The sequence below is a fragment of the Ostrea edulis genome, chromosome 2, assembly GCF_947568905.1.
Source record: "Ostrea edulis chromosome 2, xbOstEdul1.1, whole genome shotgun sequence".
NCBI classification, from domain to species: Eukaryota; Metazoa; Mollusca; class Bivalvia; order Ostreida; family Ostreidae; genus Ostrea; species Ostrea edulis.
In genome coordinates this window covers 9,487,769-9,559,857 of record NC_079165.1, presented here as the reverse complement: position 1 = coordinate 9,559,857, position 72,089 = coordinate 9,487,769, and the positions used below count along the sequence as shown (strand labels likewise).

General features: G+C 38.6%; 1 protein-coding gene across 1 annotated transcript; it reads left to right on the top strand.

Annotated features, from left to right (window-relative positions):
* Positions 1-49,896: 49,896 nt before the first annotated feature.
* On the top strand, positions 49,897-59,695 carry LOC125678699 (cephalotocin receptor 1-like). Its single transcript, XM_048917344.1, has 2 exons — positions 49,897-50,863; positions 59,236-59,695. Exons 1-2 carry the CDS (start codon positions 49,897-49,899, stop codon positions 59,418-59,420), a joined length of 1,152 nt encoding a protein of 383 aa, XP_048773301.1. The 3' UTR covers positions 59,421-59,695.
* Positions 59,696-72,089: the final 12,394 nt, after the last annotated feature.

The window sequence follows — 72,089 nt, the reverse complement described above, 5'->3', positions numbered from 1 at the left end:
AATGCACATACTTGATTTAAAAATAGTAGATCTTAGGATTTAAAAAGATAATTATGGCTTATTCTAATGTTCTAAAAGTAGGTGAAAGGTCGGTGTAAAGGTCACCAGACTAAACATTTTGATTGATGCCAATGGAAAGTTCTTGCCACCAGAAATACACATATTAATTATGAAAGCTTTTACTCTTATGATGTAAAAGATAATTGTGACCAAGGTTAAAGTTTTAGGCCAGAAACAGACAGGCCAAAACCTATATGCCCGCAAATATTCGATTCGGGGGGGGGGGGGGGGGGGGGCATAAAAACCCCGTATCTCTACTTACCTGATCCATAAAACCCTCTAAAACTCCATGTTATTTTCAATTATTTTCCTAAAAAATACATGTATGGGGTACAGGTCTTCTACAGAGCCCTTTCCTCAAGAGAAATCTTTACTTATAAAAAGAAACACATTTGCAGAGAATCTTTCTAAAACATTAGGGGCATTTGTATAATTTCCAAAGAAAATACGATGACGACCTTTTAGGACATATGACTTAGTTGTTATCATAAAAATATGCTAGCTAGGTATGCTACATCTGTAATATAAGGCACTTTTTGTTATTTGGATAAAGCTGCTCATCAACATGAGCAATATCGTCAAAGCTTTATACCTTTTCTGTCAGTTTGAAACAACAACCGGGATTACTTGCCACAATATTCATCCACGACACACAAGATAACCGTCATTTTACGTTATATACAACTAAGTTTTCATTTTTTTAAATTTCAATACCCAAAACAAAATTCTCCCGTGGGGACCCGGGATAAGAATAGGCCCTCAGTACCCCTTGTTTGTCGTACGAGAAGAATACTTGCTTTCATGTTTGCTGTAATATTTGTATTTAGAATTGGTGGGGTGTGCCATCGTCGCTAGCCACGGTTACTGAGTCCGGTAGTACCTACCCTACATCAAACCGTGGCTGCATGACCAGCGAAACCCCCGATTTTCATGAATATTTATGAAATGACACAATAATATTTTGACCAATCACGGTCATCATAACAGGTTTCCGATATTTTAATGACTGCGCCCACAAATAAAGCGTGCGGTATTTATTTACAAGTAATAACGGATAAAAAGGCTACAGATCCCTGTTTACAGAAGCAAAAAAATATTATAAGCATTAGCAGCAGTTGTTACGTATGTAAAGTCTGTGTTAATAAACTTAATCGTACTCTCAAACTTGATGAGGAAATTCGGAGTAAAGTGGATTTGTTGAAATTCCATTATCACCTGCATATGGTGTTTATATATCTCAACTGATTCGATACGTAAGAGCTTTTTCTGCGTATTTTCAGTTTTTAAATCGAGACAAGCTACTAATGAACAAGTTGATGGCACAGGGGTTTCAACAGTCTCGATTGAAGTCAGCATTTCGCAAATTCTATGGTCGTCATAACGATCTAGTTCGTCAATACAACCTATCATTGGGTATTGAGGACCTGTTCTAATCCGGATCTCCACGGGATGAAAGGGAGTAAACAATATATATATAAATGGCTCAGTATGGGGCATAGATTTTGATATGCACTAAATGTGATTTGAAACAAAAAAGCAAAATATAATTGGAGCCCGGAAAGGATATTTGATAAACAATCATATTTCCGCTTATTGATTATTTATACGTACACATGCAAACACCCTACCAATTCTAAATACAAATATTACAGCAAACATAAAAGCAAGTTTTATTTTTAATATATTACGAGAAATTTAAACCGTAATGATAAGATCGTTTTTATGCCCCCGAGATCGAAAATCGGGGGGAGAACGGGGCATATTGTGTTTGTTCTGTCTGTCATTCTGTCTGAAACTTTAACCTTGCTAATAACTTTTGAACAATGAATGATAGATCTTTGATATTTCACATGAGTATTCCTTGTGACAAGACCTTTCCGTGGGTACCAACATTTTTTACCCTGTGACCGTGACCTTGGAGTTTGACCTACTTTTTGAAAACTTTAACCTTGCAAATAACTTTTGAACAGTAAGTGATAGAGCTTTGATATTTAACATGAGTATTCCTTGTGACAAGACCTTTCCGTGGGTACCAACATTTTTGACCCCGTGACCTTGACCTTGGAGTTTGACCTACTTTTTGAAAACTTTAACCTTGCTAATAACTTTTGAACAGTAAGAGATAGAGCTTGATATTTAACTTGAGTATTCCTTGTGACAAGACCTTTCCGTTGGTATTAAACCTTTTGACCTTGACATTTGACCTACTTTTAATTGTTTTACATTGGTCATAACTTCTAAATGGTAAATATTAGAGCTTTCATATTGTACATGGGCATTTCTTTTGACAAGATCTTTCTACTGGTACCAAGATATTTGCCCTTGTGATCTTGGCCATTTTCGGAATTGGCCATTATCGGGGGCATTTGTGTTTCACAAACACATCTTGTTTTTTTTAAATTTCGAGATATTTCCTCAAAATTCGAAATATTAACCAGTTCGTAATTTGGAGATGTTTTGATGTATTTTCGAGATAATTAATTCGATATTTCTTTTTTTTAAACTTGTAATAACGAGACAGAAGATTTTTTTCCCTTGATATTGATCGGCTTGCGTAAATGTCGACATAGAACTGAATTGATGGAAAATCAAACCATGTGAATTCCCCTTGTTACTTTCCTAATCTGTGAGTTGTGCCACGAATGAAAGTAAAAAAAAAAAAAAAATCCACGTGTCGAGAAAATGCAAAAGAACAGCAGGTGCCCCAGTCTTGTATTGTTATACGTGACGTCTCCTATCAATGTAACTCAGACAATCCAAACAAGCACATTAGCTGAACGTAAGTAGAAAGACATGACGAAGGTGTCAGATAGTTAAGACTTAATGTTTCTCACGTGGTAATGTTATCGGGATGAAATAAAACACATGTTCTTATGAGAAAAACCGTTTCTAACATTAATCTTTTCAAGAGACAGCTATATAACGACAGCAGACACGAACGTGGTTATGAAATGGGATAGAGACTGTAGAAGTAAAATAATAGCCGCTGCCAGCATTAGTCTTTAATGAGACAATGAATGCGGACAACAGGTAATGCAAGCGTTAGACCTTCATGTATACTTACCTGGTAGAGTGTCTGACAGAAAATCCGAGTTACATGAAATTGTTTCATTTATTTAACAATAATCATGTTCATTCATATGTCGATTCGATATCTCACAGTGCACTCGATATAAAACACACCACAGACTCTTCCACATCTGCTTCGTACTTGGATATTGTATTGAACATATATTTTAACGACAAACTAACAACTCAACTTTATGACAAACGGGATGAGTTCAGCTTCTCCATCATCAATTTGCTATATTTATGTAGCAATATTCCGTTATCGCATATGGTGTTTATGTCTCTCAACTCATTCGATGCGCAAGATGTTATTCTCCGTATGGTCAGTTTTTAAATCATGGCACACTACTGACAAACAAATTGATGTTACAGGGGTTTCAACAGTCTCGTTTAAAGCCAATCTTTGGCAAATTTTATGTTGTATGGTCGTTATAACGATTTAGTTAGCCAATACAAACTGTCGTTGGGTTAAATGCTGTCTGAAGTGTTTTAATCCAATTGTTAGGTCGTTCTTTACACAGATTTTGACTACGGATTACTCCGTATATCTGATCCAGATACATGTATAGTGTTCATGGCGGGTGTGACCGGTCAACAGGGGATGCCTACTCCGAAGATCTGCTCCCAACTCTGGTATCTCCCAGGGTCCTTATTTGCCCAACTCTTTGTATTTTAGGTAGCATGAAACACGTCAGACACAATTTGACCCAATGAGAGGCTGCGGGTCATATATTTCAATTTGCGTGAACTTTCATGCAATGTTTGTTGTGTTTTTCGTATATCATAATTAAATTTCAGAATGGAGTGTTGCTATAACGCGGAATGAAATTAAAGAGATTAAAACAGGTGCGGAGAAGGAGAGTGTGTGTACGTTTTTGTTTGTTTTGAACATATTTTATTGATGAAATCAAAAGGATTGGGAACAAGTTCTGACAACTTGCAAGTACCTCTCCTAAAATATTACAATATGTCATGCAAGGTAGTAATTAACAGGTAAAATGTACAACGAATCTACAAGTTTCTTCTATAAATTTATGAACAACTGAAAAAATAGTTATATTAGTTTGCAGAGGTAAACTGACATTACCGCATATTAACAATTTTGTATCAATATTAACCAAGTCAAGCATGAAAAGGCGATTAAAAGATTATTTCTAGCCATGGAGTAATTTTTTCAAGCAAAAAAGAGATGGTATACATCTTCATTAATATGTCCACATGTACAAAACGGAGAATTTGTAATATTTCATTTATAAAGATCATAATTAAGTATACAGTTGTATCTTAGCTTTGTATGAATAATGTTCATATATCGTTTTCCAAAAGAGTAATATGATGGTGGTCTTGTAATGTCTGTTATATTTTTGCGGAATGAATTAATTGAGATGGCTTCTCTGGCTTCTACATTTAATAAATTCCACTGTTTTACAGAGTCAGGTACAAATGATTTTTTGAATAACTCTAATCTGCATTTTGAAATGTAAAACTTATCATTGTTTCTAGTATTATAAAGGGGTGTATTTCTGCTTGAGACAACGATCACCGACATTAAAGAAAGAATAGAAAGACACGTTTATATCAACTACAGGGTTGTTGATGCAATCAAACACATGTTAATTTCATTAAAATGCTACGTAAGTGTAACATGATGAAAGCCGAGAATGATGTGTTCGAAAATCGCTACTGTAGAAAGATTTAAACAGTGTTTTATTATGTATAACATAATAGGATTAGTCAGCAGGTAGATTATATATCAACCTTCTCCTTAAAATCAAAGTACTTAAAGTACTCATGGGAGTTGAACATTGTGGAAATTCAGTTAGAAAAGATAGCACTGGAAGGGGAGGGGGATAAATGACTGAATATTATCATGATTTTAGATACAAATCAACTGTTGTTGTTTTTCAAAGCGTTACAACAGCAAACATGGATAATGGAAGGCCCATGGGCCACAACGCTCCTCGAGTAACTGAAGTCGTGTTGTTGTTTTCTAGAATTTCACCCCTTTATATTCTCATGAAAAATGTGACCACATATTATGGTCCAAACATTCAAATCAATATGGTTATCAATGCCTTGCAGTTATGAAGAAGTTTTCCCCCTGTATATATACATTCAAGTTTAATCCTAGTTATAGCTAATTCTAAGGATTCATTACTTGAAAAGGTAGTCCAATATGCTAAACTGTCACCTGAGTATACTACAGTCCTGTAGAGGATCAATGGAATGGTAAATAATTGTATAATAACTCAAAATAAATGAAATGCAAAAAAATTAAAAATTGTCGGGCATCGGAAATGCACAAGCCGAGTTGCGCAAGGAATGGGTATAGAGGGAACCGGCAGAAAAGTTTTCAAGAATTATCAAGCAGGGAGCAAAATTTTGCGTACATAAATTTCAGCCGACTTAAATCCTTTGTGACCTTGACCTATAACCCTTGACCAAAATCAATAGGCTTCTTTGTCTCATCAAGGGCGATAATCCATCTAAGTTTAATTGAGATCCTATAATTTGTTAAAAAATTATAATGCAGAAAACAAAATTTTCTCCAAATTTCAGTCTATTTATATTCACTGTGACTTTGACCTTGTGACCCCGGAATCGATAGGCTTCTTGTCTTACTTAATCGATCTAAGTTTGATTGAGATCCAAAAATTCGTTCAAGAGCTAGGGTGCGGAAAACAAAATTTTCTCCAAATTTCAGTCTATTTATAGCCCTTGACCTTTAACCTAGTGACCCCAGAATCGATAGGCTTCCTCATCTTACTGAGGGTGACAATCCATCTAAGTTTGAATGAGATCCTATAATTTGCTCAAGAGCTATGGTGCGGAAATGAAATGTTGATGCGTGCCCGCCCAAAGGCACTTCATCAGATCATAAGCCGAGTTCGACTTCATCGCAACTCCGCTAAAAATGAAACACTAGTCAAATAATGTTATTTATTGCCAAGGTATTTGGGATATTATACTGTGGCTCAAACAGGGGGTGAATGAACCTGACAGTATGGAAAGCATATAGTGGAATCAGACTTGTGATGCTGGAAATCTATAGTGATTAATAAACTATACATGTACAAGATCCATAACCATTTTTTTTTTCAGTTTGTGAGGGAGAATCCTCATGTCTCTTTCATTTGTAGACAAATAAACAATGTGTTTTGACCAGAGCAATTTCCAATCCTTTTTGCAGCATAAATTCAACATTGTGGCAACTGGGTTAAACTTTGATAGTGAAGTAATACATGGCAGCACCTTATCCCATGCTCTTAAAATTTCTGTTTGACACACACTCATGACATCCACTCAAACATTACAGAGTCAAGCAAAATCCCATTGTAATAGGGGATTCAAAATGGATAACTGGTACAAAATATGGTACATACTATTCAAAAAGGATAATGAATTTGACATATTGATGTCTTGGAAAAGGAAATTCTGACATCGGGGCTCTAAGCGTTTTCAAACATTGTCATTTGATAAAAGTGTTCTACATTTTTCAAAATAGAGATTAATATGTCTTTACATACATAGGTGAGAAAGTTTCCATTATTCCTAGCCGAGACATACCATGTATGCGCAAAAAATTCATAAACAAATATCACACTACTCACGTAGAAAATGTGGACCTTACCGTCATCAAGCGCAGCGAAACACGCCATTTCGAGATTATAGTCGACGAAAGCTCGGTAACAGTAATGAATAAGGTACACTCATTTTGTATCTATTTTGTGACTTTCTTTATTAAAAGGAACAGTTCTCTAATGTGTAACGTGCAATTACTACGTAATTCAATAACTTGAAGCATGAAGCAGTTTCACTTTGCCACCGGATATACGAAATTTTATTTCGTATTCCGATCCCAATCGAAAGTTGTTGACTGGGAATGACGTGTTTTAATTCAATCTACATGTAACATCAAGCATTTTTTTTATATCACATTTAAAAAAAACCCAAATATATACACATACACAATGTTGTAGAGTTATTTCTTGTAAATTTTCTGAGGTTTCGCACCATATTCGATATTTCGCGCCACGGTGTCAATAGGGCTTGTGTGCAGTTGTCGTTCGTTTCCCTATCAATGTTTATAGGTGACGCTGCGCTACAAACGACAATTTTCAACCTTATCTTTTATTTTTCTATGTCTATCAGTATCAATTGATCGAAATCTTGTATTCAAATTGATTTGAATACAATATCATTGCATTTATTTACATGTCAATTATCAAAATTAGATTAATTCAGAAAAGTTACATGGATTATTTAATGGCGGATGTTTATAAAAGTTTATGTTGATTTACCTAAGAGTAAATCAGCTGACACAGAACCCCCGCTGACGACCACTATACAAATCAATACAAATTACTGCGCAGAAAAGTGCGTGATGACCCAGGGAGATTGAACATAGTTCAACTCCCAATACAATCTTGATTGCTTTGTGTACCATTATTTTTTAGTTGTCTGAAACTTTATACGTATGTTGAACATTAACTGTACATGTTCATTAAAATTATGTTCTATTCGCTCATACTACATGTACATGGTTCATATAAATATCTATTGATATTTATTGAAATCATTGCAATTACGGTGATTTTGATTGGCTGAACTACTCGCTTGATTTCTGCATCAAAGGAAACGTTATTGTGACGTCACGTTGTATATTGATATTGATATGTCGTATGAACTTTGAAACAATCACGTTTGTTTAAAAAGTTTTTGATTAACATATCTTATTAAAATTACGAAAGAAAGTAAATGTTAGGAAAAGAATCGTATAATTTTTTATTTTTTTTGGTAGACAGAAGTATCAACCTAAAACTGAAGAAAAACATTTACAGCAATACGCTAACCACATTCATACAGTTTTTTCGTCCTTCTTTCTTCTGCTGTGTGTGTGTGGAAAATATAGTGAAGGAAAATATAGTTTATCGATGCTAAGAAATCTCAAAGCAAGGGAGATTCGAATGAAAGGTTACGCTTAAAACAAGTCGTGATTTTTTTTTCTTCCAATTACCGACATATTTCCAGCGGATGTTCGGATTATTTACTCTAAATACGTTGCTATTGATCTAAAAATTTGTATGGAGAGAGAGAGAGAGAGAGAGAGAGAGAGAGAGAGAGAGAGAGAGAGAGAGAGGTGTTATTTTAAAAGTAATTGATTATATAATTATTAGTCCCCCACCGACGAAGTTGACAAATAAGTTCTCCGCACTTTTTTTTCTGTTCTTGCAGATATTTATTTGATATTTGGTACACTGCTTTGCCATAACAAGTTACAGATCAAGTTCGACCGTTAATTTTTCACCAAGTTATGGTCCTTAGACTTGCATGAATTATCAGTTTTTCCAACTGTTTGTTGTGTTTGCAGATATTCATTTGATACATGTATTTCGTACATTGCTTTACCGTAACAAGTTACAGATCAAGTTCGCATTTGATCTCAGTCTGTTGATTTTTCACAGAGTTATGGCCCTTGGACTTTTGATAAATAGCATGAATTTTCAGTTTTCGGGACTATTTTTGTTTTGCTTGCAGATATTTATTTGAGATTTGGTACATTGCTCTGTCATAGCAAGTTACATATCAAGTTCGAATTTCGTCTCGGTCCGTTGATTTTTCACTAAGTTATCGCCCTTGGACTTAGAAAATTTCTTATTCAAAGCTGGGAAATCGGAGTGAATCTGTATTTTACGACATCATTGTGTCTGTTAAAAATTAATTTCACTATCCCAAACGTATATGAATCAGTGGGATAAGACATTTTTTTTAAAACGTGGATAAATTAGTGTTCTGTGTTAATGACACGTGTATTTAATAAACGCTTCCTGAAACATAAAAAAATGTAAAAAGAGACACTATAGATCGGCGAGAAATATTTATTAGAGGTTCGAATTTCCTCCATTGTTTACAAAATATATAGGTTATAGTTAATAGTGCAATATCCTTGACCCAGGCGCCTATGTAATGCACGTTGATTCTTTATCACTGATAATGGAAAGGTGTTTTACATCTGAAACTTTGAGAATGTCTAAAATGCATGGCTCATTTAAAGTTCATACATTCACGCTTAGTAGAGACTCCGAAGAAAAGAGTACACTTTTTCTCTAGAGATGATTAATATAATTGAATACCAGTTGTATGACCTTGCCCTCTGCTGTAAATATTGTTGATTGACCTTGATGTTGAATGGAGAAAATATCATGAATTTCTCCAGCAGCTTTTGAACCATCATATAATATATTATAAAAAATCAGTAGTACGACATTGTGATTGTTGAATTCGTGGAACTTTAATTAGGCCTTCTTTTTTTATTGAGTTGGTTTACGAATCCGCCGCACTGATTTTTTGGGATGTTTTTGTCACTCCTTTTTATATTTCCGACGCTGTATTTTTTTTTCCTTTTCACAAAAAAAAAAAAAAGAAAAAAAAAAAGAAAATAGATTCCGCTGGACTGGATATTTGGACAGACGCCTCCGTCGAAATCTCGGGACAGTCCATAATATTCATGTGTCAACTTCAGCCGGTGCTAACAATTATTCTGCACCTTAGTAACAATGCTTTTTGCTTCCAATAAGTTAGCTGTTTATGAAACTAACTTCTAATTAGCATTAGTTATGCATTGCATACCATTTAGATATGTAAATTCCAAAATAAAAACAAACACTTGTTTTCAGATGGCATCCATGACGTACGTTGGGTTGCACTAATCACTTAAACAAGTATAACCCTACCTAACCTTACCATGCTTACATTTTGCTGAGATACACTTTTAAATTCTTATCAATGAATTTTAAAGAAATATTCTTCATAATTAATATGTGTAATTCTTCATACATTGAAGGAGGTTGAAAACATATTTAACATTATTGAATTCATTCATTGTATAAAATTTGTTGACTACCAACAATAAATTGATCTGACCTATACAAAATTCAGAATTGTTAAATAAATGTTTATAGGGGTAATGAATCTTATTCATAACTTTACTTGACTTCATAAATAAGACTTTAAACCAATTTTTAACAAAAAATTGGCCTTATGATTGAATCTGTTTCCATCTCTTTTTGTTATGTTAGGGTTGTTTGCCTTTTCCGTTTGTACAATTGCTACGGTGGCATAACGGAACGCGAAAAGGGTTTAATGGAGTCAACAGGTAAATTCGAAAATGTTATGGTCATTATAATTTTGATCTTGATGTCTGATTTGTCTCATGCCATTTCTTTACACACTGATTTTGACTACGGATTACTCCCTTTACTGGTCAAGATACAGAGGTCTCTGCGGGTGCGACCGGTCAACAGGGGATGCCAACTCCTCCCAGGTGCCCGATTCCACTTCTAGTGTGTCCTGGAGTCCGGGTTTGTCCTGCTGATAATTTTGTATTATCTAAGATTTATGTTCGTTATCTTCGCTTTTTCATGTACAGTTTTTAAAACTCCTAATTTCTCTTCGATGAATTTCTAAGATGCATTTGATAATTTCCCCCTGATATCTATTTATACCCCCCCGCAAACGAAGTTTGGGGGGTATACTGGAATCACTTTGTCCGTCCGTCCGTCCGTTTGTCCGTAGACGCAATTTGTCCGAAGTTTATTTCTAATACCGCTGGACATATTTCATTCAAACTGTATGCATATCTTCTATATATTATGTAGTTGTGCATCTCCTATTTTCAGTGAAATATTTTAACAGTTATAGAAGTTACGCACATTTTCTTTTGATTTTGGGGGTTGCGCATTTTGTCCAGAGTTTAATTCTAATACCGTTGAACAGATTTGATTCAAACTTTATTCTCCCTGGCAATGGGATTTATAGTAAACTGCCTTTATTGCAGCTACTTAGAGTTGTTATACCGGTGGAAAAGATTACAATAATACCAATACTTGAGCTAATGTCATTTATTTACTGACAAAATCAATGACAAAGTAAAGTTGGCATAACATAATGATCTTTAACAAAGTGAATATAAACTAAAGACTAGAAGAGTTGACCAGGGATTTGCAATCATACAGCCTAAAATGTGCCAAATAGTATTCATTGTTTATATTAAGCATATTTTTAATATTTCATGTACTGCTGTACTGTAGAATATACACTTCTGCATTCACATTGATTGCCCTGTAGATAATGTGAAAATATCCAATGTGCTTGCATTAAATATTTCCCATCATCTTATATGCCCCGTGGGGGGTATTAGTCCCATTAGGACAGTTCTAGTTTGCATTGTTTATGGGAGTTATGAGATTGATCACTGTTCGTTATCTTCACCTTTCATACATATGTAGTTACATATTTTCAATCCACTTGTATTTAAATTCCTTTAATACTTAAAAAGTAAAATTCAACTTTGGAATACACAGGCTTTTAATTGTTACAGAGTTATGGGGTACGACAGACGGGTGTTCGCACAGAGGACGGAGAAAATGATTCCAAGCATTCGTAAGCGGCACTTATAAGGATCCAATGCAAGATGTAAAATATGAAATTGTACTGTGAGCGTTCCCAGTCCTTTTTATTCCCAATCTGTTTTCATTAATCTCTTGGATTTTCTTGAAATAATTCAAGTATTATACATATCCTCTCATTTTATAATCCAATATTGACTAATATTTGCCAAAATAGCAAGCAGCAAATGTTTTAGAAGCATACGTCCCCTTCCGTGTGACAATGTCAAAGAAGATTTAACTTAAAAATTTAGAATGTCGATATGATAGCAAAAAATTGGGAATATCAGTGTACCAAGTGTGATGATTGTCAAGTAAAGGATTCATTAAAATATTGAGAGGTTGATATTTTCTTATGTCTAGAGTAGTTTGACCTTTGACTTCAAAATCCATAGGGGTCATCTTCCTAGGATGTACAAAATTTGATGTCTGTCAAGCAAAGGGTTGAGTTTCAACTTGCTACCTCAAAATCAAGAGAGGTCATCTACTCCTTTGGTAAATTCAGTGTATCAAATGTGATGTCTGCCAACCAAAGGCTCTCACGATATTGAGCACACGATATCATATTATGTCCAGTTCTACCCCTGTGAACTTAAAATCAATAGGCAGCCGTATGCGCCTTAGGGAACACTGCATGACAAGGTTAGTGTTTGTCGAGCGAAGATATTGAACAAAGAACACTTGGCCTACCGACCAGTGCACACCAATATAATCACTTTTTAAGGAGGGGTGCATAAAAAAGGAGGAGAAATCTTTAATGTACATGAAGCACTAAATGTATATAAAGCACTAAATAATCACAACTAGGTACTGAAATTTTTCGCCCCAGCCCGGGGTCGAACCAGCGAGGTACGGCACCCACCGCCTAGCAAGATTGTCAAACTAGTGCGTAAGTCCACTCGGCCACAACGACTTCCCTAAAAAGGAAGTTTTGCTATGCTCCTAAAGCGCTACTTATACACACTGATGCAATCTCACACAGTCGCTGTGTCATTCAGTGTTTAAGATATTTTATATAAGGAGAGTGGATCTCTCGATGCAATTGTATAGAATATTTAATATAAAGCACAAACAAACAATTATAACACCCAACCTTACGTTTACCCCTAGGATCTAAACGATACATGTGATAATCAATTAATTAATATATAAAGCACTAAATAATCACAACTAGGTACTGAAAATTTTCGCCCCAGCCCGGGGTCGAACCAGGGTATATATATATGACTTCATCTTCAAAACATTGACTTTGTCTCTTTAGCCCGAAGCATCGGTGTCCACATAATCATATTTGGATATATTTAATGCAATGGAAGTAATTTAGTGCCCCACAAGTTTCTATATCATTTGGCACGCTTGAATTATGTCGTTAGGATACAAGCTTATTGAACTCTGTAATGAAAAGACGTGTTTTAATTTCGGTTTAATAAAACACAGCAAATGATCTACGCGGCCCCTAATACACCTCCAGGAGCAGTTTTACCATTTATATTGTGGGTTGTTGTCCTCCCTAAGATCTCCAAGTACGACGATGGCATGCTATTTGTTTGGATGCTGGACACGTGAAAAACGAGATCTCTTGATATAATGACATTGAGATGATAAACAATGGTTTGAATCTGATCGGTTCCATGGAAAAGATCCCCTTAGTTTGACTCCTCGTCTCATATGTGATAATCCACTTCAAATGTTTTATTTACACAAACGGACGAAGGGCGAGTGTCATTAGCTTTGCACGCTAAATCTAAATCTTAACTATAATACAATCAAAAGTCTGCGGAAACTTCATTATATATTCACATTACATCAATGTTTGCTTCAATTTCTAATCAAAACATGTTTATGCTCTCCAAAAAATTTCGGGGGACCATATTGTCGCTGTCGTGTCCGACTGTCTGAAATATCTCCTAAACTTTTTATCAGAAATTGATTTCATATGTTCCATGAGACAGGGGATTTTGGACTATGGTGACTCAAGGTAATTTTGGAAAGGTCAATTTCACTCAGAACATGTAGAAGGTTCCAATCTCCTACAAATTTTATCAGACATTGATCACAAATATTTCTTGGAACAGGGACTTTCGGATAAGGTCATTCTGAAAAGGTCAAGATCACCCAGAACAGATACAAATGTACCGCTGCATTCCAAATTGAGCTTTACGGAATCTCCTCAGGTTCTTTTCGCGCCTATCCTTTTAAATCACTCCCCAAAGACTGCACGTAACTCCCTGCAGAGTTCTGACAACCGACAGTGATCTGTGTACATGTATATAGCCTTTTATCTGACACCCATCTCTGTTTCAACGTAGTATTCCGTGCGTCGTCTGTGACTTTGTGTAACAATGTTTAAATTGAGCCTTATAACTTATTACTGTTGGGTCTTGCATATTTTCTTCAACGTGAAACCGTCCTTGGACAAATTATCATCAAATGATTTTCATAACACATACAGGTCTTCAAACACACTGTCTCATGTTTACAAAAACAATTGACGGGTACTTCTATTCTAATTGGAAACCATCCCTTGACACCTTCCACATTCTGATTACAGGTACTGATCCCAGCTCTGGTTTGTTCTTAGGTCAGTATTTTCCCTTCTCTTTTTTATTCTTTATAGGGTTTATGAGAGTGACCACTGTTCGTTACCTTCCTTCCTTTACAGGGTTTATGAGAGTGGCCACTGTTCGTTACCTTCCTTCCTTTACAGAGTTTATGAGAGTGACCACTGTTCGTTACCTTCCTTCCTTTACAGAGTTTATGAGAGTGACCACTGTTCGTTACTTTCCTTCCTTTACAGGGTTTATGAGAGTGACCACTGTTCGTTACCTTCCTTCCTTTACAGAGTTTATGAGAGTGACCGCTGTTCGTTACCTTCCTTCCTTTACAGGGTTTATGAGAGTGGCCACTGTTCGTTACCTTCCTTCCTTTACAGGGTTTATGAGAGTGGCCACTGTTCGTTACCTTCCTTCCTTTACAGGGTTTATGAGAGTGGCCACTGTTCGTTACCTTCCTTCCTTTACAGAGTTTATGAGAGTGGCCACTGTTCGTTACCTTCCTTCCTTTACAGAGTTTATGAGAGTGGCCACTGTTCGTTACCTTCCTTCCTTTACAGAGTTTATGAGAGTGACCACTGTTCGTTACCTTCCTTCCTTTACAGAGTTTATGAGAGTGGCCACTGTTCGTTACCTTCCTTCCTTTACAGAGTTTATGAGAGTGACCACTGTTCGTTACCTTCCTTCCTTTACAGGGTTTATGAGAGTGACCACTGTTCGTTACCTTCCTTCCTTTACAGGGTTTATGAGAGTGACCACTGTTCGTTACCTTCCTTCCTTTACAGAGTTTATGAGAGTGACCACTGTTCGTTACCTTCCTTCCTTTACAGGGTTTATGAGAGTGACCACTGTTCGTTACCTTCCTTCCTTTACAGAGTTTATGAGAGTGGCCACTGTTCGTTACCTTCCTTCCTTTACAGAGTTTATGAGAGTGGTCACTGTTCGTTACCTTCCTTCCTTTACAGAGTTTATGAGAGTGGCCACTGTTCGTTACCTTCCTTCCTTTACAGAGTTTATGAGAGTGGCCACTGTTCGTTACCTTCCTTCCTTTACAGAGTTTATGAGAGTGGCCACTGTTCGTTACCTTCCTTCCTTTACAGAGTTTATGAGAGTGGCCACTGTTCGTTACCTTCCTTCCTTTACAGAGTTTATGAGAGTGGCCACTGTTCGTTACCTTCCTTCCTTTACAGAGTTTATGAGAGTGGCCACTGTTCGTTACCTTCCTTCCTTTACAGAGTTTATGAGAGTGACCACTGTTCGTTACCTTCCTTCCTTTACAGAGTTTATGAGAGTGACCACTGTTCGTTACCTTCCTTCTTTTACAGGGTTTATGAGAGTGACCACTGTTCGTTACCTTCCTTCCTTTACAGGGTTTATGAGAGTGACCACTGTTCGTTACCTTCCTTCCTTTACAGAGTTTATGAGAGTGGTCACTGTTCGTTACCTTCCTTCCTTTACAGAGTTTATGAGAGTGGCCACTGTTCGTTACCTTCCTTCCTTTACAGAGTTTATGAGAGTGGCCACTGTTCGTTACCTTCCTTCCTTCACAGAGTTTATGAGAGTGACCACTGTTCGTTACCTTCCTTCCTTCACAGAGTTTATGAGAGTGACCACTGTTCGTTACCTTCCTTTCTTCACAGAGTTTATGAGAGTGGCCACTGTTCGTTACCTTCCTTCCTTTACAGAGTTTATGAGAGTGGCCACTGTTCGTTACCTTCCTTCCTTTACAGAGTTTATGAGAGTGGCCACTGTTCGTTACCTTCCTTCCTTTACAGAGTTTATGAGAGTGGCCACTGTTCGTTACTTTCCTTCATGGACCACACTGTCAGGAATGGATGCTTTTACAAAACTGGGCGTGAGTGAACAAACGAAACACTGGCGGAATTTAAGCAATACCGGAGTCCAATTATTTTTCTCATAATTTCATTAAAAACATTAGTTTCAGTTTCTTTATTTCCGTGAACCATATGGCCCATTGGATTCACACACACACACACACACACACACACACACACACCCATATATATATATATTATATATACATGTATGTGAAGTACCAGATTTAAATTTATGCCTGTCACTATAAGGGTCACACACACACACACACACACACACACACACACACACACACACACACACACACACATTATATATATGTGAAGTACCAGATTTAATTTTATGCCTGTCACTATAAGGATCGTAGCAGTGAGAGTTCTTTGTCGTATCAACACCTGTCGTGATATCGGTTAATAAGGTGTCTACTCGAGACTAACTTCATGTGCTGAAAGAAAAGCCGCATCCTATTTTTACAACTAAGGTTCAAGCGAAGTTCGAGCCCACGGCCTTCCGCTTACGAAGACGAACATCCACCAAGCGACTGGTCTTTAAATTTCTTATCCCTCTGCACTTTACTATGGAGACATCAGATTGTATGTCTTCTTATGATTGAAATCCTCTTTTAGGTAGAGAGTTCAGAGAGAAAGGTCTTCACCTTTTGAAGTCCTACTGCATGATACTGACCGTGCGAAATGTCGATACATGCTCTAAACCACAGCAGGTAATACCCGGAAAATCTTGTTAAGTAGCGCGGAGAGGAAATTCTTCAGCTGAAATGAATACAGAAGGCATTGGTCCGATGTTCTTAAGTTGCACTTGAAAATCTATACATTATGTATAATTAACCATAATAAAGGGTACATGTATATCGTACCGTTATCTGCAAGCTGCGTGTGCAAAATTAATATCCTAAAGTTCTTCGGTAGCAGGGGAGTTTCTCACTATAATCAACTTTCTTTTTAAAAACGGGGGAAATACCCCATATTTTAAGTGATATTGCATGTGTAGAAATGTATACAATAATGTTATGATACATGTGAAATGTAGCTGAGTTATTCACAGAAAAGTTGATATGCAACATGTAGATGTCACCATGAATCATAGCATATACATGGATGCAAATACGAAACTAAGACACGTGGTTAGTTGCTGAAGAAATTCAGGTGAGATGTCACCATGAATCATAGCATATAGATGGATGCAAATACGAAACTAAGACACGTGGTTAGTTGCTGAAGAAATTCAGGTGAAAACATACATGGTCCAGTAAAATGTCTGTCGCTGACAAAGAAAGGTGGATGGCCCCATATGAAAGGTCGATTTTTAAGACGTGCAGACAGGGTTCGTTATTGTGCAGTGTCTTAATCTCCTCGCTCAGTACTGTGATGGTGCGGATTAGCCCAAATGAGAGAAAATCAAAGCAAGGGCACCTCCTCAGAGCATGTTTTATGCACCAGCATGTACATCGTCTTTAGCCACGGCTACTGAGTCCGGTAGTAGGTACCCTACCTCAAACCGTGGCTGCATGATTAGCGAAATCCTCGATTTTCATGAATATTGATGAAATGACGCAATGTTGTTTTTTTGTTTTTTTTACAATCAGAGTTACAATAACAGATTTCCGATATTTTAATGGCTGTGCCCATAACTAAACCTATTTATCTTTATCGTAAAAACATCATTGCCTCTCCAAATTGTATATTTGGTCATACTGAAGATGCCCATCATTTCTTCTTTGCATGCGAAAGATACACTCAAGCAAGAAATTGTTTTTTCAATGAACTGCTTCAGCTAAATGATATTGCTATTGTCGATAACCACCTTTTATTATGGGGAAATGAATATTTTTCAAATGATATAATTTTTTATATTTTCAGAGCAGTTCAGAAGTTTAAGAACTCTAACAGATTTTAATCGGACCTATATATCATAATTTTAAAATATGTTTTGCATTTTATGCCTGATTATGTACTTACATGAACCTAAACATATATTGTATATTATCATAATTGTACATTAAAACTAATATTATATTTTCTGTGGTACGACAGTCTTTATTTGTACTTGTATAGCATAATATGTATTTGTATACGGGAGAGGTTGTCTAAATTGCTAGACCTTGTAACCAAGCCCTTTTTATATTTATACAATAAAATATGTTAAAATCGAACTAAACCGTGCAGTATTTGTTTACAGGTAATAAAGAACAAAGGGGCTACATATCCCTGTTTACAGAAGCAGGTAAAGTTTGCAAGTATTTATTAGGTGTATTGTAAAGAGTATTGTAAGACTCATTATTACAACTGTATTTTAAACGAACTTGGCATTAACTCAACTTCTGGTAATCGTACTTATACTCCAACTGCCCCTTTAAAAGATGAAATTCTTCAAAACCAGGCTTCAGTTTTAGACACATTTAATATCCCAGTCAATGAGTCGAATGAATATGAGTTACCGTACCTATACTGGATTCCTAAACTACATAAAAACCCTTACGAAGATACATTGCTGGATCCAGTAAGTGTTCTACCAAACCCCTGTCTTTGCTCCTCACGAAAATATTAACAGCTGTGAAGGAGAAACTTCAAATTTACTGTGCGACTACATATACCAGAAGTAGTGTCAATCAAATGTGGATTCTAAAAAATTCTAAAGAACTTTTAGTAAACTTGAAACCGCAAAACTTTTCTCAAATCAATAACATCAAAACCTAATTAGGGTACAGTATGTTCTCAAACGACAATCCTCGGTTTATTCTACTCCGAGCACGCAATGACCTCCGAATGATTTTCTTTCCATCACAAAATTATGGAAGCTCACCGTTTGGTTGATTAATTAACATAAATATTCATGAAGTCGAGAATTTACATCATACAGCCACGGCATTTGACGTAGTGTAAACGGTGACTACAGGCGTGGCTTGTGAAGATGCAGTATATATAGCTTACATGTAATTTAGGTTCATAATTTATCAACTACACCAATATCGAATACAATTATTGACATAAAAGTGAAATATGATTTTTCGTTAGTCTGTCATAATCTGACTTTGATGTATATCCCCTACCCACGTGTTTCGGAACTTAAAAAAACTGTCCCTTGCCACCTGTGTATGGTGAAATCAGGCCGTCCGCTATGCAATTCGATTTCATGGCGCTTTTAAGACGGTATGCCACGCCAGAGAAATTTGATATGGACGAAAAGTAGGGGATATTTACGATGATATTTTGAAAATTTTCAAATTTACTTTATTTAGTCAAAAAATGCAGTTTGAGTACAAACAAATTTGAAAAAAATAAAACCCCTGCTGGTTTCGAACCCGCGATCTACAGTTCCATTATCGACGTGCTAATCTACTGATTAAATTGAAGCGTTTTGAAGACAATAACTAATTGTTTACATATTCCTCCGTCTTGTACGTGTTCTGACGTCACACGTTCTCTGCAGAGAACCTGGCCTGCATCCAATCATATGCAGAAAACTGTTGTCACGAAAATCGTGTTAACCCATTCAAGGGTTGTAGAGAAGCGGAGCGGATCATGAACTCTTGGCTAGCGAAGATGCGATGTGTCTGGCTGTCTGTTACTTATATGTTGATTAAGAGACAACGAGATTACCCGTGGATTACTGACGATGGTGAGAAATGTAACAGCGATATGTACTCTAGTGAGAAACATGACAGCGATGTGTACTCTAGTACATGTCACAGTCATATGTACATGTACTCTTGTGAGAAATGTCAGTCATTCATACATTATCTACATTAATGTACCCTTGTGATGCCAATGTTTTTTAAAATATTTGTTTTCTGGGAGCGCCGCCCCCAAACGGCAATATTGAAATAAAAACAAAAGTACCCATTTGTTGTTGTTTTTCTTCCGCCGACCGTTCCTTGTTGCGTGAGAAAAAATAAAACACCCCAGTCTGGCTCTCGTCCCCACCACTCATTGATCACTTGTTTGGAGTGATCATTGAGTGGCGGAGACGGGAACAATACTATTAAGGGCGTTCATAAAAGGAGACATGCCATTGGCTGATTTCACGGGCATCATCCAATCAGAGACATTGAAACGTATGACGATATTTAGCAGATAATGAAACCGTCGTGCCAAGATGTCGGCCCCATGGCATGATCGTGATTCAAGACCGTTGCTGTTGACCATTATGGTAAAACTTTAAAGTTATGAATATAAAAACCGAATCTCGCTTTCTCTGTCATTAACGATATGGGCGATTCTTTGGTCGTTATGAAATGTTATGGTGAGGGTGACAAAGAAGTGGACAGCAGTGTTACACAATCTCGGCTGAGGATCGGCTCGCTTAGATATTTGGACTGACGGGCATTCAGTCGTGCCGAATCTCAACCGAAATTACACTGTTATGTTCCAGGTTTGCAAGACTTTGGGTACGCATTATCACTGAAATATTTCATTGACACAACTTGAAATGTCACTTTATAGATCTTTTAATGCTTGTTTGTTTATAAAAGTACACGTAAAAGATTTACCATTTAATCCGATTGCGTACAATTTCATCATTTGCATAAAGTGCATAACTTATATAGCTTGATACAAAATACATGCTTTTCCCCCTCATTGTTTAAGAATCATCTTAATATATACGTGCATGTAGATATTAAACATTCTTTGCAATTTTTTTTAGACTTTAATTTTTATACTCAGTATCAGTTGTGATCAATCAAACTTTATAAAATGAAACCATGCAAATAACCTGCATCCCTTTCCATATTTTTGAGACTTAAAAAAAATGTCACTAAATTTGCTGCACATTTTTTGTGTTCTATTTCACTGACATTTGCAAGAAATTTAAGTTCCATAAAAGTTTCAAGGTTAAATATCATATGAAAACTTTTAATTTCCATTTCATTTATACAGGGGATGCTTACTCCTCCTAGGCCCAACTTTCTATTTTGTATTGCTTATAGGAGTTATGAGATTGATCACTGTTCGTTATCTTCACCTTTCATAAACTTGCCGTCTCTGACAATACATGCCCCGCCATTAATCGTTGTCTCGTCGATCTGTTTGTATGAACTCATTCGTGACAAAATTACCATGCAGGAATAAAACGAAAGTGTTGCAATCAATGGCAGTACATTAGAGATAGGACTCCATACGTCACTGTCAAAGACACAGAAACACAGATACAAGGAACCATAGAATTACACAAAAATAACTGTAAATCAATGCCGCCTGCAATATTTACCACAGAAATCATTATCCGATATTTTATTCTTGGCGTCTCATTGTTTCATACCAATTTCTGCCCACGAGTATCGCCTGCAACTTAATAATGAGCTTCCATTTGAGGCAATGTATGTACTGCCTCATACCCTAGTGTGTACCCACATGGAAGCAGAAACAAACTCTTCCAAGATGCAAAAAATGATGAATGCTACTTCCGGCGATAAATATAAGATTTTTCAAATTGATGCATTGTTACGCAAGAATACATGTACAATACTATCAAACATAAAAGAAAAAACATAGCTGCGTTTTCTTTTAAAATACATTTTCCATACTTGATATGTACAACGTGATTCGATTTTAAAGAGGATGTCATTTATACATGTATGTTCAGAGGGCGACATCGTTGATTTGGGGGTTTTAATATTGTAGTCGACATATTTTCCAGTAATGATTAAAGACAACATTCTGTATCACATATGAGACGTCCCCATATGAGTGAAAAATTCTGGAGAGGGACGTTAAACAAGATACAATCAATCAAGCATATCCCCTAAGCAAACACGAACCCCTGAAACTACGGAAGGTACAATGTATCATGCAATGAAATCAACACATGCATGTCAACAAAATGACTGTGTATGATAATAAAAGCGTGTTAAATGTCTCCCATTCAGAATGTAAAATATTCTTGTAAAAGTAATATGTTCATAATATTTAAAAACAACCAAAAAGAAAAATAATAAATTACTTTACAAACATTTGTATGCGGGTTGAATGACCTTCAAAGCAATAACTATTAGATGCAATTTACAGAAATGAAATACAAATAATTATCCTTTGATGTTAAACCTGTGAATCCTGAAATGGACTATTCAGATGGTCACGAAATTACAGAAGTGTCATTTTCTTCGAATAAAATTTCCAGAACTTCTAATATGAAATACGTGAAGGATTTAGCTTTTATGTTCTTCTATTACCAGAATACATAATTGTTTAGACAAACGTTTTAAAAGATTTAAGGGCTGTTTAATATTTTCCGTTTTTAAAGATCTTGCCACGTGGATTTTGTATCAAAGCAGTGCTTTGTGAGTTTTCATGTACTTGAAATATTGTAACTTCTGGGGATAGTCATAGATTTGTATTTAGAAATTAATTCAAGATGTTTGTAAATTCTGCTTTTCTACTCTTTTAAAAGAAATAACTAAAGCATCATAAGTTGTACTATACACACACCTACATACCCACGCACATACATTGATGATACATGGTTAATTCGTTGCACAATTATGATTTGTCATTTCGAAAGAGCAGTTTAATCACATTAGTCTTGGAAGTTAATAAAAATCTATGTAGAATTTCTGTAGAACTTTAACCATTATGCCGAAAACAAAGTACGTGCATACACCTCATTTTGCCACGAGAAAGATTGATTGCTTGATTGTATATTGTTTAATGTACCACTTGAGAATTTTTCACTCATATGGAGACGTCACCATTGTAGATGAAGGGCTACAAAATTTAGGCCTAATCTCGGCACTTCCGGTATTTGAGCAGGGAGGGATCTTTATCGATTTGATTTTGACTACGGATAACTCCGTTTACCTGATCAAGATATAGAGCTCACAGCAGTTGTGACCGGTCGACACACCTCTGGTATACCAAGGGTCCCGTGTTTGCCCAACTCTGTATTTTGCATTGCTTATAGGAGTTATGAGATTGATCACTGTTATCTTCGCCTTTCATTTGAAACCACAAAATTCAGAACTCATCAGCTTCTGCGTCTTCTCTGTGGACCTTCAACAGGACTTCCTTCAAGGTATCCGGGTTAGAATAGACCCTCTGTCCCCATTGCTTGTCGTAAGAGGCGACGAAATAAGGCGGTCTGCCGGAACCGAGGCATCGTATCACGATAAAGATCCCTCCCTGCTCAAAGCGCCGAGCATAGGTCTGAATATTGCAGTCCTCCATTGACAATGGTGACGTCTCCAAAGAGTGTAAAAATCTCGAGTGGAGCGTTTAACCCTCAAGATGTCCTCCAACACCCGGCCTTAGTGGTACCTTCATCAGTGTAGTTGTAACATACATACAATCAACGAACAAACACCTCAGTTCAAAGTGAAATGTTTAAGAATCAGTTATTATATGATCTAAAAACTGTATTACTTTGGGCTGATAATTGGAACATTTTGGTACATGATCAGATCCAGTTCAATCTCTTTATTTATAATTCTTTTTACTTTTATGTATACAATAGCTTGGTTTAGCTATATCAAATATTCTATCAAATTAATTTGTAACAGCGTAAAAATCGAATTGAAATGAGTGAAGAAATACCCCATCCATGTAATCCACACAATACATTGTAAACAAAACATAAGTTTGTAAACCACCTTTCTCAGAAATAATTTTGATTCACAATTGTCAAATGTTTAGGATCATTAAGTTGTTAGGGTGGCTCAGCATGAAATGATTTCACCATGAATGACGATCAACAGAATAATGGATATTAGACAATCAGATTCTACAATGTGAAATAAAGATGTATCTTATGAGATTGATCACTGTTCGTTATCTTCGCCTTTCATCAACAGGGGATACTTACACCTGATTCCATCTCTGGTATATCCAGGGATCCGTGTTTGTCCGACACTCTATTTTGTATTGCTTATAGGAGTCATGAGATTGATCACTGTTCGTTATCTTCACCTTTCACTTATATATGCCTTAATGTACTCAGGTTAGTAAATAGGAACATTCTCTTTTCATGAAAAATCTTTAAACTGGCGTAGTGTTGTGGCTAGATCAATACTGGATATGTTAAAAGATTATCATGCGATTTTGGCCATGCCACTGCACTTAATATTTCAAATAGCTTTAAAAAGCTATTAAGGTTAAATAAAGTTATAACGTTACTATTTCAATGCTATTCATTACAATTGTTTTGATTGGACAAAATTAAAGCTGAACGATAGTTTACACATCAATAATTCTGAAAATGCGATGTAGTCATACGCGCCTGAAAACAATTAACGTAATGCGGGGAAACTATTCAATATTTTTTTTAAATTGTTAATACAATGAACGAATTTGAATTAAAAGGAGCAAACATTCTTTTTGAAGAATATATTCATGTGTAAACTTAAAGCTGTATGACCCGATGTCCATGTATTTTTTTTTGTACATAATTACTTTAAAGCAGATTAATTACTTTATAAAGTTATTAACTTTCCCTTAATTACATGCTTGAAAACATCTGCATGTAAAAGAAAACAGTGGGAATATTATTTAGAAAGTAAATATAGTGGCTACATATATAAATCATCCCATAATAGACGTCTATAAATAGACCCACGCGCGTCAGGGGAATCCCAACATGATGTATTAACTCATACGCAACTGTCTAGTTTTAAGGCTGAAAGAGAGTAAAACAACGAATTACTAAGAGGTATTTGATATTTTTATTTCTATTAAACTTATGGTACGGTACTGTTATAACAAAATACACAGCTTTCCACAGATAATACCATCGATGATCTGAAAGTTTGAACTGGTCATGTGAATGTCACTTGAAATGGCAGAGTGACGCGGTTATTTGTAAACATCGATTTAAAATCAAATTATTTGGGTTAAAACAGGTGAAATAATTTATGATATGTCGTACAGTCTCATAACTACATACGTGCGATGATTTAATAGCGTTTTTACGAGATGGAAAAAAATATTGTAATTCGGACCATACAGCTTTAAGATAAATGTGCATTGTACTTTCATTCAGTTTGTGAGTAAAATGTCCGGAGTATACACATCGACGAATTCCTAAAAAAGATTGTTTAATCCTATGATATATACTATAGAGCTAATATAGAGAGTGTACTGGGTCTGATGTCAGCTTTATGAATCACTTTAAGATCTTTTGTTTTGTTTGTTCATGTATAACATTCTACAAAAAAGCCGTGATCATTTTAATTTACCAGTTTCAATGAGTCTACTACATGCAGTCTTTTCATCGATCACTACGGCTACTAGGCCTTGTATAAGTTATACTACAACATTGCTGTCTTGAAAGGTGAAGATGAAGAACAGTGATCAATCTCATTACTCCCTATAAGGGATACAAAACAGATAGTTGGGCAAACACGGACCCCTGGATATACCAGAGGTAGGGTCAGGTGCCTAGGAGGAGTAAGCATCCCTGTTGACTAAGTCTTCTGTTGATTTTAACCAATGTTAGCTTATCAAACGTTCATAAACTAAAATGTACCCCATACACCCCACACTAATACATGATAATTATGTATTTCAATTTCATGATGATCAACAAAATTAAAGGTATCTGCATACTACTAATACAACACGACACCGGACGTGTAACATTGCTGACTAAAATAAAAACTGTGTTCCGAAGGAACTGGAAACACGGCTACTCGGTACTCCAGCATCTTTTTAATATCAACGTTAGAGTACCTGTGCACAGAATCTAAGTGGTGTTTAACAAAGTAATGTTTTGAATGAAAATCTTTAGAGCCACAAATGTACAATTGGTAAACAAATTTCAAGCAATCCTAGTGTAGTTTACATTTAAGTTTTAAATTATTATACCCCCGCAACAAGTTGTGTGTGGGGGGGGGGGGGTATACTGGAATCGGGTTGTCCGTCTATCCGTCCGTCTGTAGACGCAATGGTTTCCGGGCTCTAAAGCATTATCCTTTCAACCTACCGTCACCATATCATATATATGGACTACCCATGGGATGAAGATGTTCCCTATCGATTTTGGGGTCAAATGGTCAAAGGTCAAGCGCACTGGACATCGAAGTAGCAATATGGTTTCCGGGCTCTAAAGCGTTATCCTTTCCACCTACAGTCACCATATCATATATATGGACTACACATGAGATGAAGATGTTCCCTATCGATTTTGGGGTCAAAAGGTCAAGCGCACTGGACATCGAAGTAGCAATATGGTTACCGGGCTCTAAAGCGTTATCCTTTCCACCTACAGTCACCATATCATACATATGGACTACCCATGGGATGAAGATATTCCCTATCGATTTTGGGGTCAAAAGGTCAAAGGTCAAGCGCACTGGACATCGAAGTAGCAATATGGTTTCCAGGCTCTAAAGCGTTATCCTTTTTACCTACAGTCACCATATCATACATATGGACTACCCATGGGATGAAGATGTTCCCTATCGATTTTTGGGGTCCAAAGGTCAAGCGCACTGGACATCGAAGTAGCAATATGGTTTCCGGGCTCTAAAATGTTATCCTTTCCACCTACAGTCACCATATCATACATATGGACTACCCATGGGATGAAGATGTTCCCTATCGATTTTGGGGTCAAAAGGTCACGCGCACTGGACATCGAAGTAGCAATATGGTTCGGTTTGTCATGCCATTTCTTTTTTACACTCAGAAAAGAGGTAGTTTATACCTATTACCAACACCCTTTGGGAGATTGGGGTAAGCGGGGGGGGGGTATTCTTAGTGAGCATTGCTTACAGTACCTCTTGTTATGATTAATTGCATAACGTCCCTCTCGAGAATATTTCACTCATTTGGACACATCAGCTATCATGAGCATTTGTATAATTTACAACAAAGGTGACTCCTGGTAAACGCATTGCTACCAAGAAGACTGGTTATTTAATTTCGTTCAGAGGTAACCACATTCACGGTGACAAGGTATTCACTGATTGAAGCATTTATTAAACTTTATATATCAAATACATATTAAACATCCTCGCTGTTACATACATATTTGCTTCCATTCTACCTTTAACCCTGGTGTAGCGATTAACCTCTTTGCATAACAACATGTTACGTCATAATTATGCTAATAATGGTTTTCTAAACTACGAAAAACACATTGCAAGCGACACACAGAGTTTAGAACCATTAGGCTTGTATGTGGGTTGATAATAATCTTTTTTCAAAGTCTGCTATCTGATATTTCGTTACGTTTAACAGATCATTTGCAAAAGACTATAAACTTAAATCATTTAATAAATCCTAATGGTAAACTGATGAATTTTTCGTGTGTATCTTAACACGTTGGACCAACGTTTTCTCTATCCATAACTGTTTCAATATTTCTTCTGCACTCTTACTTAATAAGTTATCAACGATGACAAACTATTGCTGGTTATGTCCCGGTATATGTTGGGGCTCATCAACCGTGTTTTTTGAGATTGCTCAATTCAGTTATCATGCCGTTGAAAACATCAACAAGAGACACATATATGAAAGATTAATTGATGATTATATATTACTTACTGTCCCTCTTAAGAATCTTTTACTCATATGGAGACGTCACCATAACCGGTGGAGGGTCTTTATCGTGTCACACCTGCTGTGACACGGGGCCACGGTTTTTGCAGTCTCATCCGAAGGACCGCCCCATTTAGTCGCCTCTTACGACAAACAACGGATGTTGAGGACCTATTGTAACCCGGATCACCACAGTTTATGAAAAAGCATAATTACAGTATCAATTCTTCTTCTAGTTACATTCATACACATCGAACTATTTGAATTTGCATTTCAAACTAGGTAAAATGCATTGAGTAAGAAGGGATTGTCAAGTTGCTACAAGTTCTTTGAAAATTGATTTTGCTAGATCAAAGGATGTTACATGAAATAAAATAGATGTTCTAATTGAAATTCTTCATATGTGATTTTTATTTCTGTGTGTTTTCTGTTCTTTGTGTGAAAACACTGCTGACCCCCGTGCGACATAAAAGTATTTCTGGTACTAAAGCATTTAAAGGTCTTGTCACAACACAGCCATGTGGAATATGAAATCCATACCACTAACCGTTCATAAGTTATGGACAAGGTTAAAGATTTTGCAGAGGAATAGAGACACCAAAAAACTATCTATCCCTCAAACTCCGATTTCGGGGGCATAAAATTGTCAAACAAACAAACAAAAGTGTTAAAAATGTACTTAATGTAGACGGGAAGATAACAGTGATCAATCTCATTAATATCATAAAGAGTAAATATTTGAAAAATGGACAAACGCATACCCCTAGAAACACCAAAGGTGGGATCAAGTGCCTAGGAGGAGTAAGCATTCCATGTAAAACGGTCACACCCGCTGTGAGCCCTATATCTTGATCAGATTAACGGAGTAATGCGAAGTCAAAATCAGTATAAAAAGAACAGCCTAACGATTATAAATTTATGTAAGATTTCTTTTGTAGAGGAATGAATATAAATATGGCGTGCCATACATCTTGATAAGTATGGGCGTGCATACACGCATACAGATACACATGAGAACACAGAGTGAAATACAAAGCAAGTAGTACCATTTGTCATGGTTTATAAGAAAATGAAATATTTAGATTTCAGCGACCAAATGTGCAGAGACGACCAAACGTGCCGTAACAAGGCCAGAGCAAAAGATTTTTTCTTCTCACGTAAAGTTTTTGAATAAATTCTCCTTCATAAGAATATAAAAACAGGTCAGTTACATGTAACAAAGGAGCACATTCCGTTCCCATGGGAAATCCAATAGACAGCTGGAAGACCTCATCACCAAAAGCTATAAAAATATTGTCAATCAGAAACTAGCGTATATACTGAATGAAGTTCAACAGATCAATGTAAGGAAAATGTTCGGGAAAACAAATGAAGTACAAGACGAAGCCACATCAATGTGGAAAACTACTTTTAAAAACGATCGAGAAAAATTGAAATAGTTCCTTACATTGGAGATACCCAAAGGTAAGAAGTTGAAATTCTACTTTCAATCGCTAAGTACCAAGTGGAAATAAGTCAGCTACGTCTGATAAATCCGTCGATATTGAACACAATTAAAACACTGATCATAAAAAGGGTCCTTTAGGGAAGGGGGAAACTCTTGAAAATCTTAAGTGTATCCCAAATGTAAGCCAATCACGCACAGGATAAGATTACTTCTGCAATGAAGCTATCTTTCAGCTCTCGAAAACTCTCTGGAGTGTTTATATATAGAGAATGAAAAACTCGTATATAAATATATAGATCAATATATTTGTTAGGTAATATTTTATGTCAGCCTCATCTTTTCCTGTGCGTGATCGGCGACAATGCAGACAACTTGAATTATTTTCGTCTATAAAACTCATTCAATTTAATATTGATAAAGGATTGGACTACGTTGGACTTGTTTTTAGAGTTTAAGAGATGTTTAACACCATTTAGATCGTGCGATTCGATCTGTTTTTTGGAAATAAGGTGATTTTCAGCTTTGTTTCCAACAGGTGTCCTATTTTCAAGTCATCCCTTATGAGATATAGTTATATATAGATTGAGAACAAAATGGATAAGAAGCCCCAGTGCGTAAGCGGCAATAAAGATAGAACCCAGTTTGTCAATCGTAGTCAGATAGGTCTCATTTCAAAATTTCTCAGAGAACTTTCCCGTGGGGATCCAGGTTACAATAGATCCTCAATACTCCTTGCTCGTCGTAAGAGGCGACTAGATGGAGAGTTCCTTCGGGTGAGACCGCAAAACCCGAGACCCCGTGTCACGGCAGGTGTGGCACGATAAAGATCCCTCCTTGCTCAAAGGCCGCAAGCGCCGAGCATAGGCATAAATTTTACAGCCCTTCACTGGCAATAATGAGGTCTCGATATGAGTGAAATATTCTCTAGAGGAGCGTTAAACAATATACAATAAATCAATCAAAACATGTCCTAAAATCATTCAGATCTCGATGATCTATTGATTGACGTTGTTTTAATGCAGTAAGCTACGAGCATAATTCTGAACAAACCAGCTCTCGTGAACAAGATAACTGACAGAAGAGCATCTGAAATTCGTGATCTCAAAGATCGGCTTCCTGATCTTGAAATTGGAGTAGACAACGTCGAGCAATACTATGGAAAAACATGTAGACTGTCTTGATTTAAAATTGATCATACGCAGAACAAGATCTTGCATATCGAACAGTTGAGAGATATAAACACCATATGCCGGTGATAATGTTAATATCAGAAGTATTAAAAAATCAAGATAGATTTATTAACTCAGTAATTTACGATTTCTACATTGCTTGATTTACTTGGAAGTCATTTTACAACAATATATTGAAGGTGATCTACATATTTAGGAGATTAAGTACTTTATTCGTAGGGACGGAAATAATTCGTTCGGCATGGTGGAATGGTTCATCTGTCAAGCACCATTTGTACTCATCGTCAAGTTGATTTAGAACCTGTTTTAAAATGTAAACCTTGTACGGTACCAATTTTTATGCACAAGATGCGCATTTCGACAAATAATGTCTCTTCAATGATGCTCAAGCCGAAATTTTAGAAATTCAATATAAATGTTTGAATGTATACAGATTGAAATTATAGAAAATCCTATCTGTAATTATTTTTGGCTATGTATAGCGCTCTCCCCAAATCGATGTTTTCTGGAGACATTTTTGTCCTTAGATAAAGATTATGATTCAATATATTAATTATGTTCCACGTAAAAATGAGACAAAATCGCTCTCCCCAAATCGATGTTTTCTGAAGACATTTTTGTCCTTAGATAAAGATTATGATTCAATATATTAATTATGTTCCACGTAAAAATGAGACAAAATCGCATTTTCTTGATAAGTCCATGTTCACGAAATAATCCCAAATTAAGCATACTAAGTCCCCGTGATATGTTTAGCAAATGCATAAAGTAGTTTTGATTTCTCTCGTCTTGCTCCAAAAAATAACGACAAATATATATGAAGTTGGAGAGATTCACGCTTAGTGCAAATCTATACAAAACACCACTTGATAACTTGTATTCGCTTTGAAATCGAAAATAGAAAAGCGGGTTGTGATAATATATCATTAATTAACATTAAACAAAGGTATATTATTAAATAAACATTTCTTTTGAGAGTTTTGATATAATATTTTAAAACCTCTGAATGATTCGATTTTGATATGAAGGTCTCGTGTCGTGGCAGGATTTGGCACGTTAAAGGACCTCTAAGGTATTGGACTTGTCCACAAGCACACGTGGTTACAACAACACGGGCTTTGACGCCCTTAAAAGAAAACAGATTTCGACAGTAGTGAAATTCAGCTACTGGCTGAAATGATGGAGAAGAAAACTCTCCATCATTAACAAGAAATGCCTCAACACAGTGACAATTAATAACAAGCATTCTGAGAGTATTGCATGGCAATACATAGTCCTCTACCGGTTGCAAAAATTACTGTACCACAACAATATTCAAAGTTCACTATGTAGGTTATGGTAAAAGGGAAAATTGGGGAACAAGGATAGGAATGGATGGTAATCAACTACTATTCAAGTAGAGACTAGACCAGGGGAAAAGACAAATTTATAATTACGTTTAGGTCTTTAACCAAGTCACTAAACTGTGAAATGTAGGTGACCATGAATAATTTAGCTACATTGTTGTATTACTATGCTAGAAGTTTTAATGAGTATAGTACTCTTATCTACAGAAATAAGAAACTTGGATGTAAACTAATAATTCATGCTATTTAAAGTCCAAGGGTCATAACTTAATGGAAAATCAACGGACCGAGACGAAATTCTAACTTGATCTGTAACTTGTTATGGCAAAGCAATGTCCCCAATATCAAAAGAATATTTGCAAGCACAACAAACAAGAGATGTTTGTAAAACATGTGCCTCCATTGTGCAAAATTGAAAATGGTTATGCACATGCATAATTTGATTGATAGAAGTATGACCAATTCGAAATATTGAGCAGACAATATCTTCCAATGTCAGAAGTAGATTGACCAAGTGACCTAAAAATAAATAGGGTTCATCTACTCCTTATGCTGTACTAGTGTACAATATACCAGGTTTGGTGTCAATCAAGCAAATAATTCTTAAAATATAGGAGACAATACATTACTATGTCCAGTTTAACCATTGACCTTCGACCATATGACCTCAAAATTAATAGGGGTCATCTACTCCTGAAGATGTACCAGTGTACCAAGTTTGATGTCTGTCAATCAAAGGGTTCTCAAGATATTGAGCGGACAGTATATTCCTATGTCCAGTTTGACCTTTGACCATGTGATCTCAAGATCGATAGGGGTCATATTCTCCCGAAGATGTACCAGTGTACGACGTTTGATGTCTGTCAAGCAAAGGGTTCTCAAGATATTGAGCGGACAAAGTCTTCCTATGTCTAGAGTAGATTGACCCTTGACCTTTTGACCTGAAAAACAATAGAGGTCCTCTTCTTTTCATAACCAACTCACAAATGAAATAGCATTACGATCAAGCCATTGGTTCTTAAGATTTTGAGCGGACAACATGTGGTCTACCGACCGACCGACAGGTGCAAACCAATATGCCTCTCTTCTAAGGGGGCATAAAAAAGTCTGGAAAACTAATAATTCATGCTATTTTTCTAAGTCCAAGGGTCATAACTAAATGAAAAATCAACGGACCGAGACGGAATTTAAACTTGATCTGTAACTTCTTATGGCAAAGCAATGTATCAAATATGAAATAAATATCTGCAAGAACAGAGAAAAAAGTGCGGAAAACTGAACTAACGGACAGACGTACGGAGGGCAAACCTAAAGTTCACTTCAACTTCGTCGGTAGGGGACTAATAATTAGATTGTTTGAAAGAATATACGAACCAAATAAACGCTTTCGGTGTCGCTTCTCGAACTGTGAAAGATGTAATCAAAGTACTGATGGGAGTTGATTTTAGGTAGATTTGCACCAGATGCTTCTGGAATTGAGAATTATTCCAAAATAATATATTTTTTAAAAATTTGAGTACACTCAAAAGTCATAAACTTACGCATAAACGTATGTTGTGTCTTTATAACAATCAACGCGCAATTATTTATGTCTACATACATATACTTTATAGTAAAACTAAACTTTCAGTAAATGATGCATACAGCTACATGTATAAAGCTTTTCATATCATTCAACATGATGAACATAATATCAAGAAATTCATTTTGTGTTCAAATAATGAAGATTACGTGAATCAACAGAAGTACATAATTATAGAATGTGAGTGTGATTAATTCTACACTACGATTAATGTACGTAAAGTCTTACTAATTTATTAATCAGTTATTATAGAAAGTCATTTCACCATTATGAATCTAAAGGCAAAAATCAATATATGCACCTAAGGGTGCATGAGCCGAGTTGCATGCGATACATTGTAAAGTCAGGAATGATGTGGCATATTTATAATTGTGAAGAACTAATTTCAGTTTTAAACTTTTCGAGTTACTGTCCAGAAACCATATTTGTCTGAAGTTTTCAATCTATTTTCGGTCACTGTGACCTTGACCTTTTTTCTCCAAAATCAATAGCGGCCTTGGTTTGCTGGTATCCAACTATATATCCAAGTTTCATTTGATTCAAATTAAAAAATTTCGAGTTATCCTCCGGAAACCAAAATTGTTTGGAATTTTAAATATATTTTCGGTCACTGTGACCTTGACCTTTGACCTATTTTCTTCAAAATCAATAGGGGCCTTGCTTACCTAGTATATAACAAAAACTTTCGGAGTTATCATCCGGAAACCAACTATTTGTGAAATTTTCATTCTATATTCGGTCAATGTGACCTTGACCGTTGACCTTTTTTCTCCAAAATCAATAGGGGTCTGTCTTACCTGGTACCCAATAATATATCAAAGTTTCATTTGATTCGGATTTAAACTTTCTGAGTTATCCGGAAACCAAATTTTTCTGAAATTTTCATTCTATATTCGGTCACTGTGGCCTTGACCTTTGACCTTTTTCTCCAAAATAAATAGGGGTCTGCCTTACCTGGTACCCAAAAATATGTCAAAGTTTCATTTGATTCGGATTTAAACTTTCTGAGTTATCATCCGGAAACCAGATTTTTCTGAAATTTTCATTCTATTTTCGGTCACTGTGACTTTGACCTTTCACCATTTTCCTCCAAAATCAATAGGGGTCTTCCTTACCTGGTGCCCACAATATATCAAAGTTTCGTTTGATTAGGTTGTAAACTTTTCGAGTTATCATCCGGAAACCAATTGTTGACGCCCAAACGCCCGCCCGCATCACCAAACCAATAGCCGAGTTCAACTTCGTTGCAACTCGGCTAATAAAATCATGTAATAAAAGGTGAAGATAACGAACAGTGATCAATCTCATAACTCCCATAAGCAATACAAAATAGAGAGTTTGGCAAACACGGACCCTGGATATACCAGAGGTGGGATCAGGTGTCTAGGAGGAGTAAGCATCCTCTGTCAACCGATCACACCCGTCGTGAGCCCTATATCTTGATCAGGTAAACGGAGTCATCCGTAGTCAAAATCAGTGTGTCAAGAACCTATCTATGTAGGAAAAGAATTGAGATCGCTAAAACCGAGACTATAACAATTAACATTCGGAAACCGCTTATTTTGCAACACTTGATCTCCAGTTGGAGAGGTCTCATTATTTAGACAGGGTTTGACACTTATTTTCACCTTAAAGTATGGACCTTCGCATATTATGGTGGACCTCCTTCATAATGTCTGCTCTATTGATAAATTGATCCCATAAAACTTCTAAAAATATTTGTTATGTATCTAATTTTATTTAGTTATTTCGTAAGGCTAGTTTACATCATTTCTATCAACAGGGAGTAAGTTTTCTTTTGATGTTCAATTAGGTCTTTTCTTACTCAAACCGATTCAATCTCATTGTCATCATCATCATTACTCCACTCTGTCAATCCATCAATATCTCTATTCTTACCTAATTATGAAATAAGACCGATGTAAGGAAAACAAAAGAAATATTCCAAATAAATCGTTCATTTGCGTCCACTGTTTACTTTGCGCTCCGTGCACGTTTTGCGGTGAGCTCGATTATCTTAAACAGGTATACGGCGTAAAGAACGACATAACAATCTTGGTATGAAACACGTCACGCAGCATTTGACGTTGTACTTGTAACGTTATAAAGACCGCAGAATTCGGCGAAATGCTCATCTTAAAAAAGACGGTTGAAGCCCTTGTAGCATAAACTTATTTGTCAGTAGCATGCTGATTTATAAACGCAGATTCATACGCAGAACATGCTTTTGCGTATCGAGTTAGTTGACAGACACCATACGGGGTGATTGGTACATGAATATGGGACGTTAAGAATGGAAAAGCTGAAATCATCCCGTTCGTCATTAAGTTGAGTTGTGTTCAATAAAATATCCAAGTACAAAGCAGATGTGGAATACTCTTTGGTGTCTTCGAGTTGACTGGGATATATCAAATCGGCAATATTGGTATTACATTGATTGATTGTTTGTTTTTTAACGGCCTCCGTGGCTGAGTGGTTAGAGCATCACGCTCAAATTCACACGGCCTTTCACCTCAGGTTGGCGCGGATTCGAATCCCGCACGCGCTGGTAAGTGAGAAAGTTTCCCAGTTTAGGTCGGTGGTCTCTTCATGGGTACATTGTATCTGGTTTCTCTCTTCCACCAATAAAAAAAACTGGGCGCCACTAGATAACTGTATGGCGGAAAACAGCAAAACAATCAATCATTAACGTCCCGTCGAGAAATTTTCACTTCTATTGATACATGTACGTCACCAGCTGTACGTGAAGTATCACAAATTTTGACCTATCAGGGTTTGACATTTACTTTTTTGAGCACTAGACCAGTCGGGCTACTTCAAATGATTTTTACTAGACCTGACTTTATATCCACTAGCCCTGACCAACTTTCCAGACAAAATCTGATAGTTTCTCCATATTTAAATACTTCATTTAAACGACAAACGTTAAGTTTGAACCAAAACGTATTTAATTGTCTCAAAAATATCTAAGTCTCGTCATTTAATTTGATTTTCAAACACGTTTTCTGTTTCTTTAAATTCTACCCGTCACGGATATTCTTTAGTCTATTTAGTATAAAATGACCTCAACCGGCTTTTTATTTAATTTATATTTCATAAGCCCTGCTTTGTTTCTTCCTAGCCTTTTCTTTTTTTCTCCTGGGACGTCTTTCCTTGAGGACGAGAAGTCGTATTTAAATATAGAGACATTCCCGCACATATGTCAACACCGATAAATAGCTGTTTACGACGTAAACACACGGTTCAAGATTGCTTGCAAACTCTTTACAGTTATTTTCTTTTAGTTAAGAATAAAATATCTTACGGTTTAAAGTAAAGTTTCTTGTTTATTTTTTTGACACGACCAGTCGGACTAGTAAATCGACATTTTACCCGACCGGACCTATCATTTAGTAGACTCGGTCGGTCGGACGTGCCTTAGTGTCAAACCCTGCCTATGCTTAGTGCTCAGGGCCGTAGCAGTGGGGTTTTATTCGTCCGCCGCGGCACAGCACCTCCTTTTTTAAGGTCATATCCGAAAAACCCGTGATTCTCACTTCCAAAAACTGAGCGTTTGGCGAAGGAGCAGTCAGTACTTATTTTAACGTCTTAGGTTTGACGCGGCCATGGCACAAGCCGGACTCAAACTCACGACCTCCCGTTTGCGAAGCGAGTGCTCTACCACTGACCTCCCGCGACCGGTATTCTTATTCGATAAAACGTTGATATATCGAAATTTCGAGTTGAAGGCCTACACAGCAAGATATTCTTTCTTTTATGTAAATTCTGCCTTTTAAGAATATATACACAGGTCAGTTAATAATGGAGCAAAATTTGTGCCCATGGAAATTTCAACATACTGTTGCAAGATGTATTGATTGTTTTAACGTCCCGTCGAGAACTTTCACTCCTATAAAGACGATATTTTCTCCAAAGACTAGAGAAATAAAGGTGTTAGCTGGACAGACATTTTTACACCGACGACTTATCTTGACTGAGTCTCTTAATTTGGGCTTTTAGATATGTATGCCGATCCTTCGGATGAGACCATAAAAATCGAGGCCCTGTGTCACAGCAGGTCTGGCACGATAAAGATCCCTCTTTGTACAATGGACATAAGCGCAGAGCAAAGACCTAAATTTCGCAGCCCTTCACTGGTAATGATGACGTCTACATGTGGGTGAAATATTCTCGAGAAGGACGTTAAACAATATAAAATCAATCAAATATGTATGCCACCCATGTACATATTAAAGTAATTAGGGTGTTAGTGTGACCCAGTAATCCCGTGAGTATCCCACAGACTTACCTATGCATTACGCTGAAAGAACTCTTCTTAGCTGTTCTGTGTATTCTGTGCTATACGTCTATCTCTGTCGAGCGTTCGTATAAGGATGCCTCTTGGCGGGAACTGTCATCCGGGCTCCGGAAGCTGTCTGCCAAACAGGTCGTACTGGGGACGACTCCCCAGATACTACACCCCCCCCCCCCCCGTTTTCTCTGAAGGACGGAGAAATGAGTCTAACCAGTAATCAAGGTGGGCGCGCCACGCCCCCTCGGAGAGACTTATCCGAGGACGCCGGAAAACTCCGGCAAACAGAGGACCCGGGCATACTCCCGGAAGAATTTAACTGAGACCTCTAAGGTCCCTACCCGGTGTGGAACAGGGATACCCTGTGACCCACACCCCCTAAACTTCTGACGGGGAAACCCCCCGAATTAGTCCCCAGTGCAAACCAGGACAGCCTGTCCTGGGCCATGCACCCCTGCCCGGTGGTAAAGGGAAACCCCCCATAAAATCCACCCCCCATGTGGACCAGGGTCACCCCTGGCTCTCACACTAAAACTGTGACCTCCCCCCATAACCAGGGGAAAACATCCAGGAGCGACTTACCACTCCTGGATCACCGCCAGGGTCACCCTGTGGGCACCATGCCACCCCCGAGGCATCTCCGCAGTCATGTACTGGGAGGTAACGAACCCAGGGGGTGGCCTAGGGAACTCCTCCCCACCGACCGGAGGGCCCCCTATATCCCCGTCCAAAGGGTTCTGCCCAAACTCTAGCATGGGGGACGAATCCCCCTCACCCTGATGCTGGTCGGTGGCACCCCCTTCGATCATCTCTGGTCCAAGAGGGCACCACTCGACCGGCTCCTCCTCCTCAAAGTCCAACTCCCACCCCTCTGGCTGAATCGGTTCAAGGGGGGGAGGCCCATCGTCTGAGAAGGGGGAGGCATCTCTCGGCTCCTGGCGGATGAACGGGGCCTCCTCAGGAGCTACCGGCGGCGTCGTGGGAGCAGCGGTCCCCGGAGCCGGAGCCCCCGAGGAGGGCCTCGTTCTGGTGCGTGAGGGACCCCCCGACGAGTTGGGCTTCATAGAGAAGTCCCTCAAGCGCCTACGACCTATCCTCTCGCTGGCGGCCAACCTCTTGTAGGCCGCCCTCGAGCAGGGGTCTATCTTGACAAGCAAGACAGCCTGTGCCCTCCAATGGAGGAGGAGCGCGGGGTGGACGTCCCCGCGCAACTCGTAGACTGGGGGAGGGGCTTCCCCCACACTACGACACAGACTGTCCATGGCCTCCACCAGGTCTGGTGTGAGGCCACCGTGGGGGTCCGGGAACACCCCCTCGGCCCGTAAGGAGGATGCCAACTCGGACAGAGCGGCACCTGGGCCGAGGAGGGTCCTGGCCAACCACTTCAGGACCCTCTCCCGGATGGACGAGACCTCCCGGGAGGGGGGGACGCCACGCCAGAAGACCGGCGGCAAGTGGGTCAGCGTGACATGCTGCCGGAGCTTCCGGGTAGCTACCCCACACAGCAGGGGGCACTCCGAGTCCCGACTGCTGTGGGGGCTAGGGCGATTGGAAGCTCCCGCATCCCTGGGGTCCCCAAAGTCCTCCCGGATCTTTACTGGGCTGGGCCTGCGGGGTGGCCCTCCGCCTCCTCCCGCTCTGGGACGAGGAGTCGTCCCTCTGGGAGCGTGCCCGCTCCCTCCTCCAGCTCCTGGGGTGGGGGACCCCCCTCTGACTCAGCGTCACGTTGTTTCCTGCAAAGAGAAAGAAGAAGATGTGAGCCACCCGTACCCTTACAGGAGCAAGGGGAGCACACATAATTATCTAACCTCTCTGCATCTTCCAGAGTCACTCCCACACACTTCCCATGAAACCACTCCTCACACCTATCACACTGTATCATAAGTTTGCCATCGTCCGCCTGGCGGCAGAGGCAATAGCGCGTTTTCCCCGAGGGGGCACTCGGGGGAGCCGGTGACGGCGCGCGATGTTTACGCGGTCTTCCCCGTCTGCGCTTCGGTGTAGGGGTTGGTTCCTTCGGGGGAACCTGTGCAACCTCTGGATCCTGGAGACTTGCCGGGTCCTGTGTCCTCGGGATGCCTTCTGGCTCTGATACAGCCCCGGTAGGGGTTCTGGCATGAACCCCTTCGTCTATGGCCTGACATGAGCCCTTCTCAGCTAAGTACCTCTCCCGGGCATTGGCAAGCCAGCGAGGTAAGTCACGATCCTCGCACTTTTTCATGCGGTCATGGTTGACCAGCATAACCGTCGTCTTGGTCCTTACTCGGTAGAGGTGGGCACTGAGCTTCTGGACCACCAGCCCTGGACCCTTCCATGAGGGGCTGAGGTTACGGCATTTCCCCTTCACGGTGACTGTATCCCCCTCCTGATAGGCTCGAAACCTGACCCTAAGGTCGTAATCACGCTTCATGCGCTCCTCTGTAGTCCGAAGTCGGGCTCGGGCGATCTCATGGGCGGCCTGGATGGACTTCTCCAGGTTCACCACATAGTCCTCTAAGTCTAGGTCCTCGCCTCGTATGGGGGGAGCATACATCAGGTCTGCCGGGGTGTTGGTCTCCCGACCTAACATCAACTTGTTAGCCGTAAACCCTGTGCTACGATTCACAGACGATCTCAGGGCGCCTGCTATCTGTGCCAAGTGTATGTCCCAGCTGTTCTGAGCCTTGTCTATGTAGCACCTGACAGCATCCATTAACGTCCGATTGTACCGCTCTACTTGGCCATTGGCCGAGGGTCGGTAAGGGGTTGTTCGTGCCTTATGGATTTTCAGTAGCTCACAGACTGCTGCAAAGAGCTTGCTCTCGAAGTTGCGCCCTTGGTCAGTAAATACCTGGAACGGGCAGCCAAACCTGGCAAAGAACTGGTTCACTGCTGCTGAGGCGGTCACTTCAGCTGTCTGGGAGGGAAGTGGTACACACTCGACCCACTTAGTGAATTGATCCACCATAACAAGCACGTACTCGTTGCCACTGTCAGTCCTGGGCAGTGGGCCCAGGAAGTCCAAGTGCACTCTCTCCATGGGAGCTCCTGCATGATACTTTATCATCTCTGCTCGCGCGTGTCGCTGGGGATGCTTGTTCCTGCTGCAGGGCCCACAAGTGCTTACAAAGCCCTCTACTTCCCTCATCATGCCATACCAGAAAAAGCGCTCCCTAAGGCGGGCTTTAGTCCTGCTGATTCCCTGATGGCCTGAGGCAGGGACGTCGTGGCACAGCCTGAGAACTTCTTCCCTCAATTCCCGGGGGACTACCAATAGCCGACTCCTCGACTCTCCCTCCCCCACCAACTTCCAAAGGACTTGGTCCTCATCCTTCATGAAAAATTCCCTGTCAATCCAGTAATTTTTCAAAGCCGGGCTTGCTAGGAACAGCTCTCCCTCCGCCGGCTCTCCATCAGTTGACAGCCATTGGCCAAAGAGCTTCAAGTCCGCATCCTGCTGTTGGCTCTGCATCATCTCGTCTGCGGTCATGCCTACGAGGGACAGGGAACCACTGCCGGTATCTGTAAGTGTCCTAACAACAGCTGGTATCTGAGGACTGGTGAGCAGCCGTACCTGGGTTCTGAACGGACCAGATGCCGTGTCGTCACTCTCAAGGTCCACTATCTGGCTGGGTGGCCCGAGAATTTCTCGGGAGACATAGTTCCAAGCCGCCTCACTGATCTCAGGGCTGTGGCCCTCCGGAACGACTCCGGGCTTGCACTGGGCCAAGTTGATAGCCGAGTCCTCAGCCAAGTCAATTTCCTCGTCCGACGAAGGCTCTTCTAAGTAAGTCCAAGTACCCGGGCGGGTGAGTGGAGCCACGTCATCCACTTCCTCCACAAAGGTGTTCCATGACTGGTGAGCCTTCGTGCACTTCAGGCAACTTCCGCAGGGCAGGTCGCTGGGATGAATAGCAAAAGCGGCGCCAGAGGCACAAGATGAGTGTGGCAATCTGGATAGGGCATCAGCGTTGATGTGGCGCCGGCCTGGGCGGTGCTGTATTTCCATATTATACTGGCTAAGTTCCTCTAGCCAGCGGGCCAGCTGATCCTGAGGGGATTTGAAGTTCAGCAGCCAAATGAGACTATGGTGGTCTGTCCGGACCCTGAATCTCCTTCCCAGGAGGTAATGGCGGTACATGCGAGTGAACCTCACAACCGCCAGTAGCTCCCGCCGTGTAGTGCAATACTTCCTCTGGTCTCTATTCAGGCCAAGGCTCCCATAAGCTATAGGTTTCTCAACCCCGTCCTGAATCTGGCTGAGCTCAGCCCCTATGGCCTCCCCTGACGCGTCCGTATCCAATACAAACATCCCCTCTGCTATAGGCATGGCCAGTGTAGGCAGACTAGTGAGTGCTTTCTTCAAAGCATCGAATGCTGACTGCTGCTCGTGACCCCATTCAAAGGGTTTTTTCCCTGTCACCTGATAAAGCGGGCACGCTAACTGAGCATACCCAGCTATGAAGGTCCGATGGTAGTTCGCAAACCCCAGGAACCTTTCTACCTCCTTAACATTGGTTGGGGGAGCCCACTCCCTCACTGCTGCGATGTAAGTGTCCCCCATCTCAATACCCTTTCCGCTCACTTGGCGCCCCAAGAATTCAACCTTAGTCTGGAACAGCTCACACTTCTTGGGCTTGAATTTCAGGTCGAACTCCAGGAATCTCCGGAATACCGCTTTCAAGTTGTCCAAATGACCTTGAAAGTCCTTACCGAGGACTAAGGCGTCATCCAGGAAGGCCAGGACTATACTCCATGTGAGTCCCCTTAACACCAGGCTCATGGCACGGGAAAAAGTCGCCGGCGCATTGCACAATCCGAATCCCATACGAACAAACTCGAAGAGCCCGTACTTCGTGACAAAGGCGGTCTTCTTCCTGTCCTTAGGGCTGATCTTGATTTGGTGAAAAGCTGAGTTGGCATCGAGCTTCGAGAACCACACATTGCCAGTTAAAGTGTCTAGACACTCGTCAATGAGGGGCAATGGGAATACGTCCTTCCGGGTCACGTCGTTGAGTTTACGGTAGTCTAGGCACCACCGAACTTGCCCGTCCTTCTTCCTGATCAGCACAGGGGCGGAGGCCCACTCTGACACCGAGGGCTGGATCACACCTGCATCCAACATCTTCTTAACATGTGCTTCCTCTTCGTCCACGAAGAACAGCGGGGTGCGCCTCATCCTCTCCTTAACTGGACGAGCCTCGCCTGTGTCGATCTCATGCTCCAGAGCCGTGAAATTACCAAAGTCGAATTCCCCCGTAGCAAATACGTCATGAAATTCGTTGAGCAGGTCTGCGAGCATCCGTCGCTCCTCCGGGGTCAGTTCCTTGGACGAGCGATCAAGGAGGTCCTTCAAGTGTTCGGGGACCTCAGCCCCCGAATCAGTGTGGGGATTAGCCACACTGCAAACATTCCGGAGTCGGCGTCCGAGGCTGAACCTATCACACTGCCCTCTGGGATGGACACATCCTCGTCCGAGGCGTTGATAATGCAGGTCACTGCTGACCTCCCCCCAGTGTGATAAGTGTGCGGCACCAGTAGTAGGTTCGAGAGTCGTGTGATCTGAGGGCTGACTACGAAGTCTTCCAACTCCTTATCCAAATGACAAGGGCATAAGACGACTGAGGCAGCTGGGACCCTGATAGACTTTGTTACCGAAACCTGAGCCTCCTGTCCCCCTCCTGGGCGTCCGAACGTCATAGGGACCTTCTCCTTTCCCAAGGTCATGGTGCCATGCTCCAGGTCTAAGTGAGCCTTCTGCTGATGCAAAAACTCCATACCTAGCAGCATTTGGTCCTGCAGGGGAGCCACATACAGGTCGACGTTGTGTTCTGTGTCTCCCAGGCAAACTGCCACAGGGCCAATGACGAAGCCCCTCATCCGAGCGTTTTCCCCTGCCTGAACCAAGCTCACATGCTGCTTGATGGGAGGCTTGGGGTCGAGCTCCTCGTAGACCCGGGTGGACAGCACACTCACCTCCGCCCCAGTGTCTACCACTGCCTGTAGTCTGACTCCCTGGACTACCATTTCGACCATGAATCCGGTGGTTGGGCGTATCTGCCCTATAGGCACAGGCAACTCTTCATGGGCTTCTCCCGCATGCCGGCATGGCATATCCACTGTCCCGTCCTCCGCCTGGCCACTGACCACCCCCAGCCCACATTCCTCCTTGGGCTGAACCTGCGCCTTAACTGGCTCCGGGCACTCACTAGGCCTGGGCGCGAGATACGCGCCAGTCTGCTCCTCCTGAATGAGCGAAGGCTCCTGATCCGGCAAGTCCTCCGAATCCTCCGGAAATTCCTCCCCATCCCCCTGGTTCTCTGCCCCAAACCTGGGCAGTTCCGGCACCACGATATCCTCAGGGAGCCTGAATCCCGACAACATATCCTTGGGAGAGGGCTCGTATTTGTCCTCCTCCCACCCTATGACCCAGTCATCGGATTCCTCCTCCTCCTCCTCCTCGGATGCCTCCTTGAACCGCACTTGGAGTGTGCCCTTCCTGGAGCGGCGCATGCAGGAGGGCGCCTGCCTGTGTCCTCCTGCAAACCGACTTGTCCCAGTGCGAGCGTCGCACGGCCCTGGCCTAACTGGGGAGCGCTCTGGAGTCAGCACCCTGACTTCCCGCTGCGTAGGCCCTCCACTAAATTGTGACTGGCGGGTCTTGGCTCCCCGCCCTCGTGGTTCTGACGAACGTTGCTGCGTCTCGTGGCCGTCCTTAGGCTTGGCCTTGGCCCCTTGACCCTGGTTCGCCTCAGTTTTCCCCTTCAGCTCCGGGCATTCCCTCTTGAAGTGCCCCATGGCCCCGCATTTGTAGCAACCTACTGACTTCCGATTTCCGCTCAAAGGTGGCGATGAAGGTCTCCGAGGAGAGGGGGTCCGCCCTCGGAGTTCCTTCTCTATCTCCTGAAGGCGCTGGCGCATCTCCCTGAGTTCCTTGTCAGAATCGGGGGCCTCCTCCTGGGCTACCTGCCTCACATCCCGCCTAGGCCTCGACGACTTAGTCTGCCTCGAATGCTGGTAATACTGCATCCGATCAACAGCTTCCTCAACCGTCTTGGGCTGGCCATCCAGGGCATAGAGTCCTGCGTCCCGGTCCTCGGCGCCATAACACAGCCGCGGAATGGCGTGAGTATAAACATCTGGCACGGATGGGAAGGCTTGTGTGGCCAGGGTAAGCACCCTATCTGCCCAATGTCTCAAAGACTCGCCTGCATTCTGGGACGCTGACTGGAAGTTCAGCTGGTGTGACAGGTCTGGCGCTGAGGATCCAAAACGTTTCTCAAATCTCCTCAGGATGTCGGTCAATGAGAGGTTGCGATCAGTGTCCAGCAACAGGGTGTAGTAATCACTGGCGGTCCCTTCCAGGGAGAAGCAGAATTGGTCATGCTGTTCAGGCTCGGTCCACTGTTGGCTACGGGCCAAGCGAGCGAATTTGTGCAGGAAGGACTTCCAGCTACTTTTCCCGTCGTACCGCAAATCCTTGTACTTAGGCGCGTGTCTTCCAGTGCCCGTCGCGTATCCCCCAGACCTAGGGTACTGAGGGGCGGGCGTGGGGAGGTGGGGCACCGGAGCGGGCCCCTGGGCCAACGGTCCAAGGAAAGGGGTATGTGTGTCGGGAACACCTAACTGGGGCCGTACGTGAGCTACTCTACCCCCCTCGTCCCCTAACCCACAGGCCGTGGTGCCAGGATAAGCGGAGGGTCCCTGTTGATAGGGTGGAGTCATCATGGTAGGGTAGGGCATAGGTGTGCTAGCGTAACCGCCAAGCCTAGGGGGTACCGAATGCTGGGGATGGGGAGTATTCCCCCCAGCCCAAGGGTCTTGCACATGTGAAGGATGGGCATGTGGGGGTGGGGACCCTGTGAGTAGGTCATAGCTTTGGCTGGCCTGTGGGGGGTGATAATTCCCATAGGAAATCCCTGGCTCCGAAAAAGGGGCGACTGGGGGATCCTGTCTGGGAGTGGGACGCTGTGAGCGTGAACCTAAGCCCCCCAGGGGTAAACTCTGACTAAGCTGGCCTACTGCCTGATCATCGGCCCACGAGCGAGGGAGTGGGGCCGAAAACCTCCGTGACCCTGGAGCATAGGGATGCAGGGAGGGGGTATGATGTTCCGGGAAAGTCCCTGAACTAAATCCATAGTCGAAACCATCCCCCCTACCCGGTGTGGGCCTTGCCGAGACGTTAGGAATAACTGACCCCCCCCCCCCATGGGGGACAAGAAATCCTCCTCCCACCTATTCCTATCCCTAGACCACGAAGTGTCGAGTCCAGAACCTTTTCTGGGTGAATCTAGGCCAATTAGATTCTCTGCTGAGTTCCACCTACGCCGTATACCCCATTCTGGGCTGTCCCCCTCCCTAGAACCAAGTAGAGTGTCCGAGAACCTCACTCCCCCTCCTGGGGCACCCCTCAACCTACCACCCCCCTCCCTCAAACAGGAAGGCAAGGACGGCGTGACAAAGGGATCGCCGCCAACCAAGGATCCACCTTGGGAATATGGCTCTAACCCGGGGCCTGACATACCGTCATAAGCCCCCCCATAACCCCATGGGTTATCAACTCTACCTGAAGCTAACTGCGACAGCGTAGGGCCACGACGCGTGAACGCGGGGGTGTCTGGGTGGGCTCGTAAGCCCAATCCAGACAGCGCTTCATCAAAAGATGTATCCATAATACACAACAATGCACAAATATACAAAAATGCAAATGTCAATAATCTAAATTGATTCTGTAATTAAATATTAAATCCTAAAATAATCACAAAAATCTTAATTTAATTCAAAGTGAAAAAAAAATTCCAAGTCAAACTGAGACTTCCCGCCAATATGGCGGCTGACCAGCGTGGTGTGAAAAAACAACAAACTGTCAAATCACCGATAAGCCTGTGGCCTCGAGTTGGGCGCCAATAAAGTAATTAGGGTGTTAGTGTGACCCAGTAATCCCGTGAGTATCCCACAGACTTACCTATGCATTACGCTGAAAGAACTCTTCTTAGCTGTTCTGTGTATTCTGTGCTATACGTCTATCTCTGTCGAGCGTTCGTATAAGGATGCCTCTTGGCGGGAACTGTCATCCGGGCTCCGGAAGCTGTCTGCCAAACAGGTCGTACTGGGGACGACTCCCCAGATACTACAATATGAACGAGAACAGCATTGTTTGATTCATCACCGATGTAATTCTATCAAAATTCGAAGCAAGTTTCGTGTACTATATACCATGAAATAGCAGACAGCTCTTATCAAAATGGACGGAATACATAAAGTATCTGCATAAGTGATCAACTCATTTTCACTGCTGCAATCAGTTTTGACCTCCAAAGTTTTGAGTTAAGGTTACTCCATTTTGGAAAGCTGAAGTAGCTTATATAATTGTACTTTCTACCGAACTTGTCTCCTTCCCTGGTAATTGTGGCCATTCACGGTACAACAATACTTTCCCACCATGGCTTTCTATAACCGGTAATAAGATTCTATACACCCTGGTGAGGGCGCTACAATTGCAGGGAGATCGTGACAATGAAAATAGAAGGATGACTCATATGTCGGGTATCTTTTTTGTTGTACATTTTGTAGATCTGTGAATTCTGTGAAGAATACAGGATTAAAAGTGGAACAAACAGTAACCCCAGACATGGACTTACAAATGACTGATAAAATCAATATACAAATTAATGATGAGCGTGTACTTAACAACAAAGCATACTAAAAGACGTGCCACCCATTCACAACGTTCCTGACAGAGGAAAAGGTTATTACACTTCCTGTTCCTCTTTATTAGATATAGAACACATTAGTAACGAAGAACCAAACAAGCATTCATATATAAAATTTCACTTCATTTGGATACACACTTCCGCCCCTACCCGGGGTTGAACTCACGACCTTTGGAACCAAATTTCCTAGCAGCATGCAACCAGCGCTCTAAACCCCGACAATCTAGACAAGTCTATCTTATCTATAATCCCGTGGGATCCGGGTTAGAATAGGTCCCGAGCATAGGCCGAAATTTTGTAGCTCTTCACCGGCAATGGTGACGTCTCCATATGAGTGAAATATTCTCGAGAGGGACGTTAAACAATATTCATTCAATCAATCAATCAATCAATCAATATATATATATATATATATATATATATATATATATATATATATATATATATATATATATATTTCCGGTGAAGGGCTACAAAGTTTAGGCCTAACATCATCATGCCACACCTGCTGTGACACGATGCCTCGGTTGTTGCGGTTCCATCCGAAGGACCACCTTCTTACGACAAGCAAGAGGTACTGAGGACCTATTCTAACCTGGATCTATACGGGGTTAAAGTTATTTGGAATTTTTGAGACTCCAAAGTTGACTTACATCACAAACATTGATGTAATTTTTCTATTCCGAAAGGAGTGGAGACTATCACGAGACTGCTCGAGACTGTTCAGGTATCCTGTTGTGTGATGCAATGGACTTTAAATATGCTGCGATTATATAAAAGAGATTCAAATAGTGTATGGCCCTTGCATAATCTAATGTGACAATTCTTATGTAATTAGTGTTGGTTTTCAAGTACATATCCTCGAGGTTGTATCATGTTCCTAATGCTATGAATTATTATTTATGTGTATTTCATCCAGAATATATATACGATCATTTTAGATGCATCTTTGTGTCATTTGCTAGTTTCATCGAGGCATAAAATGGCTCACAAACTTTCATACAGGACGAAATCTGTAGTTGATTATGCTTATTTTATTACTTTTTTAGGTTTTACGCCGTTTTGGCAATATTTCAGCCATTTTACGGCCATTAACTACTGTAGTAATTGAAATATGGTTGTGAGCGTTTGAGTTTCCCAGACGGCCCCCATTAACGGTCCTAGCCCTATGCATGTAGTTCGGTCTGTATCGTGCCTAGGTTTTCCTATGAACTGATACTACGATATTGACCTTGAAAAACAATAACCATGGTAATCAAATGTACCAAGTTGTAATCCTGAAGCATACGGTTCATTTTGTCTATAAGATCCGGACAGATGGACGACGCTATACCAAAATACGCCCCCGTCTTTGGCGGGCGTATACAGTTTGGTGTTCTGAGCAGGCGCAGCACAACAGAGCACTCTCACTGCTTCGGTCCTAAGCCCCTGTCTAAATTTTCACCTACAGTTGTAATACAAAGTGAAAAATTCTTGAACGTAAAACAAACAAAACATATACTGAGGAACTTTATAGAGACAACATGAGTAAGTGCTTGTACTAAGAATTTAAAGGGACGAATTTACGATTTTCTCTAAAATTTTGTTTATCAAAATCTACTGTCTAATACCACCTTCACACTCACGGATTTTTCTTACGAGTCCTTACGGATCTCTGACTCGTAGTCAATCGCAAGCATTCGTAAATCACTCGTCGGTATCCGTTAATAGCTCGTCATTTTAGAGAGTTTATTATTTGTAAACAAAGATTGTGGTATGTTATTGTTTAAGTTTTCAGAGAAATGGATATCGATCCCTGTTTAGTGTATCTATCACATTTCAAAAATTCTTTAGGTAAATGTGTCATCTAAAAGAAGTTAAATTTGTGACTTTGCAAAATGAAGATGCTTCAAATTACAAAATGAACGTTTCCCTGGTTTGTTTGTAAACATAAAAAGACTCGAGTCTTTATTTACATAACACAGAGTTAAAGACTAAAATATAGCATAAATTCTTGCATTCGGAAGGTCTTTTTTTTTTTTTTAAAAACTCGTCAACCAGTAACGTCAAAACCCTATTTTACTGTATGAGTTGGTAACTTAAATACCGCTTCTTTTGATATAGATAATTCAGTATTTCTTTTCCTAGTGTTTATGAAATATCAGCTGATCAGAATGAAAATTGAGTATGTTTGACATCGGTATCTGCCATTTTCCCCTTTCGTTTCCCTGTTTAAAAGTGACGTGTATTTAAGTAAATTCATATTATCTTGAAATAATAAAAACTTGCGCAATAGGGGATACAGTTATATAATGATAGATAATAATAGATGATAGATAATGATAGATGATAGATAATAATTGATGATAGATAATGATAGATGATAGATAATGATAGATGATAGATAATAATAGATGATAGATAATAATAGATGATAGATAATAATAGATGATAAGGATAATAAGATTTAACATCGATTTCAATCGATTGCTCAATAGCAGAAAATATTGTTTTCTCTTGTTTTGAATCCTTTAGCAATATAAAGTACGTAGGTTGTATTTTTGCTGTGAGAAATATGTTAGTTGGAGTAAATCGTTATTTACAGGGATATTTTACAGTATATAAGGTAATCGAAAGTCCACCGGATCCATTCAATAACCAGACCTTCGGCGGAGAGCACTGCTGAGAGCGATAGCACTTGATACCATTCCTAAGTCGCGAGAGCAATCATATATAGCCACAGAACAAACTGCGTAAGGGAAGATCTAATTTGGTTTTATCCAGTGTGATTGAAGAAGAATTTGACAGATTGGATTATATGTTGACCGGATAATCTTTGTGAAAGGTCTTTGTACTCAGCTGTGAGTGACTCAATTTGCAAAACATTTCCATTTCGCAAATTTGATCATTTTAACCAAAATGGGGGACGACCCTCTCAAAATAAATACATCTCTTGGAAACAATTTTAGTTCTAAATGTCTGGTCACATTACAATTTACAAGATCAGAGACAACAAACAATTCGCTTGATCTTAAAAGAGATGAAACTTTGGCACAAGCCGAAATTTCTGTTCAAGCGGTGATTTTTGTGCTAGCTGTGTTTGGGAATGCGACAGTTTTGGCAGTTTTACTGCCAAGAAAAAGAACCCGGATGTATTTATTCATGATGCACCTGAGTCTCGCAGATCTCTTTGTTGCCTTCTGTAATGTTCTACCTCAGCTCATATGGGATATTACATATGTCTTCATAGGAAACGATTTCCTATGTCGCCTTGTGAAATACTTACAAATTGTCGTCATATATGCATCGTCGTACATAATGTTGATGTCGGCCGTGGACAGGTACATTGCAATTTGTCATCCTCTTTTGAGTCATAAGATCCATTCCGGAAGAGTTCATCTGATGGTACTCTGTGCCTGGATTTTATCTCTCATTTTGCCATTACCACAACTCTTTATATTTTCATACAGATTGAGGAAAGATGGGCAGTACGATTGCTGGGCCACGTTTGACCCGGACTGGACACTTCAGCTTTACATCACATTCTTTACCGTCACCGTGTATTTTTTACCTATTACTATATTAGCATTGTGTTATGGCCGGATTTGCTATGTTGTAATTAAACGGAGCGGTAGAAATCAGCTTATCTCAAACAGAAAAACGTCTCGTAATTCTACTTGTCGTTACAGTATTCACGGACGAGACATGCAAGCCACTGTTAAGTTAAATATAAAAGTGGACAATTGTCGGAGGAATGGTTTTTCTCGCGCCAAAATAAAGACTGTGCGATTAACGTTAGCGGTGGTGTTTTGTTACTTCCTATGCTGGACCCCTTTCTCCTTGTTCCAAATGTGGGCCGCTTATGATCCCTCGGCACCGTACACAAGTATGTATAACCTGAACAGTTTAAGGTGTTTTTCTTTTTAAAACAAATATTCATGGTTTTATTTTCATAATCTTTGATAAAAAAAAAAAACCAACAAACTTTCCAGAGGATATTGCCAGATAGTATTGATAATGATGGAGTTTTATTCGTAAAATGATAAATATATTAGGAAATTCTCTCTCTCTCTCTCTCTCTCTCTCTCTCTCTCAAATGCAACATATCCTCAGCTTATATAACAAGTTTGAATTTTATCGGAGAATACAATATTTGTTTGATCATGTTTATAATCAGTTCCAAGTTACGAGTAGTAAAGCTTTTCATATCAACAGAGTATCAAAAGTAACGTCTGGGCCCTACAATCAGTGGGACATTCTGTTGATTAAATTAGATAAATTCGCCCTGCAATGATGGCGACATACTTATATTGGATTGACAATGATGTAGTGATTCTAAATGATTGAAAATTTCCACCAACGAGAGATATTTGAAAGTCACGCTATCTATTTTGTATTGCTTGTAGGAGTTATGAGATTGATCACTGTTCGTTATCTTCACCTTGCATTATACAAGATACATATTTCAATTTAAAAAAAAAATAAATATCATTGCTATGTAAAGTGCAGTTGGTTCGTGATAAAGTCCTAAAACGATTAAATTACATTTTACATCACTACTGACGTGTCTGATATGAAATATTGATACATGTAACATGCAGTTGTTAAATTAAAAAGTATTTTAAAAGAGCTGTCTGACGTGCTTCACACCCATTGTTCTGCGCATACTGATTTTGACTACGAATCATTCCGTTTACCTGATCAAAATGTAGACCTCACGGCGGGTGTGATCGGTTGACAGGGAATGCTTACTCCTCCTAGGCACCTGATCTCACCTCTTTATGTCCAAGGGCCCCTGTTTGTTTAACTCTTAATTGTGTATTCCTTATATGAGTTTTGACACTAACTAATTAAAAACAAAAAGCAATAAATACATTAAAAAGGCATAAAATAATATTAAAACTGAGGATTCTATTAAAATAAATGTATACTTGAATACCGAATTACAGATTGAATGCCACTTTAAAAAGATACGTTTTAAGATTATTTTTAAAAACAGCTAAGGAATCTTCGACACGAAGATCCAACGGGAGGCAGTTCCATAAAGTTGATGAAGAAACATCAAACGTTTTGTTTAATTATTTTTCATTTTTAGAAATGTGAAATAATCTACTGTAATTCACTTACGTTCTTTTTGCGTGTTTTTGTCTTGTTCTTTTATTATTATTTTCTACTTCTACTATTTTTTCTTCTATTTTTTCATGGTTATTTTCATTAGTACATACATGTATATATTTGTATCTCTTTTTTCTATACATCTTAACTTATTCATATATTATATGTACGTGTGCTTGATTCATTGTGACCTTGATGTAGGGAGAGGGCTGAAATAGGCTATGCCTGCTGCCCAATCCCATTCACTTATTAGTTAATAGAATATCATTTAAATAAAAACATCAAACCTTCTTTCGCCATAGAGTTTAGTACAATCGTTAGTACCCACAATTAATTTATAACGTAGCTATTTTTTAAACTGTTAACATTAAAAGTTATTTTAACCAGCTTTTATGTACTTTTTATTATTTTTCAACGTAAATGTGGGATTTTCTGATGTTGACATAATATTCGGTTTATGTTTGAGATATTTTAAAGGTGACAACTTATATATTCAATTTTCTTTGGTTATTGATTAAAGTAAACTATACTAAATGGAATTTATACAGTTTCTTACTTAGTTTGAACACATGATAATGCAAATAAACATTAAGATATACCCACCTTAAGGTTTTATTATGTCACAGCTAAATCGAGTATTTAGTGCTTTTTATATCCTTATTTATTTGACCTCGTATCTACTATTAGACCCGGCACTTTGGATGTTGAGTGTTGTTGGATTGTAGTACTTTATATGACTTTGTCATAGGAAGGAAAACATCGGGGAATGTGAATATATTGTAAATATCCAAACTTCGTTACGTAACATAACTGTACCGTTTCTAACGTTACACTGTTATATGACAAATCGGCGCCTACATGTACATGTACCAACCCCTTGCATTCAGAAAAATAAAAGCTCCCATTGAGTAGATCAACATGTGTAGGCTTTATTGATTTTCTTGTCTAATTTTCATACAAAAATTATTATTGCCCTAGAAGCATTTTTATAAATCATATACTGGAAAACTTACATTGCCTTTGATATTTCATTAAAATCCTACGGGAATTTTGTCTCTCCTATTAGAAATTATTTTCCTTTAGGAATTCATTTTACTGTTGAGATTTGCAAATTTCTGACGGTATTAAAAAACTTTCAAAAGGATATTATAAGAATTGATATGATAGAAATTTCATTTTTCCTTTGAAATGGTTTTATCAAAAGAGTATTTCTTTCTGCCGCCTGTTGCAAATAGTTTCTTCAGTCGATGACTGTGAGTTACAGGACTAAGAATTTTTCAAGAAATTAACGGTGAAATTCTGGATATCATTTTCCTTCTGATTATTGTAAGATCAGCCTTTCGTGGCTTCATTTTGAGAAAGCCCGGCGTGAAATACGGGCTTTTACCGCTTGATTTGCCGATGGGTATCGTAGGAAACAAGTAAAATGCAATTTCAGTTAGGCTTGAGTCACTGGCATATTTTCAAACCCATGTTTGCCATGCTATTGGTACCATAAAGAAACTATACAACATGAACACATGGTATCGATACTTGTTTTTGAAAATGAAAATTATCTTTCAAAAACGGCAAGGTTATTATGATTGAAGACTATCATTATATTGAATATCATGTAAATCAGCATCAGTAGGCATTCAAATAACGACCAGGGCCTGTTTTACAAAAAGTAAATCCTAGAATTAGTCGTAAGACATAACTATGTATGACCGTTTTACAAAGATTTAGGATTTGCTAGTTACGATTATAATTCTAAAATCGGGCCAGATAAAGGAGGTTGTGTACGATGTATTGGGTCCTTTTTCATGGTTGCCTATTTCTGCCACCTTCTTACATGTAACATAGAAATTAGATAAATCTTATACTGCCACCCTCTTACATGTCACACAGAAAATAGATCTTATACTGCCACTTTCTTACATGTAACAGAGAAATTAGATAGATCTTTAATTATTGCCTCGGTATCCAACTTTCGGAAAGTCGTATTATTGCCACCCACTTGTCAACACAGAAATCTGACAATTCGTGATAAATATCGATAAGTACAGTGTACACAAGGTTCTGACAAGTGAATACTATCATAGTACGATAGTAGGGAGAGGGTCAGATTAAGTAAAAACAATTCGTAATTTACCGGAGAGCAACATCAATAATTCAAGTGCAATCGTTCTTTGTTAGGGATTTATTTTGTCGAAATACAGAACAATATTTTTCTTCCAAGATATTATTAACGCATTTTATCTTTAACAGAATTTTAAATGATGCCTTGATTAAAATGAGAGGATCCCATTTTCAAAGCACTGTGGAAAGATACACCCCCCCCCCCCCCCCCCCATAAGATTTACGATTGCAAAAATGTACGTGCAATATTATTGACCACACATCATTTTCAAACGATTCGGTTTTGGCATGATTGTTGATTGTATATTGTTTAACGTCCCTCAAAAAAATTTCACTCATGAAGACGTCACCATTGCCGGTGAAGGGCTGCTTAATTTAGGGTTATGCTCGGCGCTTACGGCCTTTGAGCAAGGGGGGATTTATATCGTGCCACACCTACTCTGACACGGGGCCTCGGTATTTGAGGTCTCATCCGAAAGACCGCCCCATTTAGTCGCCTCTTACGACAAGCAAGGGGTACTGAGGACCTAGTCTAACGGGATTTTTGGAATATACTTATGTTCATCATAATTGTATCTTTAAGAGCTAGAGCAACAAAACATATCATTTCAGATAATTTCAAGAAGCTTTTAAAATGTTTAGTCGTCGATATTGTATGCGTTGAGTGATTGAATATTGTTTAACGTCCCTATCGAAAATATTTCACCCATATGGAGACGTCACCACTGCCGGTGAAGGGCTGCAAAATTTAAGCCTATGCTCGGCGCTTATGGTCTTTGAGCAGGGAGAGATCTTTATCGTGCCACACCAGCTGTGACACGGTATCTCGGTTTTTGCGGTCTCATCCGAAGGACCGCCCCATTTAGTCGCCTTCTACGACAAGCAAGGGGTACTGAGGACCTATTCTAACCCGGATCCCCACTGGATTGTATGCGTTGAAGCACATACTTCTGTGCGAATGTATCGAAAATACATTGATATCATAAATTGTTCACAACGATGATCTTGTGAAATTGATTAATTTCGGGTCCCATATATCGGGAAAATATTAAAGTAAAGCCGATACATACACAAAAACGTCTATTTGTGTGCCATTAACCACCCATCAGGTGCCAACGAGAGGTTAAAACCGCCACCAATCACGACATAGAAGTATACATGTAGTGCACTTAATTTGATTTTAACTCAGACTTCTATTTTCTAGATAGCTTGGGTACATCAGATACACATAGTCTACAACTGTAAAATACAAGATAAGTTTGATGCGAAGAATCTAATCGGCTGCTAAAATATCAGATATTCCGGTTGATATTGGAACAAAACTTAAAATAAATCCTTTATATTTTCATTTTAAAATCAGCAGATCCGCCTCGAAAGATCTTAAACTTACAAATGCTATATCATGTATATCGAGGAAGTTTAGAGAACACAAACACAAAATACGAACTTCACCGAAATCTGTCTATGAAAAAAGATGCTAGAGTTTCATTATTATAATACAGTTAGACACAGGACGTTCCTGGGGGAATTTGTCCCCTGTGGAGCCTATCAGGGCGAAATGGGGACCTGAAAGCGTCCAACAGACCTCAAGTCTCTCCGACCCCCCTCTAAATTGAAACCCTAAATCCGCCAATGCCAATGAAGGCAATTTGCATTAAAGGTCCTAAATTGATTTATAAATTGTTGACGTACCATCATGATGGTATGCAAATGAAACAAACATGAATATTATCAGATTTTGAGTTTCAATAGCTAGCAGAAACCAAACATGTTTCATTTCAACATTCTTTACGGGAGTTGCGAGATTGATTACAGTTCGTTATCTTCACCGTTTTATGTTTTACTAAAACAATCAAGTCCAAGTTTAGTTCCCCATCTCCCATTTCCCGAATTTTTATACGTTGTTAATCACGCTTTTTGTTTATTCAATTCCGTCGAGATTGTTTCTGATGCAATTACTTTGAGGTAATTTGTTAGATTGACTAGACTAATCCTCTCTATTACTCAGAACATATAGCAAACAAATCACGTGATAAGTCCTGCTAACAAGGTGTGTATGAGATATAGGAATCACCATGTGTGTCTTCCTATTGTACTCCCTACCCATCCATCCTCCACTGTGTCTTCCTATTGTACTCCCTACCCATCCATCCTCCACTGTGTCTTCCTATTGTACTCCCTACCCATCCATCCTCCACTGTGTCTTCCTATTGTACTCCCTACCCATCCATCCTCCACTGTGTCTTCCTATTGTACTCCCTACCCATCCATCCTCCACTGTGTCTTCCTATTGTACTCCCTACCCATCCATCCTCCACTGTAGAACTCAGATTTGTTTGATTTACGTCTCTTGAGAATTTTTCACTCGCACTGAAATTTATATCTAGCTGTATCCATAATAAATGGTAGTTGTAGTAGTGAGAAAGACCTCCTCATTGCCTTGTCCTGAATAAATGAACTCTCGTTGCCTTGTCTTGAGTACATAGACTCTCATTGCCTTGTCCTGAATACATAGACTCTCATTGCCTTGTCTTGAGTACATAGTCTCTCAATGCCTTGTCTTGAGTACATAGTCTCTCATTGCCTTGTCTTGAGTACATAGACTCTCATTGCCTTGTTCTGAGTACATAGACTCTCATTGCCTTGTTCTGAGTACATAGACTCTCATTGCCTTGTCTTGAGTACATAGTCTCTCATTGCCTTGTGCATAGACTCTCATTGCCTTTTCCTGAGTACATGAATAGGTCGAATGTGGCAATTCACCTACAGCTGATTATGTACTCTACATTAGTGTAAAAATCTCGAATGGGACAAAAAACAAGCGAATCGAATTTTTTAAGGTTTGATATTCAGGTGATTGTTAAGATCCATGAGCCTGTTATTTCTATCTATTTCATTTTTATTGTTGAAGAAACAAATGCAAAATTTTATATTCAATAAAAGGCATATTCAGCAAAATAAGCAAACAAACAAAATCTAAAGAAAACTTTACCCCAATATCTCCTTGTTTGCAAATAATCTTCTCATTCACAGATTGCTCACAAAATTTAATCAGCAAACCCATCTGTTGCAAAAATTGACTAATTACACGTTGTAGCTTATTTGTAATCCTATCACAAACTAACGCAGAAAGAACTAAAACATCGACAGACATTTAATAATAGATCATATTTCAATTTAAGCGCTGATATTGCGCGTATTTGGGCACGTTGTTTGTCAAGATTTTGATCTGTAAAAACTTTTGATAAACTGTATTCAGTCAAAGTAACATAGATGTCGCGAAATGTTAGAATGAGCTATAATGTTATACATGAATGAAAATGAAAGCAATGCAGCTTAGACATTTGATAGTGTAATTCATATACACCACATGACTAAACATTAGATGCCATCAAAAAAAAAAAAGGAAACGGTTTCCGTTATATAGTCTCTAGTAAATATACATGTAGTAATTAGTAAATATACATGTAGTAATTAGTAAATATACATGTAGTTATTAAGGGTAAAGTACAGTAAAACAATGCTTTTGATGGAGATATAGGGTGCTTCTAAAGAACATGCAACGGCATCTCATTACATTGGTACTTTCTAGTGCCTCGACATCTTATTGCATTGGTACTTTCTAGTGTGTCTACAATTTATTATATTAGTACTTTCTAGTGTTTTGACATCTCATTACATTGGTAATTTCTAGTGTTTCGACACCTCATTACATTGGTACTTTCTAGCGGTTCGACTGCATTTAGATTTAAGCAGCCTGAGTTCCTGGTCACTGTAAATTCTACAATGATGAATTTTACTATAATGGTGCAAGACTTCAATCGCATTAACGTTAGATGTAGCATTTGGCATGTTTCAGAAGAGTGCCAATAAATCTCTGGCCTATATAATATATAGTCCGCTGGTTAGTCGTGCTACACTTGTGATATCAATCATTAATAATTATCTTTTGATGACCTTTCACAATGTTAAGATGCAACCCCGATATTTTCTACTTCGGTAAATTTGAACTTATCCACCTCGAAAACCAGCATTGATAGCACTATCCTAATTTTAGTTTGGTGGTATCATAAGTAATGTGTCAGGGATGAGTTTATTATTGTGCAAAAACACTTAGTTATTGTATTGAGACTCTCTAATAACTTCATCTAGTGTTTCTATTAACACGTGATTGATTGACTTTTCTGGGATTGATTGGTAGGTTAGCAACACTAGGTCACGTGTTACTCAGTGATAGGTTTATCTGAGAACGTGTTGACTAAAGGCACGTGTTAAGGTTTGAGTATGCAATAATCATTAGTTTTGAATTGTAGGTGTCAATATTATCGTTTCTTTAATATAACAGATTGTTAACAGCTTTTACAGCGGTTAAAGGGATGCAATCGGTAATTTCTAAAGAATGGAAAAAGGAAGATAACAATCAGTGATTAATCTCAAACTTCCTATAAAGAATACAAATTTAAGAGTAGCGCAAACGCGAACTTCTGGACACCCTACAGGTGGGGTCAGGTGCTTAGAAGAGCAAGTATCCCCTGCTGACTGGTCACACCCGCCGTGAGCCCTTATATCTTTTTGATCAAGTAAACGGAGTAATCCGTAGTCAAAATTGGTATATAAAGAACGGTTTAACATTTGGTATGAAACACGTGAGACAGCATTCTAAGTAATCACAGGTGTATTAGTAAATCATATCGCTATAATGACCATAGAATCTTCGAAATGTTTAGACGAGGCTATTGAGAGCCCAACAACATTAATTTATTTGTCGGTAACCTACCTCGAGATATATTGTATGATTGATTGTCTTGTTTAACGTCCCTCTCGAGCATTTTTCACTCATATGGAGACGTCACCAATACCGGTGAAGGGCTTTAAATCGGCGCTTATGGCCATTGAGCAGGGAGGGATCTTTATCGTGCCACACCTACTGTGAAACGGGACCTCGGTTTTTGAGGTCTCATCCGCTAAGACGTTATACAAAGGGCAATTAATGAATGATTTAATTCTTTGTAATTTGTTTTTCAGGTCAGGCCTTTGTTATCATCTTACTGCTTGCAAGTTTAAACAGCTGTACGAATCCCTGGATCTACCTCGCATTTAGTGACGGCATGATGGACAGAATACGGCGCTGGGTATTTCATAACCCACCGCCTTCTCATTACGTCCTCAATGGATTTCCAAATCAAACAACAACAGAGGGCATCCTTTGAAGAAGAAAAACGTTTATCGCATGTACAAGTATAACTAGACAGTCATTAATATGTAGGTGCTGGTCAATCCCTATAAACGTAATGAGAGTTTGTGTGAAACCTATTTCGTAACAGTACATGGCTCACCTTTGTCTATGTTTTCATTGTAGAATGTAAAGTTGCGTGGAATTACATTTTGCTGCAAAAACTTAATGTTACTCTTCGGAAAACCATTTAGTCAAATACAACACCTGGCACTAGTTTCCTTGAAGTTATGTTTAAACTCTTAATTCATGTCAAGTTTCATCTTAATCAATTGTGCAGTTATAAGGAATTGAGTGTGTTCCTCAATATGCGACTTTGTCACTCCTTCAGAAAACACAGAACAATTTAGAGCGCCTGGTAAATAAAGATAACGATTAAGATAAGATAATATCATAAAAGACACATAATTAAGTGATGAACAAACACGAAGCCATGGGCATGCAAGAGATGCACTGAATTATGTGTCTAAGAGGAGTAAGCATCTCCTGTTGATCAATCACAATCGCCGTGAGCATTGATGAGGTAGACGGAGTAATCGGTATTGTTACATATGCGTGCAAGTTCTATCATAAAGAAAATAACTACTTGGAATTCAATCTCCCCGCAAACCATTACCTTTGCCATAATATATCAGTTGCAGCATCTGAAACAAGTATGATGTTATGCATTTTTATAGGAATAATTCTGATAAATTACATAATTCCAGAACACGCCTTATTTAGGATAAAAATGCACCTTCCTTAATAGATTTAACTTTGTCAATCATCTGGAAAATATAACTTAATTGCAACATCTAAGACCATACTGTCAATCGAAGGCAAGAAGACAGTTGACGTTGACTCTACTTGGCCATTATTCGGAACACTGATCTTCAATCGAAATTCCATATCCTTATTGCACATTTCAAGGATATGCCTAATCATTAGCTGCAATAATGTAGCCCTATCCAATTTTTTTTTAATTCTGACGTTTTCGGGATAGGGCTACAATTCCATAGGATCTCCGTAATGGTGCAAAATAATTTTATGAATAACCGATAATAAACTCTGTGTATTAGTCCCAAATGTTGTTTACACCAAAAGGAGTACCAACTTTGTGCTCGGGCATGTCTAATAAAGGTGTTTTTCATTAAATATAATGTACAGCATGCAAAATTCTTCGTCTGCTCCGCCATGCTTGTTATCGCGAGATCTCGTAGGTGGATCTAATGAAAAACCTAAACATTGACAATCAGCGCGAAAATGTAGTTACTCGAGCCACTTCGACAAAGAAAGGAAAATCATATTGTTGCAGAAAGAATTTACACTCTGCTGTTCGGTTTTTAACTTGATATTAAATTCAAACCTTTTCAATACCGACGAAATAGCTTTCGCCTCCATACTTGTCCATTGATGTAAATACTACCTTATATGGCATATGCTAATGACTTGACAATCGGAAGTTTATACTGAACAGTACATCAAACATGGCGCACAAATATGAATCGAGAAAATAGAATTTATCGAAATTGTTGAAAACGGTAGAATAGAGCCTCACAAATCTTAAGTTGCAGGTTGTAAATTTATATATTGACTAAGAAACATAGAATATCATTTTATTTAAAAAAGAAAGTCAGGAAATGTTTAGAATGAGCGCAAATGTTGCGGGAGTGAATCACTCCCGCATTTGCACCATTACGGAGATCCTAAGGAGTTGTAGCCCTCTCCCTAAAACAAAAAAAAATAGATAAAAAAAAATCAGAGAGGGACACATTATTGCAGCTAGCCTAATCATATGCAAACAGATTTGTTGCTTCTTCCTAAAAAGTAAAAAGAGTTCTAGAGATAAGAAAGTATATGACTGACAGATGACGTAAATAACATATTTCCTAAAATTGATATCTCTTTATTACAATGTTGAGTATCTAAATTTATGTATTAAAGTTCCATGGTTTTAAATTTTGTTCGTTTGTTTATCGTTTCTTCGGGGAAAAAATCACTCATATTGAAATGTCACCCGCAGTAGGTGAAGCACCACAAATGTAGACATATGCTTAGTGCTCAGGACCTTAGCGGGGAAAGTTTATTAACGTAGCAACGCCTGTCGCGACGCGGGACCTCAATTTTAAGCTAATACTGGAAAGATCCGTAATTAAAACATGTTAAATCCTGTTTATATAATACTCTGAAATAAGTAGTCTACTTTTAAAGCTATGTCTGCGATATGACAAATTTCACACATTATTCCTGAATATTGTATTACACAAACCAGCATAGTCATACCATGCAGGCAGATGTAGCGGATGTCATACCATGCAGGCAGATGTAGCGGATGATAGAGTGCGAGTACTACGCTGTTATATACCGTTACGTCGCCATTCGCGGCAAAAACATGGAAATGTCTGAGGTCAGGGGATACTACAATGTCACCTTCAAAACGTCATATCTATATTCAATGCAAATACAAAACGTTCAACGTTTATTTTCTGACGCTTTTCAGACAAATTCAATCTACTTACTGAATATATTATCAGTACATGCACGTAAAATAATAAATATTTCTATCTAACGCTTAAATAAATCGCGTTACGTTATATACAACCTATCATTAGGTCTAATGTTGTATCACGTGTTTCATACCAATTGTTAGACTGTTCTTTGCACACTGATTTTGACTACGGATTACTCCGTTTACCTGATCAAGATATAGGTCTCACGACGGCTGTGACCAGCCAACAGGGTATGCTTACTAAATTTAGGCACCCGATGTGAATTTTAAATTGATCACTGTTGATTATCCTCACTTTTCTATGAAACGTATCGGATTTTTTATATGAACATCTTTAAAGTCATGCTGCGTTTTTAAATATCTAACGTAACAGGAATATCGATTATAAATGAGAGAAAGATGGACATGTAAGTGGGTTACTGCTTTATATGTCATTTCATATTTTCCCCCGAAATCTGAAAAACAACTTTTATTCGCATAAACTTTATTCGCTGGTTTACCGGTCATTGGCTCATTCTAATCATTTTCGCAACCGACATTGTCTTAGGAAATATGCGGTAACGTTAAAGGATTGGTTCACGGGGAAAATATCACGACGACTAGATTCTTGCGAAAATCTTGCGGCGTTTACAGTACATCTGTACATATGCATCGAACAAAATGATATTGATGTACATTGTAGTTCAAACGTTATATAACTTTTACCATGCCTGATACGTGAGATATTATTAAAGATATGTCTGAAATAGAAATGTGTATGACATCTGCGGTACATCTCCCGCATTTCCCTTCTAATAGCATTGTGAGATCACAATCCAACGCCAAAAGATTGAAACAAAGACCGAGAACTCTGTTACGAAAGGAAACATTTAACAATTATTTACAAATCAATGTCGGTTTAATATATACAAAGGAATAATTATACAATACAAATGAAAGATTATTCAATACGAATGAAAAATGCACAATACATGTGAAATACCATACAATATAATTGGAAAAGCAAAATTGCAACGTTGCCTGCCAAATAGGCGAGGTTAAGAGACGAGGCGTGCTGAACCCTCATAAGTTCACGTTTATTGCCGAAAATTGCTCATTGTATGATAGAAGAGTAAACGTGATGGTCTTTCTGACGTCACAGTGTAAATTTTGATGAACGTGAGCTCGACACTGTCAAATAGAATACAGAAAACTATATTTGGTCATATTCCTTTATTGGGTTACCTTAACTGGGTCAATAAAGACGTTAGTTGTTGGGTGAATTCTAATATGACGTCACAATAGAGCTTCAAATGAAACCAGGCCGTGTAGCCACTTGACTCTTTGCTAAAGGTGTCAGAGTGACCTCCTTAGGGGACTGTAGTTTGTAAATCAGCGCCTTAGTGAAATGTCTCTTAATTCCTTTCACAATTCTCAAAATAATCATTTTTGTCTCCATTAGAACAAACTGACAGCAAGGAAATATTTCCAAAACTGAGTCAGGTCATAATTAGAATAAAGGGTTGGGGGGGGGGGGGGTGCATAATAATTTGAACTAACATCTCCTGTAGACGTCCTTTAGATGATCTGCTGGTTTCTGAAAATAAAATGAGAAGTTGTAATTTGTTTTGTCTTAAATGATCAGATACTCCTAATGGCATTCTCTCTTATGTCAGTATGAGCTTTATGTTGCCAATACAATTGTTTAGTTTTTTTTATAGCACTAGAAGTACGCCAGAAATAACAATCAATAGGCAAAATGTTGATTTTGATATTATTATAATCATGTATGAATCTTGTATAGCCGAGTCAGATCACTTGTCAAACAGATTATCATCTCTCGTTCCTCTCTGAGGTATTTATGAAAACTATTGAGTGATTGTTTATGGTTTAACGTACTTCTCGAGAATCTTTCACCCATGTGGAGACGTCATCATTGCCGGTGAGGGGCTGCGAAATTTAGGTCTATGTTTGGCACTTACGGCCTTTGAGCAGGGAAGGATCTTTATTGTGCCACAGCTGCTGTTACTCGATACCTCGGGTTTGTGGTCTATTTATATCCATTTAGTCGCCTCTTACGAAAAACAAGGGGGTACTGAGGACATATTCTAACCTGGATCCCCACGGGATGAAAACGTTCAATGTCAATGAGAAGTAACTGACAACTTTTTAAAAAAGTTCCTGAAAGACCCAATAGAGTCATTTCAATACTTTCACGCCTTTTTTCATTTCCTCATTTAGGTAAAATGAATACGTTCTGAAATTTAATTCTTAAATGTCTTTGTTAATAATATAGATAGTGTTTGAAGAGCATTGTGAAAGTATTCACTTTTTATCTCCTGCTTACAGCGATAACGAGAAGTAAAATTAAACACAAAATTTGTTTTAAATGCCATGTCACATGAATGTCATTTTAAGTCGCATGTGCGACCTCGATAATTTGAGAGTCCAAGGCATGTCGATAGCTTTAAGAAAATACAGACACGATGATGAATATTGTGAAATCCATTTGTCTTTGACATTTTAAGGATAATCTGGGTGTCTTCTCCGTTTTCTACATACAATTAAATAATGTTAGAGAGACATCTCTACGCATATTTGTAACGAATTATAGTTTTGGTGTAGGAATTGTATCGCATTCGTTCTGTGAAATATATCAAACACCTTAGATGTAATTGTAGAATAAATTGAAAATATTAGCCTCGGGCATTTTAGTCACTTCGTCTTAACAATATTGTTTAGTTATTTCAATTGTTCACTTCGTCTTAACAATATTGTTTAGTTATTTCTGTCATTCTAATTCTTCACTTTTGTAAGAATATCTGTCAAATTATATATTTTGTATGTACATGTATGTCAAAACTGTTCATGAACAAATGATTAATAATAAAAGGGAAATACTTGTCAATCTTTTCCCCTCTACAATTCACGCTCACGCACGTACCCCACTTGATTCCTTTGTAAACCAACTCTTCAATTCTCTCAGTTAAACAAATTTATTGACATTCAATGTTGCTGAGCTTATATTGGTGCGGACTAGGTGTGAAAATGATTAAACATGGAGGGCATAGTGATATTTCTATATTTTATTTTAACAACACCATTCATTCTTTGATGACTTATTTTCTAAAATATCATCGAACAAAATGATATAATGATATTGATGTACATTGTAGTTCAAACGTTATATAACTTTTACCATGCCTGATGCGTGAGATATTATTAAAGATATGTCTGAAATAGAAATGTGTCTGACATCTGCGGTGCATCTCCCGCATTTCCCTTCTAATAACATTGTGAGATCACAATCCAACGCCAAAAGATTGAAACAAAGTCCGAGAACTCTGTTACGAAAGGAAACATTTAACAATTTACAAATCAATGTCGGTTTAATAATGATTTAAGGTGGATCGATCCTCATGCGACTTATCAATATTAATGGTTGAAATTGAAAAACTGTATTAATTTTAACTCAATATAGTTAGATTTAATTAATAACAAAAGAAAATGTGTATATTGCCACATTTTTAAAGATGTCAGACATAAAAACGTTAACATAAGAAAATCACACATTTTCGTTACACAGAATAATTAAAATAGATACAAAAAAAAATTGAAATGGCACATTTTAGATGTCAACAGTTTAAAAAACCTTCTAATTCATAGATATGTATAAATTAATTGTGGATATTAGGGAATCGTGTATAACAGACATACAGTAAAAGAAATACCAGCATAGGAGTTATTGCCCTTGACAAAATCTTTTAAAGTTATAAATAATTGGTTATCTATGAAAAATATAAACTTTTTTCAGTATCAACAGTTTACCAATTTTTTTTTTTATTTTATTCAGTGAATAAATTTCCTCTAAAAGATATATTTCTGTCATGCACAAAGTTTAGTTTATTAATTTTTTTTTTTTTGCAAAAACCTATGACGTCACATGAGGATCGATCAACCTTAGTTAATATATACAATGGAATAATTATACAACACAAATGAAAGATTATTCAATACGAATGGAAAATGCACAATACATGTGAAATACCATACAATATAATTGGAAAAGCAAAATTGCAACGTTGCCTGCCATATAGGCGAGGTTAAGAGACGAGGCGTGCTGAACCCTCATAAGTTCACGTTTATTGCCGAAAATTGCTCATTGTATGATAGAAGAGTAAACGTGATGGTCTTTCTGACGTCACAGTGTAAATTTTGATGAACGTGAGCTCGACACTGTCAAATAGAATACAGAAAACTATATTTGGTCATATTCCTTTATTGGGTTACCTTAACTGGTCAATAAAGACGTTAGTTGTTGGATGAATTCTAATATGATGTCACAATAGAGCTTCAAATGAAACCAGGCCGTGTAGGCACTTGGCTTTTTGCTTAGAGGTGTCAGAGTGACCTCAGGGGACTATAGTTTGTAAATCAGCGCCTTAGTGAAATGTCTCTTAATTCCTTTCACAATTCTCAAAATAATCATTTTTGTCTCCATTAGAACAAACTGACAGCAAGGAAATATTTCCAAAACTGAGTCAGGTCATAATTAGAATAAGGGGGGGAGGGGTGCATAATAATTTGAACTAACATCTCCTGTAGATGTCCTTTAGATGTTCTGCTGGTTTCTAAAAATAAAATGAGAAGTTATAATTTGTTTTGTCTTAAATGATCAGATACTCCTAATGGCATTCTCTCTTATGTCAGTATGAGCTTTATGTTGCCAATACAATTGTTTAGTTTTTTTTTATAGCACTAGAAGTACGCCAGAAATAACAATCAATAGGCAAAATGTTGATTTTGATATTATTATAATCATGTATGAATCTTGTATAGCCGAGTCAGATCGCTTGTCAAACAGATTATCATCTCTCGTTCCTTTCTGAGGTATTTATGAAAACTATTGAGTGATTGTATATTGTTTAACGTACCTCTCGAGAATCTTTCACACATATGGAGACGTCATCGCTGCGAAATTTAGGTCTATGTTCGGCGCTTACGGCCTTTGAGCAGGGAGGGATCTTTATTGTGCCACAGCTGCTGTTACTCGATACCTCGGGTTTGTGGTCTATTTATATCCATTTAGTCGCCTCTTACGAAAAACAAGGGGGTACTGAGGACATATTCTAACCTGGATCCCCACGGGATGAAAACGTTCAATGTCAATGAGAAGTAACTGACAACTTTTTAAAAAAGTTCCTGAAAGACCCGATATAATCATATCAATACTTTCGCGCCTAGTTCATTTCCCCATTTAGGTAAAATGAATACGTTCTGAAATTTAATTCTTAAATGTCTTTGTTAATAATATAGATAGTGTTTGAAGAGCATTGTGAAAGTATTCACTTTTTATCTCCTGCTTACAGCGATAACGAGAAGTAAAATTAGACACAAAATTTGTTTTAAATGCCATGTCACATGAATGTCATTTTAAGTCGCATGTGCGACCTCGATAATTTGAGAGTCCAAGGCATGTCGATAGCTTTAAGAAAATACAGACACGATGATGAATATTGTGAAATCCATTTGTCTTTGACATTTTAAGGATAATCTGGATGTCTTCTCCGTTTTCTACATGCAATTAAATAATGTTAGAGAGACACACCGTGTACAATGCCACATGCGGGGACCGTGATCGGTGTAGCGCGGGGGTGTGATTTCGAAGCGAAGAAAGTAGGTCAATAAGTATTCAAAGACTGATTGTGTTTAATCAAAATAAATCTAGATAGCCAAAAGTATTGCACGGAAGACAGTGGTTATTGGCAAGCTAGCACTAGCAACTGGGGAGTTAAGAACTCTTTGGAAATACCCAAACACTTCGACAATATACAAGTAGGGTAGGCGCCGGGTATATTTTTCGGTGTATTTAATGAGAAATATCCACTCCTACTGCATAAACTCCAAAGTTTTTTTGACCAGAAACATTACCTTTGAATGGGACTCAATATTCGACTGAAAAAACCAACACAAAAGCATGATATGCCGAGTATTTGACTGAAAACCCTGTGTGGCGTAGGGGGGTGAAAATCTTGTGGCGTAAGGGGGCCGAGAATCCTTTTAACGTAAGCAAAGTTTCTCACTAAAATACACATCTTCAGCACAGCGAATATTGTCTTTATTCAAAATTATATGGAAAATTCTCAAATCATATTGTTCAAAGGGAACCCAAGTAAAATCACAGTGTATGATTGACTGTTATCTATATGTTTAAACTTATGTGTGTTTTGCAGAGTAAAACTGATTGCATGTAGAGGAAATGATGGAATCCCAACCAAACATGCACATATATACGATTTGTGCGAGAAATATTATATGCGTCAAAATCAAACTTAAGGCATTTTTCACAGTGCAGCGCGAGATATTTCCCCCTGAATACAGGTGGCGCATAACACGTTGCGGTCCTATTCTCCACTCAAAGGTTCGTGCGCTACGAGCACCAATCTAATTAAAATTAGATGTTAGATCCGCTAACATACTCGCTACACGTCATCTTTGTTGAAGTATACATGAAAAGATCCCCCGATGTCGCCATAGTTTAAAATTTAAACAAAACACGCGATAAATAAGTCACGATCGTGGGTGCCGCCATTTTTTCTCTTCCTTACGTAAACAATATATGGAATTGCGATATGAAGGCGGAAATTTGATTGGCTGTTGCAAATTTGACCTCTGACGTGACCCTCTATGGGATGTTAGATGTTTGTGTAGCGAGCGGATCTAACATCTAATTCTAATTAGATTGTACGAGCACTAGACCTCTGTCAACGGCTTTTTACAGAAATCTTGTAAAAGTTTCTAATAATTCAACATTTATGTTTTGGACTAAATATTTAGTCATATTATGAAATGCTTTTGGTGCAATTTGATGGGTGCTTACTGTAAAATGTTTAAAATCACGGTTTTCTGATACTAAATTTGGAACTACTTCGTAATATGCGTATGAATGTAGGTCATTCACGTGGTAGAGATCACTGTAAACATGGAATCAAAAGTAAGGAAGGCTGTAAAACATTCCATAACACTTGTAAAATAAGAGACAAACAGCTTAATGGTAAAAATGTACTTATCAAAGTGCCAGTGCGCTATGAAAGAGCCTGATGTATCACATGTTGCCAGAACTTTTAAAAGGAAAGGAAATGAGAATGGCTGTGTATATCATTTGATTGTATTGTCACGTGATTGCAAGTGTTGACAGAGATGTAAGAGAATCTTGCGTAATGCACCCTTTGGCGAGAGAATGCTTGCGGTCCATGTTCAAACAAACTCTGGCTGAGTTTGGTTGCGGTCCTCAATTCATTGCAGCATTATAAGGATTTACTATTTCTGATTGTACATGTAAATAAGTGCCAGTTAAGGAATAGTGTAATTACTGACAATTTGAAATGATATTGCTGACGCTGTACAATGCTTTTAGTCATTGATTATATTTATGTGTCCCTTGTGTGATTTTTCGCAGTCCTAAAAAAAATGATACCAGGGTAAGGATGTCATTAAAATATCAAGTTTTCATTATTACTTTTCAGAAATTACATGTAGAAACAAAGCATGCAAGTATTATCTTGTAATCATTTCACACTGTGGACAAAAATATACATGTACATCAGGAGTCAATGACCGCAACATGTTAATTTTATCGAACACGCTTCTCTAATGCAATATTTTTGTTGAAATATGTTTACTCATGTGTAATTCGATCTTTTGAAAATCAATGTTAGTGTAAATCAACTTACTCAAATGTACACAAAAATAATTATCAAACACGTAGCAATAGAAGGGAGTGTTTTTTACTGTACATGCATAGTTAGTTAATTTTACAAACAAAGTTTGATCTATAAAATACCTCCATTAATAAAATAATATTTGAATTATAAAATTTAAGGAAGCGATCAATCTCTTGCCCTCCATCCCCCGCGATTTAGGATTTAAACTGGGTTTTGTTATATTTGTTTCGTTTTTGCTTTTCAAGAATTTTCAGACGCTTGTGAAGTGGACGTCTCCCCCCACCCCTCCCCACTTTTTTGGGGGGAAAAAATCCTACGTGCCTGAAAACATTTATATCATATGCTTTCATCTTGCTTTATTTCTGGATATTCGTGAAATTCTTGGTATTACATGTAATTGTATCATAACTTTGACAGAATTAAACCTTAGACATGACAGTCTATCTCATCCTCATGTCTAGTTATGTAATCGTTTCATACTGTTTGTAAGCTTTAAGGTAGTACTCTACATCGTCATAATGGCTGACTTCCTTTAGAAAAATGGATGACAAAATCGATATCAGTAATATTTGACTTTTCCTTTTCTATTTATTTACCTAGCCGAGTAGCTCAGTGGGTTAGAATACCGACTGCTGAACTGTAGATCGCAGGTTCGAGTCCAGCAGGGGTTTTAAATTTTTTTCAGATTACCTTCTACTAAAACTGTATTTTTTGACAAAATGAAGCAAATTTGCAAATTTTCAACTTCAAAATATTGTTGTACATATCCGCCACTTTTCATCTACATCAAATTTCTCTGGTGTAGCATACCTCCTTAATACCAGTACAAGGTAAATATCTAAAGCTTTCAAAAAAGTGAAACGATTGTACATAAATCAATATTAGGGTGAGATAGACAGGGAATCCACACATTTAAAAGATATTATGGTGCAAAAAATGGGGGGGGGGGGGCTAAGTAGTATCCATACCTCAGGTGTCTGTGTTTATTTAACCAAAGATTGTTTTTCTTTCTGATCATTGCATTATCTGAAATTATCAATAGTTCATGTCAATTTCATTAAAATATGAAACTGTCTTAATCATCTGGTATTGTGGTATTTTAGAAAATGTTTTTAATGAAAATGTAATGGCATAGAAAGTCACACACATCATTATCGGTTTATCGTACGAATATCAGAGTAACTTTGAACAAGTTTGAATTTGATATTTATATATTCACTGTGTTCAAGATGAGGATTTTGGTAAGAAACTTTGCGAGTCTCAGTCCCCCTACGCCACAAGATTTTCACCCCCCTACGCCACACAGGGTTTTCAGTCAAATACTCGGCATATCATGCTTTTGTGTTGGTTTTTTCAGTCGAATATTGAGTCCCATTCAAAGGTAATGTTTCTGGTCAAAAAAACTTTGGAGTTTATGCAGTAGGAGTGGATATTTCTCATTAAATACACCGAAAAATATACCCGGCGCCTACCCTACTTGTATATTGTCGAAGTGTTTGGGTATTTCCAAAGAGTTCTAAACTCCCCAGTTGCTAGTGCTAGCTTGCCAATAACCACTGTCTTCCGTGCAATACTTTTGGCTATCTAGATTTATTTTGATTAAACACAATCAGTCTTTGAATACTTATTGACCTACTTTCTTCGCTTCGAAATCACATCCCCGCGCTACACCGATCACGGTCCCCGCATGTGGCATTGTACACGGTGAGACATCTCTACGCATATTTGTAACGAATTATAGTTTTGGTGTAGGAATTGTATCGCATTCGTTCTGTGAAATATCAAACACCTTAGATGTAATTGTAGAATAAATTGAAAATATTAGCCTCGGGCATTTTAGTCACTTCGTCTTAACAATATTGTTTACTTATTTCTGTCATTTCAATTGTTCACTTCGTCTTAACAATATTGTTTAGTTATTTCTGTCATTCTAATTCTTCACTTTTGTAAGAATATCTGTCAAATTATATATTTTGTATGTACATGTATGTCAAAACTGTTCATGAAAAATAATAAAAGGGAAATACTTGTCAATATTTTCCCCTCTATAATTCACGCTCACGCACGTATCCCACTGGAGTCCTTTGTAAACCAACTCTTCAATTCTCTCAGTTAAACAAATTTATTGACATGTAATATGTTTCTGAGCTTATATTGGTGCGGACTAGGCGTGAAAATGATTAAACATGGAGGGCATAGTGATATTTCTTTATTTATGTATTTTATTTTAGCAACACCATTCATTCTTTGATGACTTATTTTCTAAAATTATAACGCAATTCACCGGCGCATGCTTGAAGGACAAACAGGAAGAACTAATCAGGACCTGATATGATCAATTCATAAAAAACAGACAGGACTGTTTGGGGAAAAAAACAGTTCTCAAAATCTAGACTAAATCAATCTATATTATATATCAAATGATTAATCTATCAATTAGCAGAATAGAATTCTG

Excerpts from the sequence above, each read along its gene's own strand:
- LOC125678699 (XM_048917344.1), top strand. The coding sequence starts at position 49,897 with ATGGGGGACGACCCTCTCAAAATAAATACATCTCTTGGAAACAATTTT. Across the intron at positions 50,864-59,235 it reads TCCCTCGGCACCGTACACAA|GTCAGGCCTTTGTTATCATC; the intron begins GTATGTATAACC and ends TTTGTTTTTCAG.